The sequence below is a fragment of the Dicentrarchus labrax genome, unplaced genomic scaffold (genome assembly GCF_905237075.1).
Source record: "Dicentrarchus labrax unplaced genomic scaffold, dlabrax2021, whole genome shotgun sequence".
Taxonomy (NCBI): Eukaryota; Metazoa; Chordata; class Actinopteri; family Moronidae; genus Dicentrarchus; species Dicentrarchus labrax.
In genome coordinates this window covers 24,060,744-24,128,351 of record NW_026136723.1, presented here as the reverse complement: position 1 = coordinate 24,128,351, position 67,608 = coordinate 24,060,744, and the positions used below count along the sequence as shown (strand labels likewise).

General features: G+C 39.6%; 9 protein-coding genes across 15 annotated transcripts; 2 read left to right on the top strand and 7 right to left on the bottom strand.

Annotated features, from left to right (window-relative positions):
* The first annotated feature begins 2,717 nt into the window (after positions 1–2,717).
* On the top strand, positions 2,718–9,801 carry srsf4 (serine and arginine rich splicing factor 4). 3 transcript variants are annotated; one of them, XM_051391531.1, is made up of 7 exons: positions 2,718–2,900; positions 4,069–4,208; positions 6,224–6,301; positions 6,902–7,008; positions 7,374–7,588; positions 7,855–7,932; positions 8,889–9,801. In XM_051391531.1, the coding sequence occupies exons 1-7, from the start codon at positions 2,794–2,796 to the stop codon at positions 9,376–9,378; spliced, it is 1,215 nt and encodes a 404-aa protein (XP_051247491.1). In that variant the 5' UTR covers positions 2,718–2,793; the 3' UTR covers positions 9,379–9,801. The 3 variants fall into 3 exon arrangements, with proteins under 3 accessions (XP_051247491.1, XP_051247492.1, XP_051247493.1); XM_051391532.1 differs by lacking the exon at positions 6,224–6,301; XM_051391533.1 differs by lacking the exons at positions 2,718–2,900; positions 4,069–4,208; positions 6,224–6,301 and adding an exon at positions 5,222–5,361.
* A 915-nt stretch (positions 9,802–10,716) lies between these two features.
* On the bottom strand, positions 10,717–17,215 carry msto1 (misato mitochondrial distribution and morphology regulator 1). 2 transcript variants are annotated; one of them, XM_051391514.1, is made up of 14 exons: positions 17,047–17,215; positions 16,196–16,325; positions 15,892–15,961; positions 15,518–15,593; positions 15,202–15,259; positions 14,949–15,102; positions 14,605–14,719; positions 14,290–14,424; positions 14,044–14,196; positions 13,362–13,493; positions 13,090–13,274; positions 12,137–12,241; positions 11,910–12,022; positions 10,717–11,813 (listed from the first exon to the last, which is right to left on the bottom strand). In XM_051391514.1, exons 1-14 carry the CDS (start codon positions 17,128–17,130, stop codon positions 11,554–11,556), a joined length of 1,770 nt encoding a protein of 589 aa, XP_051247474.1. In that variant the 5' UTR covers positions 17,131–17,215; the 3' UTR covers positions 10,717–11,553. The 2 variants fall into 2 exon arrangements, with proteins under 2 accessions (XP_051247474.1, XP_051247475.1); XM_051391515.1 differs by having other exon boundaries at positions 14,949–15,099.
* Positions 17,216–20,494: 3,279 nt separating this feature from the next.
* apoea (apolipoprotein Ea) lies at positions 20,495–24,854 on the bottom strand. The gene is made up of 5 exons (XM_051391559.1): positions 24,805–24,854; positions 24,450–24,511; positions 23,538–23,688; positions 22,003–22,290; positions 20,495–20,974 (listed from the first exon to the last, which is right to left on the bottom strand). Exons 2-5 carry the CDS (start codon positions 24,490–24,492, stop codon positions 20,683–20,685), a joined length of 774 nt encoding a protein of 257 aa, XP_051247519.1. The 5' UTR covers positions 24,493–24,511; positions 24,805–24,854; the 3' UTR covers positions 20,495–20,682.
* Positions 24,855–27,462: 2,608 nt separating this feature from the next.
* LOC127358447 (apolipoprotein A-IV-like) lies at positions 27,463–29,185 on the bottom strand. The gene is made up of 4 exons (XM_051391560.1): positions 29,086–29,185; positions 28,938–28,991; positions 28,694–28,847; positions 27,463–28,215 (listed from the first exon to the last, which is right to left on the bottom strand). The coding sequence occupies exons 2-4, from the start codon at positions 28,975–28,977 to the stop codon at positions 27,636–27,638; spliced, it is 774 nt and encodes a 257-aa protein (XP_051247520.1). The 5' UTR covers positions 28,978–28,991; positions 29,086–29,185; the 3' UTR covers positions 27,463–27,635.
* A 2,989-nt stretch (positions 29,186–32,174) lies between these two features.
* On the top strand, positions 32,175–33,368 carry LOC127358448 (apolipoprotein A-IV-like). Its single transcript, XM_051391561.1, is given in 5 exon segments — positions 32,175–32,236; positions 32,329–32,382; positions 32,476–32,626; positions 32,716–33,128; positions 33,131–33,368. Coding segments are annotated over 4 exon segments (768 nt in total). The 5' UTR covers positions 32,175–32,236; positions 32,329–32,342; the 3' UTR covers positions 33,295–33,368.
* Positions 33,369–34,712: 1,344 nt separating this feature from the next.
* tomm40l (translocase of outer mitochondrial membrane 40 homolog, like) lies at positions 34,713–40,198 on the bottom strand. Of its 2 annotated transcripts, none has more exons than XM_051391537.1 (10): positions 40,077–40,198; positions 38,152–38,366; positions 37,637–37,704; positions 37,344–37,436; positions 37,156–37,257; positions 36,812–36,917; positions 36,531–36,653; positions 36,365–36,441; positions 36,157–36,259; positions 34,713–35,507 (listed from the first exon to the last, which is right to left on the bottom strand). In XM_051391537.1, exons 2-10 carry the CDS (start codon positions 38,363–38,365, stop codon positions 35,368–35,370), a joined length of 1,026 nt encoding a protein of 341 aa, XP_051247497.1. In that variant the 5' UTR covers position 38,366; positions 40,077–40,198; the 3' UTR covers positions 34,713–35,367. The 2 variants fall into 2 exon arrangements, with proteins under 2 accessions (XP_051247497.1, XP_051247496.1); XM_051391536.1 differs by lacking the exon at positions 40,077–40,198 and adding an exon at positions 39,873–40,057.
* Positions 40,199–41,617: 1,419 nt separating this feature from the next.
* Positions 41,618–52,738, bottom strand: LOC127358425 (probable ATP-dependent RNA helicase ddx6). The gene is made up of 13 exons (XM_051391519.1): positions 52,571–52,738; positions 50,023–51,138; positions 49,836–49,940; positions 49,291–49,420; positions 48,973–49,119; positions 48,622–48,716; positions 48,381–48,503; positions 47,834–47,962; positions 47,425–47,541; positions 46,874–46,937; positions 46,662–46,763; positions 46,159–46,378; positions 41,618–46,071 (listed from the first exon to the last, which is right to left on the bottom strand). The coding sequence occupies exons 2-12, from the start codon at positions 50,263–50,265 to the stop codon at positions 46,164–46,166; spliced, it is 1,470 nt and encodes a 489-aa protein (XP_051247479.1). The 5' UTR covers positions 50,266–51,138; positions 52,571–52,738; the 3' UTR covers positions 41,618–46,071; positions 46,159–46,163.
* Positions 52,739–53,351: 613 nt separating this feature from the next.
* On the bottom strand, positions 53,352–56,098 carry LOC127358452 (trypsin-2-like). Its single transcript, XM_051391565.1, has 6 exons — positions 55,957–56,098; positions 55,583–55,733; positions 55,221–55,477; positions 54,938–55,074; positions 54,176–54,277; positions 53,352–53,584 (listed from the first exon to the last, which is right to left on the bottom strand). Exons 1-6 carry the CDS (start codon positions 55,994–55,996, stop codon positions 53,537–53,539), a joined length of 735 nt encoding a protein of 244 aa, XP_051247525.1. The 5' UTR covers positions 55,997–56,098; the 3' UTR covers positions 53,352–53,536.
* Positions 56,099–56,483: 385 nt separating this feature from the next.
* On the bottom strand, positions 56,484–67,212 carry lipea (lipase, hormone-sensitive a). 3 transcript variants are annotated; one of them, XM_051391504.1, is made up of 11 exons: positions 67,120–67,212; positions 63,944–64,191; positions 62,920–63,204; positions 62,599–62,689; positions 62,342–62,487; positions 62,057–62,242; positions 61,274–61,426; positions 60,982–61,126; positions 59,713–59,940; positions 58,621–59,012; positions 56,484–57,469 (listed from the first exon to the last, which is right to left on the bottom strand). In XM_051391504.1, exons 1-11 carry the CDS (start codon positions 67,127–67,129, stop codon positions 57,203–57,205), a joined length of 2,151 nt encoding a protein of 716 aa, XP_051247464.1. In that variant the 5' UTR covers positions 67,130–67,212; the 3' UTR covers positions 56,484–57,202. The 3 variants fall into 3 exon arrangements, with proteins under 3 accessions (XP_051247464.1, XP_051247465.1, XP_051247462.1); XM_051391505.1 differs by lacking the exon at positions 67,120–67,212 and adding an exon at positions 66,878–67,087; XM_051391502.1 differs by lacking the exon at positions 67,120–67,212 and adding an exon at positions 64,324–64,390.
* Between the last annotated feature and the right edge of the window lie 396 nt (positions 67,213–67,608).

Sequence of the window (67,608 nt, the reverse complement as noted above, 5' to 3'; positions counted from 1 at the left end):
ACAACATTACAGTTAGGTGAGCTATTCCCAGGCTCCTGCTATGACATGTCTCAGTGTCTGCTGTGAAAAGGGTCTTGTGAGACCTGAAGTCCTACTTCATGTCCAGGTTGAAATCTCTGTGCTACCAGCCTCAGTTCGACTGGAAGCACAGCGTTCAACCTGAATATGAAGTAGGACTTAAGGTCTCATTGGGCCACACAGGTGCCTCAGTGTTCAACACTGTGGATTCGCAGTAACAAGGTCAGGGTTCAGTTCTGAGCCTTAACCTTCTTGCTGTGGAGAATACAGAGTGCTCACTGTGCTGGCGTTGGGTTTTCTCCGAGTGCTTCGGTTTCCTCCCACATTTTAATTCGTTATCTAACAAATTCAAAATATAAATTCAAAAAAAAACATCCATGTTGAACACTCTGTGCTACCAGTCTCAGTTCGACTGGTAGCACAGTGTTCAACCTGGATATGAAGTAGGACTTCAGGTCTTACAGGGCCACACAGGTGCCTCAGTGTTCAGCACTGTGGCCTCGCAGCAACAAGATGAAGGTTCAGTTCTGAGCCTTTTTGCTGTGGAGAGTACAGAGTGCTCACTGTGCTGGCATGGGTTTACTCCGAGTGCTTCGGTTTCCTCCCAGATTTAAAAGAATTAATAAAATCAAATAAAATTAGATAAATTATATTTCAGTTTTGAACTATTTATTTCTTATTATTTGCTGCATAGCTGTCATTATGTGCCTCAATCTAAAGTTCTGCTGGTTTAAATATAACTGTGATCACACTAAAAAAATTTAAAAACATTTTTTAAAATTATTTTCAGATCACAAGTAAAATGAACCACAAAGGACCACACTTATCCTTTCACAAGGTCTGCTGGTTCAAAGATAACTCCAGTTTCTTATAACTGGGATCAATTTCCATAAAATAGAAAAAAGATAAGATAAGATAATTCCTTTATTTATCCCCCTAAGGAGAAATTCATTTTGACACAGCAGCAATAGGGCAAAGCAGGACAAAAACAGAAAACAAAGAATATCACAGTAAAAACATTGTTTATATTATTAATATTAAAAGATATAAAAACTAGAAATTAAAGTATATACACTATTTTTTGTTCAAGTAGGACATGGAGTCCAAAATATGAGCAGAAAAACTAAACTTGACTAAAACTAAAAAACTAAAACTACTGAACTACTAAAGTGGAAATTAAATATAAATAGTGCAAAAGGTTTGTGGGTTGTAGGTGGGAGTTCTAAACCAGTTTTTATCTGCTGGGGTTGGAGGAACTGGGAGCTGTGGTGTTGTGGAGTCTGATGGCAGGTGGTACAAATGAGCCTCCAAACCGATTTGAGGCTCGGAAAGCCACTGAACACCCTAGAAAGCAACTGAACACCCTAGAAACCAACTGAACACCCTAGAAAGCAACTATACACCCTAGAAAGCAACTGAACACCCTAGAAAGCAACTGAACACCCTAGAAACCAACTGAACACCCTAGAAAGCAACTGAACACCCTAGAAACCAACTGAACACCCTAGAAAGCAACTGAACACCCTAGAAACCAACTGAACACCCTAGAAAGCAACTGAACACCCTAGAAAGCAACTATACACCCTAGAAACCAACTGAACACCTAGAAACCAACTGAACACCCTAGAAAGCAACTGTACACCCTAGAAACCAACTGTACACCCTAGAAACCAACTGAACACCCTAGAAAGCAACTGGACACCCTAGAAAGCAACTGAACACCCTAGAAAGCAACTGAACACCCTAGAAACCAACTGTACACCTTAGAAACCAACTGAACACCCTAGAACCCAACTGGACACCCTAGAAACCAACTGAGCACCCTAGAAACCAACTGTACACCCTAGAAACCAACTGGACACCCTAGAAACCAACTGGACACCCTAGAAACCAACTGGACATCCTAGAAACCAACTGGACACCCTAGAAACCAACTGGACACCCTAGAAACCAACTGAACACCCTTGTAAAGCTTTACTAATCGTTTTCTCTACAGTCAAATAATCCTACTATCAGTAGTAGGATCATCACAAAATTGGTCAGAAATGATATATACATAATAAAAATATTTTATTAAAAAAGAAATACTGATTTGTTGAGCTCAGAATATATTTTGTATTGCTCAAATTAAATTGTTATTTACAAAATATAATTTTGTCGAGGAATACCACTTACTCTCTAAATTCTGTCATACTGCAATCTTTAAAAATCACTATTACTGTCGGTCACATACTGTGGCATATATTTCAGAAACAGAAATCAGAAATCAGAAATACTTTATTAATACCAGGGGGAAATTACTTTCATTACATATACTCCAGATGTAATAAACATACAATATATTAAGAATATAAAGGTTTAAAAATAAAATGTGCAGTTCACATAGACCTCTATGAGGTTTGAGGTCAGATTACAGAGAGGGGGTGTAGAGTTTGATGACCACAGGCAGGAATGATTTCTGGGTGACAGGAATATATTAACCTTTGTCTATATATTGTCATATATCATATTATTATAAGGTACATTCCTTAGACTCTTATCAAATTTCTATTTTTACTTATTTTTTTTTACTCACATACATAAACACCCTGGAAATAACGTGGCTACCTGAGAGACAAAACTCAGGTCGCACCACCCCCCCCAGACCACCGAGGACACGCCCCCTCTCACCCGCGACCTATTGTATGAGAGGAGCGCGTGTATGTATCTTCGCAGCCTCGCGCCTCCTCCGTGTGCTCGAATCCCGCATTTCAGCAGCACACTGCGGCCAGCAACATGTCGAGGGTGTACATCGGAAGGCTGAGCTACAGAGCCAGAGAGAAGGACGTGGAGCGGTTCTTCAAAGGCTACGGGAAGATACTCGAAGTCGACCTGAAAAACGGGTAACGTTGGAGCCGTTGCTCGATGTCCGTTGTTGAAGCTACCGGACGCACAAGGCCGCACCGGTTCGTCCGGGCCTTGTTTGGCCTGCTAATGCTAAGCTACCTAGCCCGGGTCTTTAATGTTACCGTCGAGAGTGTGATCCAAAGCGGGGGAGGGGGGGTTTAGTTTGTGAAAGGGGCTCGTTATTCGAGATTAAATACTTAAAAATAAATAAATAAATAAACAGGTTGGTGTTTGTGAGCGTCGGTAATGTTCGAGCTAGGTAGCTAATGTTAGACGTGGCAATGTCACAGGCGGCTCCGTGGATTAAAGCCACACCGTTAGCCTCAGCTAAACAAGTGCAAGTTCAGGCACACCCGTGTGGGTTGAGTATACATACATATATATATATATATATAGATATATAATATTGTTTTATTAAAAGGAGCATGCCTTGTTGTACTCATGCATGCACGCTTGGTCCTCCGCCTGCAGCTCTCTCTTACGATGCGATGTGATCGAGTAATTACTCGGTGCTGCAGCTGGGATGTGATAATTAACGTGTAGTTCCTCTATTTCAGTGGTCGACAACTAATTTCCTGTTCTATCAATGAGTAAACTGACGATCCCTCACCAAGTGATATGTTTTTATGGTTATTTCTTATTATATTCGATGCTTAATAACAATAACTGTGCAGAACAACTGATTATTGTTGTTTATAATTGTTCACTGAGCCTAAATAGTGAACGCAATAACGGGAAGTTTTTGTAAAATTACAGATTTGGATGCATTTTGAGCAGATTATTACATCAGATTTAAGTTTTCCCGCTATTTTATATATTTTTATGCAATTTTCTTTCTATTTTTAATGATATTTACTACTTTTATATTCATTTACATTCAGCAAAAAAGCTTTTCTTGAATTCTTACACACCTTGCAACCTCCTGTGAATCTCTGGCAACCCCCAGGTTTGAGTTACACATGTGTAGCTGCTCTATTATTTGTTGTAATGTTATTTTCCCCACAAAAATTAAGCTGACTGGAAGATGTAATGTTGACCTGCATCCTCCAACCAGCTTACCACATTGTTGTCTCTCTCTGTCATGATGTACACGGTGCAGGGGTGCATTTGGTCATCAAAATCTTCTTCTATCCCCGTGTTAACATGTTATCTCCTTTCATAAAGGTATGGGTTTGTTGAATTTGATGACCCCCGTGATGCAGACGATGCTGTGTATGATTTGAACGGCAAGGAGTTGTGTGGGGAAAGGGTCATTGTGGAGCACACCAAGGGACCCCGTCGTGACGGAGGTTATGGTGGAAGAAGTAAGTGTTCTAATGGATTATTGTGTTTATTTTCACATGATTTAATGTTGTTGATGAGGGATTTCATTCATTACAGGGAACCATTGATCTAAATTTCAAAGGGGCAAAATTTTAAGCTTGTCCTTGGTGGCTAATGTGCATTCAATTTATATCCTCATATTCGTACTGGAAATTGTAGGGGTGACTAAATTATTAAATTAAAAAACTTTCTGAATTTTTGGGAAGAAAATGGAGACAAGACAATAAAAATAATGTCTTTTTATTGATAAAACAATAAGTCAAGTTTAATTTGTCAGCTCCATTTGTACCTTACTTCTGATCTTGGTGCATGAACAGAGTCTATCCTCAGTTTAGGATATTATAGTGAATCTTTTAAATAAAACAAAGTGTAAAAAAAAAGTTAGTAGCACACATCCCCCCATCTTTATTTCATCAGGTTTTGCTATTGTTCTGGTCTCAATGAGCCCTCCAGGGTTTCAATTGCTTGTTTAGCATACAGGCACGTCTCAGTTTCTGGATCGAGTACTCTAGAGCTGCAGTTTTGTTTTTGTGTTGACTTGCAAATAAGTTAGGAGATGTGTACGAGCACCAATCACTACAGCACTTAACAGTTTTCACCAACTGAACAACAGGCGAATGAATGGGAGGAGTTTACCCTATCAGCACACGCTGTGATTAAATTTGTGTGCACCAGAGCCACCAATGACTTGGAAACAATATCTTGGATTTTAATATGATGGATTGAAAATGCAGTTACATGTGAATATGTGATGGGGAAATGGCTTACTGGTGGAAAGGATATATACATGTCTTAATTTGAATACTGTAAAATAACCGTTTGATTGTCAAATATCTTGTAATCTATTGATGTCTTATTCCGTTTTTTATTTTATATAAAATGATTGTCAATTTAAAGGTAAAGATTTAACAAAGAACCTCAATGTTTTAATTGAAAGAGTCCTTTGCTGACTGCCTGCCCCTATTGCTGGCCATGGTGTCCCCCCTTTCCAAGAGTGTGGTTTGACCATTCTGGGCCCCTGGGCAGACCAAAAAAGGGAGCCATTGTGAATGAAGACCGCTTTTCCCATTAGGCCCAGGCCGGGTGGTGAGGATGCCATGGGGTTAGGAACAGATGTGGGTTCAGCTCTTATAGGTGCCTGAAAAAAAAAAAATGTTTTGTAACAGTGAAATGTTTTTAGATAGGATAGCTTAGAAACTTAATTTAGTTCACCGTAAGTACTTCCTCGAATCAGTTATGTTTTTGAATTTTTTTTCTTGATTATTTCAGAAAATAGGCCAATTGAAATTTTACTAGGGCTGCACGATGTTGGGGGGAAAAATGACATTTGCGATATGTTTTTTTTTCCTGCAATATATTGTGATAGTAATAAACACAGGAATTTTCAGTATAATAGGTTTATCTGGAAAGAATTAATCATCCTAGAATAGTTTTTCAGTCCAGTTCAAAACCGGAAAACAGTCTTATCAAAACTAGTGAAAATAGTGTCTGTATTCACAGTAATGGTGATTACTTACACTATATAAGCTAAACATTGTACTTGTAGTACCATCGGTCAAGACAGTCAGTTATAAGTGTTTTTCCATCAGATTAGCTCTGGTTCTTGAACTGGTTCTGTTCAAGAATCTTGGTGCTATCGGCAGCTCGCATTTCCACCAGTTTTGAACGCAACCATTAGAAGTCGGTGCACACTGCACAACGACCTGTAGGTTATTGTTACTGTGGTTCCCAATGAACTAAGCAAGACATATTTTTTTTGGGTTCCAACTGGGAACCAACTTTTCAGGTTCCGAACCAATTTATTTTTGGTTGAAATGCTCAGGACGGTTCCAAACTAGGTGTGTAAACCAGAACGGAGTCAGTTCCCTGTTGGTGGAAATGCCTATCTGTCAGGTGTGCAGTGTCAGGTCTCAGCATCTAGCATTTAGCCAAGACTGAAAACTCCTTGAGAATCTCCGACTGGAAACCCACCAAATTATTCCTCCTCCTGACACAGACACCAGAGACGAGGCGCATGCTTTACCACGAGGTGGCTGCAGTGACGCAGACTTTACGACGCAATCTGATGCCAAGGGTAAAGCTGCATCTCTGCTCCACTGACCAAAACACACCGGCGGCTCTGTACACGCAGGGCCTGCAGGTCACTCACTAGCATCAAACTCTTTTGTATCCAAGAACCCCTTTATTGGGGGTAAAACATATTACAGACGTCTCCTGTAGATTTAGTCCTGGAAAATGAGAACCGTGCAAGTTTTTCTTCTGCATCAATGAGAAAAAAGTGGTAGCATGACATGTTAAAGTTAATTTACCTTACTTAAAATTGCACATCCAGCGATCTGTTGCGTATGCGCACATCGTGATGTCGATGCTGAACCAATATATCGTGCAGCCCTAAATTTTACCACAATTTAATAAGCTACATTTGTGTTTTGTATAGGTTCAGGCTTGTAGAAAGAAATAAATAGGTTTTTTTTTTTTTTTAGGATTTAATGAATTTAGTTTTTTCTTTTTTATAATTCTTTTTTTCACCTTTGCTTTTCCCCTTCTTTGTTTCTTTTTCCCAAATAAATATTGACTTATTTTTTTAGTGTGTAGCTTGGAGTTTAGTATAAATGCACCATCCCTGTTTCTTTTTGGTAGTCATTTTTTTGTCCTTTCCTTGTTGCCTTAAAAGGTGGATATGGACGCTGGGGAAGAGACAGATATGGTCCACCGATAAGGACAGATTATCGGCTCATTGTTGAGAATCTTTCCAGCCGCTGCAGCTGGCAGGACTTGAAGGTATGTATTGTTTTTCTTTTCTTTCTTGCATTATTTATTTTCAAAGGTTTTTAAAGAAGTAATGTCCACAGCCAATAAATGGCGTTCTCATTTGTCAGCTGTCTATTTCTAGGAGCTCTAAATTTAGGAATACAGTACATTAGAACTGTCTGACTAGTTTCACAAGATTTAGAAGGAAATAGAAAAGTAAATAAGTGCATGTGAAAGATTCACCACTGAAAACGTGAAGACAAACGTTTATACAAAAACAAATCCGAGCACTGATTGCTGATTGTGCAACACTGAGCGAGCACCGTTGTCCTCTTTGAGTTTTTCATTTTCTTTCTTAGCTTAGTATTTTAATTCATCACGCTGTGTTTCCACAGGACTACATGAGGCAGGCAGGGGAGGTCACTTACGCTGACACCCACAAGGGCCGGAGGAATGAGGGGGTGATAGAGTTCAGGCTGTACTCTGACATGAAGAGGGCTCTGGAGAAGCTTGACGGCACTGAGGTGAACGGCAGAAAGATCCGTCTCATTGAGGACCGCCCTGGAGCCAAACGCAGACGCTCTTATTCTCGCAGTCGCAGCCGCTCCAGGTGAGACACGCCACTGTCATTATATTTGACCTGCTGATGCAAATGCACTAGGAAGTTTAGCTGTGCATCACAGTTTGGCATTTGAATGCACATGTGTTTAAACAGTGTTTCATATGCAGTGACTGGAAAGAAATATTGGAGAAAGGAGCATACAGTTGTAGATATAAAAGACGCTGGCCTAGCAACCGATGAAGCTTCATTACAATCACCTCTGCAGTTGGCCTGCGGGCAATGTTACTGTTGCTAATTATTGTGTGTTTTCTCAGGTCCCGCTCCAGGAGCCGTCGTTCTCGCAAGAGCCGCAGCCGTAGTGAGAGCAGCAGTCGCAGCCGCTCCCACTCCAGGTTTGAAATCCAATCCATCAGAGGGGGGATATGTTAGTGAAACAAGCTGTCTAACTAGTTCGTAGAAGCTGTTTTCGTGTATTAGTTTTGTAAAATGAAAGAGCTGGCTGTGCATTGGTTTCACACCGATTGCTGAGTCCTAACTGTATATTCACATGTTCCAAAACCCACTGCATGCTACATGGCAATGTACAACGATGACAGACGATCGTAAGTCTCTCAGCAGCCTCCTATTTAAAAAAAACACACTTTGGCACTTGATAACCAGTTAGCTGAAAGACGAGAACGTTTTTCTATAAATAGATGTTTACAAGGCACAGGTGGTTGCACTGGTACGCACGCAGCACATAGCCAGCGAGGGAATGAAGTAGCTTAATATTTACAGCTGCTGTTTTTCCACAGCCGCTGTCTCTGGGTATTTTATGGCTGTCAATTAGTTTAATCTTAGCAGGCAAAAGCTACGTTACTTTTTCACAGTGGATCTGAGCTGGTGGCTCACTGATGGTTCCTCTACTTTCCATAAAGGCACAGCTGATGTCAGAAGGTCTCCTAAATACAGTGTTTGCAGGAAATTAAATTAATTCAATAATCTGAATTCTAGGCTTCTTTAAAATGTATCAAATGTTATTTCGACAGGTCTTAACAATTGATTTGGCTTAATGGAGTTGACATTACCTCCGTATGGACATGAACATGGTCTTAATTTGCATTTATAATCTTTAAAACATCTTAAATATTAAATTTAATTTGTTGAAACCTGCAGATATCCTGCTTGTATTCACCTTGACCCTTTTTTAATGATGCAAAACCATTACTAGGAAAAAAATGTGATCTAATAGCTGTAAATACTTCAAATGTGCCGGTTTCACAACATTTTCTTTTTGAATTATTGGGTTGGGTAAAGCAAGGAATCAAATGACATAAAATAATGTTCTGTTGTCTGGTTTTGTCCACAGAGCGGCTTCCCGCTCTCGCAGCCGATCTCGTAGCAAGAAGAATAAGGCCAAGAGCAAGAAGGAGGAAGAAGAGCGCAGCAACGGTGCTCCGAAGAACAAGGACCGCAGCAGGAGTCGCAGCCCCAAGAGCAAAAAGAGTAAGAAAGAAGGGAAGAAGAGCAAGAAGGACGACTCCAGGTCCAGATCTCGCTCTCGCTCCAGGTCTCGCTCTAGATCAGGGATTAAGGATCGCTCTAGGAAATCTGGCTCAAAGGGCCGCGAGCCGGCTAAGAGTGACGACGAGGGAGGCGAGCCTGAGAGGGGCTCTCGCTCCCGTTCCCGCTCGCCTGCTGAATCCAAATCCAGAGCCAGGTCTAAATCAAAGTCCAAGTCCAAATCCCGTTCCCCCTCACCTGCCAAAGCCCGCTCCCACTCCCGATCCGCCTCCCGTTCAGAATCCCGCTCCAAATCCCGCTCCCAGTCTCGCTCTCGGTCCCGTTCCCGCTCTTAGTTCAGATTTTGGACTGTTTGTCATGAGCCCTTATCCCACTGTCTGCCCTTGTCCTCCATTTACATTCCCCGATCCCCACAACACTACCCCTGCCTCCTGTTTTTTGATAAATAGCTGTAGAATACCAGGCACTCTGCCCAATGTCTTTTATGCACACGCTACTCCATTTCATTTGACTTTTACTCTACATATTTTTTCATTAGAGCTGTCTTGTATGGAGGTGTTTGTAAAATAACAGGGTGCAATCTCAGTTTTATAAGTTTAAATGATGGTATGGTATGTGTCTTAGCCTTTTTTTAATCAAATGTAGAAGCATACTGTTTTGTCAAAATGCTGGGTGGGAAAATGTTCAAACATCTCCTCACCTTTTGTGAAATCCTCGTATCATTTTATTTCAAATTAAAAATGCCTGTTCTACATTCATACGTCATTGGATTTGTTTTGTTTTTTTATTGGTAACAGATTCAAAAGTCATTGAGGTGGTGATTGATTTATCTTGTTGGCATAGTGCTTCTTTAGTATGTCCCTCTACAAAGATTTGAGATCAAATCATTTCTCAGGGATGTTTTTCTTTATACACTTCCAGTTCTATTATAGCTGATAAACTGGAGTAGTGCAAGCCAGTTCTGATTACTTAATGTTCCACGGTATCATAAGAAAAATGTCTTAATACATTTGATAAACTAATAATGAAAAACTCTGGTTTTACATGGTCAGTGTCACCATTCATTTTTAATCTTACAAGGATAAGGCAAATTATTTTATTGTCAACAAACTCAATTAAAAGCCCCGAACCAAGAATGGAATATTGCCTGTGTTTCCTAATGGAGCACGTTCCTCTGTGCACACCACTAGCCACACTATTGCACTGGGGAACATGGCTCCATGAGTTTCAATCCCATCTGCGCCATCCTGCTGCCATAAGAACCTGCTAAAGGCTGCTGGCTGGTGGCTAATGCTCCATTGCAAATGCACGGCATTGTAGTTGCATTTAACCAATTATTGATATGTTGCTCTTGTGCTTTAATGAGGATCTTCATCATTCTCTACTGCAGTTGTCAGTTTACATCAGTTAATAATTGCATTGAAAACAGGAATACTGAACATAGAAAGTGGTTTATCAAACTTAAATTTCCATTTTTATTAAATTAATTAATGACTGACATTTTAAATAAATCTCACATACCACCTGCAGTACTCAAAGTTACCCCAGTTGAGAAACACTGTGCTAGAGAACCAAATGTGTATTAATCCACAGCTGGGAATAAACAAACACATCCGGTATGTTTTGGTCTTATCATGGGAACAACAATGAAGTGAAAGTACAAAGCACTAGTGTTTTCTTTAAATTGTTTAATATAAAATTGGCATTTTGCATGTTCTGGCTTTTGTTGGGCTCCGACATTGTTAACTGATTTCCAACACGACAATGAGAACTCTGGTTAAAGTGCACCGTGTCAACATCTGTGCTATTTATTAAAGGACCAGTGTAGGATTTAGTAGCATCTAGCAGTGACGTTGGAGATTGCGTAAGTATTTGACAATCCTGGGAATGAGAAGGGGCTGCAGAAGCATGACAGACTCCATGTAAGGTGGCAATCTGTAGACAATAACTGCTCATTCTAAGGTAACGGAAACACAATAATTCCTATATTCAGGTGATTATACACTAATGAAAACACCTTATGAATATTATATTCCACTTCTGCCAGTAGATCTTACTAAATATTACACACTGGACCTTTAACTGAATTAATGGTCAGAGGAACCTGTGCCCAAAACAGAGGTGTGACAAGTACATCTCTTCATGTAAATACAGTAATTTTATCATTTACAATTAGTATAAAACACATTTATTTACAGATAAACAGTAATCTGAGGAAATGTAACCACAGTCCATACAGTCTCAAGATGCTACATCCATCACCTTCCTGAATACTACACATGGATCTCTTTTAGAGGTCTATCTTCTATTTATTCCTTCATCAGGTCAGTTCTGTCAGTATATTTCAAACTTCTCTCCTCGCCATTCACCGTGTAATTCAGTCGTGGTCGTTCACAAACCAGAGGCGCAGCTCCTATTCTCTCCGTATGAGTGCATGCAGGCTGGTCAACGAAGCAGGCAGGTTAGCAGCCATCAGTCTCTCCAGGTCACGGAGCCTAACGCTGCCAGTGTCAGTCATAGTCATCCTCTTCTGAAGAGGAGCGCATCACCCCACCGCTGTCGTCACGGTAACATCGAGCCAGATGCCGCAGTTCCTCCAGGGCCTCCTCGTAGTCGGCCATTTCGGGCCCCTGGGAGAGGAAGCTGGGGGCCATGCGGCGGATGTCGAAAGTGCTGACGCCGCGATGCAGCTCAGACAACCACCGGCCGAGCACAGGCGCCGACTGGAGAGAAGTCATGACGGGTACAGAGGAGACTACAGGGGCCGGAGCTGCAGAGATATGGGAAGGATTATTTCATAAAACCATCAAATTCAGGTAGAAAAGTTATGAAACATGGATAAAGTAAAAGTTATAAATATACTTACAGCCAGGCGAGAGAGGCTGGCTCTGCAGGAAGCCCTGAGCCCCGAGGGACTGACTGAATATCTGAGGGAAAGGTGGCGTCAGCTTACTGGGAGTAGACACCAACTGCAGAGCCCTGAAAGTGGAAAGAGGACAGCAAACGTTGGCTTAAAATACATACATACATATATGTATACCCTGAAGATAAACAAGTAGTCCGTTCACAGCATGTGACGGCGTGGGGACTCACAGAGGAGCTGTGGGATAGAAAGATCTGATGTAGGACGCCAGGACGTCTTCCCCGCTGTGGAGGCTGTGCAGGGGAGTGGATGGTTTAGTCCCTGGAGCCAGAGAGCTGATGGAGAGACAATTATTTCAGAAACACATTAAAGATTAATGCCTGCAGGTTTTTATAAGCCAGTTTCTTCCTGGATAACTTAATACGATGCAGACAAAAGACTTACCAGAGTAAATGACTTCATGTGGTTTTTAAATTCACTGATAATAGGACAGAATAACCAGACCTCATGCTTTATGAAACGCGTGTCTTCTGTGTTTGTAATGTTGTGTTAAATATATATATATATATATATATATATATATATATTTGTTAAAGAAAGATTTCAGACTTGATCTGACGAAGTATCATCATCATTAAACTCTGATGGATTCAGTCAGAAATGTATGGCGATCTAAGCTAAAGACAAGATCAATACTTGGTTAAAATCCTCTGGAATCTGGGTTCATTTTGGTAATTTGTTGTTGTCCTTGTTTAGCACCTTTAAAACTGTTCTCGACTCATCATTTTGTCCCTTTAACTAAGTAGCAGTTAAAGTGTGAAGCAGATAAGAATACAAAATACAAGGTGCCTCTAAAAATGTGCAAACCTTTAGTAATAATCACTAAAATATAAGAAAATATATTATTTCAGTATTTATACACACACAAATACAACAGAACCTTTTTTTTTCTCCCCCCAAAAACAATGTGTGCTTGAAGTCACAAAAAATATTAATAATTTAAACTTAAAAACTGTAAAGACATACGGACATAAATGAGGTAGTGTGAAATCCCTGCATCTGCACTTTGCTCGGTGTGTGAACATAATATATAAATAAAGTTTTGTTACCATGAATAAAACTATTTATAGTAACTATATAATAGAAATAATGGTACATTACAAAATTATTCATATATTCAGACCTGATTAGTTTCTGGCCCTCAAAACCTTTGAGTGTCGCCAACTGGCTGTAGCATTTGCCGTCGCCAGCTTCAGAGCAAGCTGATAGGGGTTTCCATGGCAGCGCATCTGTGCAGGCACTCAGGGCGTCGGGGAGAGAGCTGTCGTGCATCATGGGAAAGGGGACGGCACCATAAGCAGCCACCACCTAGAATTTAAATGAACAGCAGTTACCATGAGCCTGTCTGTATAGAGACGTGAACAAAGCAGAGAGAAAACAGCAGCTGTGAGTCACCTTTCTCCCAGATACGGCCAGTGTGTCTGCGACCTGCCACATGGGGACGCTGTTGTTCCTCAGCCTGTAAGGCGAAGTGAGGGCATCGAGGGCCAACGCCAGGACGGAGCTAGAGTGGTACCACAGTGAGGGCTACAGGGAAGAGACAAACATATATCATTAAACAATAATAAGATGTGATTCCAACTTTATATTCATATATATATGCACTTATTACAGTGTGTCTGTAAGTCTTAAAATGTCCTTTATCATATATAAACTCAAAATATCAACGTGGTTTAGTGTTATGTGAGTTCAAATCAGTTTTGTGGCAGTTTTTAAGTTAAACATAGTACAAGTATCTGGTAAACAGTCTAAATGTGCCTCTATGTGATCTGCATAAGCAAACGAGACCATCAGGGAGAAGACTGGATGTTTTCTATATAGTTATTCTTAATGTCTGCCACCTGGTCGGATTCAGTCCCCTTAAAATAAATAAAAGGAGGCGGCAGAAACACTACCGCTTTTGTCCACAGGGGTCGCCAGAATCAACACAACATGAAAGTCCCTTGTTGCTGCTTTAAGTTAAATAAAACAAAGTCAATTCAAATGTCAAAACAATGAAACTCCCCATATATTACCATTAAACATCTCTTAAAAAGTCTAAAAACAATAAAACTGTGATACACGTTTTAAAGCTTACATCATAATTTAGATGGGGGAATGCTGTGGGAGAGGAGGGTCGTCTGCCTAGTCCACCACGCAGCGTCAACGGGCAGAAGAAAGAGCTGTTATTGGCCAAGTGGACTGTTCCTAGTGTGCAGTTTAATTGGTGAAAGAGGTTCTTCATTGGAGTCTGGTGGAACAGGAAGAATACCGTAAGTACAGAAGCCCATTTACAAAACATCTGCCTTTTAAAAAAACAGTAAGCGTCGAGTTTGTGACTCACTGAATCTGGGTGACTGACAGGTGCCAACCCCCAGGTTAGGATGCCTCTTCCACCATAAGCGTCCTGCAGCATCTCCGTGACCTTTGATCCCAGGCCTGCAAAGCCATCAGCCAGGTCGCACAACACCTGGAAACCCTGAGGACAACAGGATGCAGATACTGAAAGGTTAATTAAGGCAGAAAGATGATGTGTGAAGAGCGACTGAATCAAACTGGATGAGCAGTTCGTTTTAAAACTGGAAAAATGTGGATAATTAAACCTACATGTTTTTAGTTTCATAGAGTAGAATAGAGAGATAAAAGAACAACGACTTACCTGAAGGTAATCACACTCTTCTACAAAGAAGTGCAGTTTGTCCTCCAGCTCCTCGAGCACTGACCCCTGCAGGAGACCCTCTCCCTGGCCGAAAGCCTCCAGACGGTGAGCCTCCCTGGACACACACAAATACAAAGCTGTGTTAAGACTCGTTCTTAACCCACTGAGTATAACACAAGCAAAGAAAACACACTTTAAAAAAACTCCAGTGTGTAGGATTTAGTGGAATCTAGTCGTGAAGTCTCCGATTGCAGCTAACTGAACACCGCTCGCGTCTGTATTTGAAGATCTGGGAATGAGAACGGGCTGAGAAGTGTGTAGGAGAAACTACGGAGAAAGTCTACCCATCGTGGTTGTACTGGTGGATGACGGAGACGGTGCGAGGGTGCAGGTGGATCCTGAGGAAGTCGGACCACACCCTCACGCTGCCCTCCAGCCTGTAGCCCTTTTGGAGTCGAGCCAGCTGGCTGTTCACAGTATCCACACTCACTGCACCTGCTGGTTGGAGAGTTTTCAGAGTGATCGCTGCTGTGATGGACAGAAAATCTCATTTGTCATGCAGAGTTTTAAAAGAAGGTTTGTCCAGGGTTCTCTTACCTGAGGACTGAGGCTGGGAAGTGGTGTATAAATAAGCCTCAGCCAGGATCTCCCCTTTCTGGAGACAAAAACAAACAACTGTTTGAGAACGCTTGTATCAAGCTGCAATAATACGTCTTAACTGGATTACAGATTTAAAAAAGCAGCCTGTTTCCTAGCTGCGTCCTGACTACTACTACAAATATATAGAACAGTGAAAAGACTTTTCATTTATCATCATTCAGGCTGCTTAGACGGCACTATTCAAGACAATATTGTGATGGAAAATGTTATAGATCACTAAGCTGCTTGTTCTATTTCCACTATAAACACTCACATCTAACTTATCCAGATCTTCAAGAAAGGGGTTCTTCGCAGGAGGACTTTCTTTGTGCATCATGAGGTTTCCATCCCTGGCAGACGGAGCACATTTAATATGAAAAACACCAATAATTGTCCATATAAAAAGACTTTTAGTTTGAAAAACCAGTAAGAAATGCATTAGTAATAAAGGAAACTTTGTTGGATCTGATATATCCAGCGCTGCAGGTACGTGAGCACTGCAGGCATTGTTGTTCAGTGTTTCATTACCCCAAACACAAATGTGCAACAGAGGATGCCAAGCAAACAACTGAATGTACGGTTTCACAGCGATACACTTTACTGTGAAAATATAGAGGAAATAACGCACATACAGAGACTCTTATTTACCATGTGAGCGGGGAGGAGTCTCTGCCAGGGTCATACAGACTCCCGTCCTGCCGGAGAGTCCGAAGACTTCCTGTTAGAGACAGAGTATGACAGGCAGGTGATTCAACTTTCCAGGCTTTATATACATCCAAGTTACTGCATGAACAAGAATCAATTTAAGGAAACTTAATGACAAAAACCAAAGCTTTAATAACTGGAAAACATTTAAATCAACAGAAATAAGCTGCTAAAAAAACAAAATAAAGCTGTTCCAGTATCCAGGATGTCTTCAGCTTTAATAACAGCACGTGATCGGAGAGGTTACCTTTGAGATCCATGGCAATGAGGCGAGGTGTGTGGGTGACATGTCCGCCCAGAGTCTGTCCTTCACGAAACACAACATCACTCTGGATGTCACCTGGTGGCGTCTCTGGATCGTATGACAAAGCTGCATCCTGCAAACAAAGACAGGAGGAAGACACAGAGTTACCACATATACCACCAAACGTTCAGCTCCTTTAAAAAGAAACGAGAGACACTGCCATCAGGGTTGGTTAATTCATGTAGTGAAGATGTAATGATAAGCAGCCTCATGCAGGAGTTACTTTCAGTTTCAGACTGTAGTTTTATGTTATTTGTTTTTTTAGAATAGCTGCTTAGACAGATTGCTGTAGTGCACTGCGTTGAAACAAGGCTGTAAATCCACTGGTGAATCCTTATTTCACGCACATTTACTCTTTAAATGTGGTTCTATAACATATTAAAAGGATATTAAGATATTAAAGGATATTAAGATATTAAAGGATAGAAAATAAAGGTTGGCAACCTCTAATCTAATCCAACTCCCTCATTTAAAACAGTAGTTTACATATTTCTAACCCTATTCTACGTCATGTATCTGTATCTTCTAATAGAGAAACTCACAAATGTACAATTTAAAAACAATGTTTATAAAAAAACAACAAACAGACGTCATAATGAGCATCTTTAGCACCATAAAAAATAAAATGCACATTCACGCTGCAGCAGACACACACACACACACACACACACACACACACACACACACACACACACACACACACACACACACACACAGCCTCTCCCCTGAAGTTTGACAAAAACACATGCGCTGACGCTGACGCTAAGCTAAGCTAACTTAACGTTGGCCCCGACCTGTAAATTCCACCAGTGAGTCCCCACGAAGTTTGAATAATGTCCCAACTGAAGAGTGATGACTTCTCGACAAGGGTTGCTCATGGCGGCGGGAGTCAGCACTCAGGATAACGTATTAAACTCTCCGCTTCGTACCTGGTGGACATGTTGTCCGGAAATTACGTCCTAACCGCGGTGGGGGACGTTGTGCGTCACAGGAAGCCGGGCCTCTGTGATTGGCTGGAGGAGTTGCGTGAAGAATTGTGATTGGCTGGTTTAAACGACGTGGGCGGGAACAAGTGTGGCGTCACCGTGCTCGAGCTTCACGTGCTACGTTCAGATGTTTTTTTATAAAGTAAAAATTAAAAAAATATGTTTTTTAATTTTTTTTAAAAGATATTTTTCACAATTTTTTAAAATATTTTTAATATTTCAAGACGTATGCATTAAAACGTCCTTCAATAAGTGACGTATTGTATCGATATTTCCTGTTATTAGAATCAGAATCAGAAATACTTTATTGATCCCAGGTGGTCAATTAGTTTGTTACAGTTGTTCAGCATTAAAGAATATAAATAATAATTACAATATCTAACGCAATATATATAGAATAGAAATAGAAAATGTGTGTATATATATTTATATACATATAAAATAAAATGAAAAAGAAATATAATAAGATAAGAGCCTGAAGTATGTTTATTATAATAGAATATATAAGAATATAGATAGAAAACATCAATATTATATCCAATGTAAAACAATAACAGTGCAGAATGTACAATGAACTTAAATAGTGAACAATAACTGTCTCATTATAAAATTAATGTTTTGGATGAATTTTGAAGATAAGAAAATGTTCTCACTATTTTGAAGAGATATTTAAATATTGCTTCAGAGATGAGTTTTCCTCATATTTTATGGGACTTTTTATACAATTATCTGTCTGTATTATGTATTTTTTTTAGCTATCTTAACTACTTAAGTGGCCTTTTTTTTTAGACAAATTCAGTGTTTTATTCTATCTGATGCTTGCCCATTTTCTATTAGCTCTTTGGTTGTTTTAACTGCATTTAGTAGAAAGTGAAGACACTGTAACAACAGCTTGTGTTCAGGTCTTCAAAGTTTAGATCTAAACTTTAGAAATTAAAGCTTTCTTCACAGAAATGAACAAAATGCTGATAAATAGGCCACATTGTGTATATGTTTATGTTTTCTTAGTTTTAGTCACATCTACATATATAATGAAAACTCACATATTGATGGCCAGGCTTATTTAATAATAATAATAGTAACTTTATTCATAAAGCACCTTTTAAAAACTGTAACAAGCCGGGCACTAAGGGACAAACAAAGACAGGACAGAAATAAAGAACAAGAAGAAAAACACGGTAGAGGGAAGACAATGATAAGATAAGGACGCTGAACGCTGTAGCCATTAAAGAAAAATAAGGTAAATAAATATAAATAAATACAAAAATAGGAGAGAATGAAAACCATAAAAGTAACATGATACAATACAAAGAATAAAAACAATAAAAACATTAATAATAGGTTTACAAATAATGAAAATAATCATTTTTTGCAGCAACTATAATTTTGAAAAGGCACATGAGAGATAATTCAATGTACTAATAATAATATAGTCAAAGTTTTTATCCACACTCCAACCCAGAAGGTGGCGCTCCGGACAGTGACAGCTGAGGTCCACCAGGGGTCTGATTCAGGTTTATAAACACTGTAAGAGGAGTCCAACCAACCAGCACCTGCATGCAGTCTCTTACCTGCAGGTTTCTGACACATCCAGCCGGTTCATCATCATCAGTGTGCGAAGATTATGTTTACTACGTTTACATGCAGTTATTACTGTTTGTCAGTGGTGGAAAGTAACTAAGTACATGAACTCGAGTACTGTGTTTAAGTACAGTTTTGAGGTACTTTCTGCTACTTTATATGAGTGGTTCCCAACCTAGGGCTCGGGACCCCCACTAGGGGTCGCCAAAGCTTCATCAGAATCAGAATCAGGTTTACTGCCAAGTAAGTTTTCACATATGAGGAATTTGCCTCGGTGCAAAGAAATCACAATCAAGCTCAAAAAATATAAATAAAGACAAAAACATGGGAAGAAAACTGTAAAATATACACAGTAGATTCACTTCTGTGAGGAAATGTAAATATAAAGTAAAGAAAATGGTCTAATAGAACAATGGACAAACATCAGGGACAAGAACACTGAATTTGTCCAAAAAAAAAAGCCTGTTAAGTATGAATGATTGTTGAAATACATAAAACACACAGATAATTGTATAAAAAGTTCCCCAAACAGGAAATAATCTGCTCAAAATTCATCCAAATCACTTGTTTTACATACATTTCTTGCAGTTACTGAGTTCGCTGATTAGGTTCATTGTACAGTTTTTAATATAATATGAAATATCCATAAAATATGTCACAAATTGCAGAAGCTGCAATATTTTGATAAAGGTAAAATGTGATAAACGGCATTATATAATAAAGTACTGTAGTTCTCCAGATTTAAGTCTGTTTGGCACATATTTTACCATATTGTGCAAACTTAAATTTAATGAATAAATAAATGACGATGTATCATTATAGGTTAAGATTAGACTTTACTTACTTTACTTTAGTGATAATAAAGAATATATGTCATTATTATTATTATTATTATATTATCTTTGAAATTAAATGTTTTTTGTTGAATAATGACTCAACCCTGCTGCAGTCAGTGTGTTGATTTCAGCTGATTCACCCCGAAGTCAACAAAAGGTCAAAACCTTCACTCAGACTGGAGGCCAGAGTGACTAAAATATGATTTTTTTTGCCCCATTTTTGACTCAGATCTCAGATTTCTTTCATCACATGGTATCTGACCTTTAAAGTTCAGATTCGGGCCACTTTCAAATGTTTTTTTTCCTCAGTTTAATAACAGAATTAATGTGACTTTTCAGATACACATTCATCATGTTGGTGTGATTCACCTGTAACCATTTAATTTGAGGTTACATCTGTAGACCGAAATTGTTTTGTCACAATACGATTATATGGAGGACTGATATTAAAGTGATATTGTGTTAAGTGTTACAGTAAGATACATACAATATAAAATCACTGGAATCTGATACAGCCAAACAAAATCTGAGCAATAAATCCGAATAGAGCACTGAGGCTTGCAATGTGAACGTAACTGGATGTAGAAAAGTTGCTAAAATAAATGGATGACTTTCAAACAAAGGTGTTAAATGTACATTTTGTAAACACATCTGAGTGCTAGTAAGTTTTCAACACCTGAACATGTTGTTTCTTAACCAAAATATATGTTATTGTTACTATAGTGTATTTGAAATAATTTAAATGATAATAAGAAGTTTGTAGAGAAATAAATCTGTCCCTATTCAGCCCCAAATGTGTGTAAATGATCAGAGTTGAGCACATTATTGATGACCAATGATTTTCTTCAGTTGGTTTTTATTGAAGGGTTTTCAGTGACAGAGACACATTAAGACTGTAGCAGACATAGAGACTTCCCTTCTTTAAATCTGAGCATTTATGAATCCTTTAAGGTTGGTTTTGATACAGATGGATTGATACTGGTGGATAAACAGATAGTCCAGACTGTTGGATTACAGGGTTTACATGTTACCAAAACATCAAAGGCTTGAACCAGTCTTTCAGCTCCTCCATCTTGTCCTCCAGGGTGGATCGCAGGTCTTCAGCGGTCTTCTCGAAGCGCTCCTTGATGTCCTCAGCTGTGGTCTGAATCTTTTCCTTCATGTTCTCCACCTGTGACTTCAGCAGATCATTCAGGGTTGTGATCTTTGCCTGGGCGTTGTCACGCACCTGAGAGAAGTAAGGGTCCAGACGCATCCTCATGTCCTCCATGTTGTCTGAGGTGCGGGACTGAATCTCCTCGAGGTATTCGGACACTTGTCTGAAAGAAGGACGAGTTTTAAATGAGAACGAGACTCATAATTATCTGATTCATCATCAGTGTTTAGTCTGTTAGTCTATTGTAAAGAAAGTATTATTATATAGTGTGTAAATGCAGTAACAGGAAGTATATTCAGCAGAATTTACTTCTTCACTTTCTTACATAAAAATATAATTAATAAAAAATATGCAAAGAGTTTTGCATTTTTATATTTATATTATATCGTATTTATAATATTCTACAGATATTTCTATAAAATACAACATGCAGTTCCTATAAAAACACTGACTACTGAATGTTTCAGTCTTGATAAAGGTCAGCGGACTGTAAAACCAACCGGGACAACGATGGAAGTCAGTCCAGGACTTTATTCTGTCCCTGACAAAGTCTGATACAGCACCTTGTTTTATTGTTTTACAGCATTAAATCAAAGTAGATTTAATGATGTGTTTTGACACTGATCAACAGAAAGAAAAAAACTTAATCTAAAACTATAAAATACAAAATAACATAAAACAATAAACCATTAATGCGAAGCACTGCTGTGCGCAACCTATATTCTACTTTTTATTAGAAATAGGTACTAAAGAAGTGATATGTCAGCCTGCATAGTGTAGTCATATGAACATTTGAAAACAAAAAAACATTTAGTTTAAATCTGCCTCTTAAATGTGTGAACTGATTATCAAAATAGTTTCCAATTTCTGTCAATCAAATAGTCGATTAATTGATTAATAGTTACAGTTCTATATTCAATTCAGTTTCATATCAATACTTCTACAAACATCGCTCTCTGGGAACAAGCAGTATATTAAAAACCAACAATAAGACAACGTACATTTGTATTAAAACATAAATTAGTATAAAGTATTTAAGGAAGCACCTGCAAACCTGAAACTGTTGGTGATTGTTCTGATGAAATCCACTCAGGATTCGATGTTCTTGTAAGTTTTAGTGGGTAAAAGTTAGATAAAAGCCTCTTACTGCCCTCCAGTGAACGCCTCTCTGCCTCAGTGGGTTTCTCTCACCTTTTGATCTGCTCAGTGTCCTTGTTGAGGCGTTTCTTCAGCTTGCGGTTGTAGGCGGAGACCCTGACCCTGACGTCATCTGCGTTCTGCTCCATCATGGTTTGCATCTCCTGGACGTACTTCTCCATCTGCTCCCGGCCCTCGTTCATGTGCTCACGGAGTTTGTCTGCCAGTATCTGCAGGTCCTTGGCCAGACGCTCCCCGGCCTCCTGAGTGTAGGGGGCCAGCTTGGTCTGCAGGTCGTCCTTGTACATGGCCAGCTCAGACATGCTGTCTTGGATCAGGGTGCTGTTGTAGGGGTGAGACAGACGAGTTAAGGGTTATTTTTTGTGTGTTTTTGGGAAGCATTCGGGATCCAAAGGGGGTCGAGACTGAGATCAGAGCAAAGAAAGGCCTCATTCAAGATGAAAACAGGGAAATAAAAAGCTTATTTGTCTTTGTAAAATCTAAAAATAATGCTTAGCAGCAGGGATGTAGCTCTATGTACAGGAGTTCTGTTTGTGCTGAGACCTTTCATCCCTGCAAAAATCAAAGAATTTTGACTGAAAAGTTGAGTATAGGTTCAATATAGTGGCTGAGGCTAAACCAAGTCCCATAAGACGTCTGATCAGTGAGATCAGGGGGTACGCTGCAGGCCTCAGTCAGCAGCCCTTTACAATGTCTCACCTCACTGACACATGCTGATTAACCTCCTCACACTGAGCCGAGGGAAGAAAGTGTGTTGTGTAAGCAAGCGGAGGTCTAACAGCAGTGTGTTGAGGCTTTTTCCTCAGTCCAACACACTTGAATCACGACAAGACAGATAAAAAACTACAGTGTTCATCGTAGCTGGAAGAAGTATTCAGATTGTTCAAATGAACAAAAGTATTATTAGCGAAAGGTACTAAAAGTATCAAAAGTTGACCGTTTATTAGGTACACAAATGCCACAGTCCTTCAGTAAATCAGATGATTTATTTGTGTGTCAAAATAACAAATATCTACTTTGCAACCAACAGATTTTTGTTTTGAAATGAGAAAAATTAAATCGGGAAACCAAAATTTTCCATTTTTTTCATGTTTCTCGAAATTCAAAACAAAAATCCGTCCAAATGAATAGAAATGTAATGATCGTCTCTGTTTGAGTTGAGATGATGTACAGGTATTTTATTAAACACACATCATTCAATCATTTAATTAATTGCACTTTCCTGTCTGTTTATTTATTATTCCTTATATGTAGCATCTAGTCAGCAGCTCTTTCAGGTTTAAACACACCAGGTAGACATGGGTGAGTGCAGAGATCCTTTTCTGTATTAATAACTGAATTTAAAATGTTTCCCAGAGCAGCTGCTGCAGTTTAAAACACAAACATGTGACAGATGATCTGTAGCCAAAGGCAACTGCGCAAGTGTGTTAAAGCAAATTTAGAGCACATAAGATATAAAATATTCACATAACAAGGTCATAAACATGTTCTGTAAGTCACTAATTATTACTGATTTATTACTTTGATAACTATTGCTGAATTGATCACTGTGACGTAAATGAACTCACTCCAGTTCTCGGCTGATCTGGGAGCTCTTGATGTCGTTCACCACTGCATCGGCCCTCGTGTTCAGATCTGTGAAATAATCATTGAACTTGTCGACGGTGACCTCCCAGGGTTTCCTCCACTCATCCTGAGACACGCTTTTTGCATGGCAGCCTGGTTTGGACAGACACAAACATCTCAAATGTTCACTTCTGAATCTTTTAGATGGGAAATGAAACAAGAACGGAAGAAGTTCTGCGTTGGATTACAGATTAAATGCCTTTTAAGTGTCATTTTATTGAAGGATTTCTCTTCAGCTCTGATGGACAAGACGCTTTATAAAATCTGAGTCCCGTGTTTGTAAATGGGCTCGGAGGAGACAGATTTTAGTACTTCAGAAACCACAAAAGAAACCTTAGGACTGATCTATACACTGCTGACGTTTAGACACAACTAGTGACACAGCTTCTTTTGCTTTCTTTATATTATTAGCATTAGCATTAGTGTTAGAATTTATTTTAGTTTTAGTAGTAGTAGTAGTGTGAGAGCTTTGGTGGCCCAGAAGTAGGTGGTATTTTCAAAATAAAAGCCCCAAACGGTAACAGGAGTTTAAAGGCAGGTTTTTCTGAAGTGCTGAAAACTTTCAAAATAGAAATATCAGTGAGTTTCTTTCTTTATTTCCTTCTTTCATTTTTCTTTCTTTCTTTCCTCCCCCTTTCCTTCTATCCTTCTTTTGCTTAATTTTACAGCTTTTCATGCATTTACTTGGTCATTTTCTTCAGGAAATGCTTTTTCTAGTTTAAACCTATGTGTATAATTTTTTCTTAAAAGCTGTTTCTTCTCCCATACCTCTGTTATGCTAAATCCTAATATTTTTAAATAATTTAAAATTCCAATAAAACATTTTTGTCCCTAAGAAGAGATTTTGAACTCACCTGAGAGGACAGCCAGCACAAAGATTACTGCAAAGATCCTCATGGTGATGAAACAAGGACACCTGCAATATCATATAATAAATATGTTAAAATAATATCAGTCAATTTAGTAGTTTATTAACTTTAATTCACCTCTTGAACTTTAATTTCAAGACTTTTTTTAAGTCAGATATAACATCTTATTCATCTGAGTCTTCAGTGAGGTTTTCATAAACTGTTGTAAACTCAAACTCTATACTTTAAACTTTTACTTTAAATGGAAAATAAATGTTGCAGATTGTGTGACACAGTTTAAAACAAATAAAAAAAACAACAACCATCTGTTAAAGATTTACATAAATCTTCTGTGACTTACCTCAGTGATCCTGATCTGTGACGTCTGTGAGACTGACTGAGCTCGTCACTCAGTATTTATACAGTTTAAGTGACATTGATTTGACCCAATAAATGTCAGGAAGATTGCTGACTTGTGTCCGAAGTTCCCAACATGAACTGCGTTGTTGTCACCTTTTATTGCTGTGCGTGTGTTATTTTGGCTCCACGTCACACACTGAAAGTACACATGCAAGCAACAAAAATATCTGAGCAGAGTTTGCATGCGATTAATGCCTCTGAATTATGAGTAGAAGAGTTTGATATCATTAGTTTTTAGAACAGTTGCTTAAATAAAATGTAATCTTGTTTTCTTTTCACTCAACTGCAGATTATTGTGACTGCACCATCAGATAATCAGAAAAAACGTTTCAAATATTTTCCTCTGTTCTCGTCTGTCACAACCACAAAGGCCAAAGGTCATTCTGGTATCATATCATTGTCCAGCAGATCTGGTTCAGAGTCTGCTTTTACAACCGCTACCTCCATTCATACAACATTTATAAGATGGGAAACTTTCCAATAAACTGCCCTTCATACAGATTGGGGGGTAATCAATAATCAAAAAAACATTATTTTTATTGTCTTTATGTCTGTAAATCAACTTTTAACCTCACTGCTGATAAAAATATAAACAGACATGAAGCATTAAATACATAAACAACAATTAAAGTTAAATGTTAAAGGTGGTTCCTAACCTGTCAGGAGGCAAAATAAAGATTGAAAGAGATGATTTTATGATATAAAAGCAGAAAAAAAAACATCTTCCTCCAAATAAATCCTGAAAATTTTCCTCCGCTGGATGATTAAAATCTTTAAAGTCTTTTAAAAGTATTTAAATAAAGCAAGAAAATCCAACCAGAGACGATATTACTTTATTTTGATGGTCAAAAGGCAAAATGTTTGATTGAAGAAACAAGCTTGTGTTTTTTCAGTTTTTGTATCAGCTTTTATTCAGGATATTTTAAATGTTTTTATTTGCAGACGAAGATATGCAGCTCTGGTTATTTCAAGACTTTTTGGTAAGAAGAGGTCAAAACTCCAGAAGCAGCACATCATCCTCATCCACCTGCATGACCCTGATGAAGGTCAATAAAGTTGTTCTATATACAATGAAGTGTTTTCATCTCTTCTGACTTTTACCTTTCTCCATGTACTGGAAGAAGTGAAGTTGTGCCAGAAGGGAAAATAGTGAAACATTGTTTTTTTCATCCAGGTTGAAGCAGTGGTGGAAACTACCCCTCAACAACTGGTACAATTTGGGCAACTGCTATTTGTTTATTGATACACTTTTTATTTTGCACATCCATGATGCTCTTCTGTCTTTCTGTGTTTGATGGTTTGCCATTAACAGAACTTACTAACATTAATTTGAAGTCGCTGCCATTCAAAAGCAGGAAGTGGTTGTTAAGAGTAAAGTTAAAGTTAAAGACTCAGGCTGTCATGATGGATTTATGATGAAACATTTAACCTTTTTCTAGCATGTAAGTCAGCCTATATTGCATTTTCCCCACTTGAAAGGCTCCTCAACACGTTTTCTTGCACATTTGGCCACCAGAGGGCGCTATTGTGGTGTTTTTGTCAAACATAGGGGAACAGCCACAGGGGCCAAAAGCACCAATAACAAGAAGATGGTCATTATGTAGCTTAAAGGTCCAGTGTGTAACATTCAGGAGGATCTACTGACAGAAATGTAATATAATATTCATGGGGTGCAGGCATCAAGGCAAAGGGCGCCAACAGACTGAACAAACTCATTAAGAAGGCCGAGTCTGTTGTTGGCTTGAAGCTTGTCACCCTGCAGGAGGTGGTGGAGGAGAGGATGCTGGCAGAACTGCTGGCAATCATGGACAATCCCTCCCACCGCCTCCACACAACACTGGACACGCTAAAGAGCAGCTTCAGCAACAGACTCATTCAACCACGCTGCTCTAAGGAACGATACAGGAGATTGTTCCTTCCAAGTGCAACAAGACTTTTTAATAATAATTGACTCTTAACTCAGCTGCTATGATCTTATAATTTCCCTTCGGGGATGAATAAAGTATTTTCTATTCTATTCTATTCCATCTATTCTATAGGTGTGTTTTTGTTACGTTAGAATGAGTTGTTTTTATCTACAGACGCTGCAGGTCGCCTTCCACAGAGGCCGCCATGAACTCCATGGAAGTGTTTTTTACAGTATCTACACTGTAGGGCTTTCCACTTCACAGCCCCTTCTCATTCCCAGGTCTTATACAGACATGAGCGGTGTTCAGTTAGTTACAGACTAAAGCTTAATCTACACACTGGTCCTTTAACAAAAGCACAACAGAGTTCAACAATCTGATTCAGTTGTTCCAGTTATGCAACAAAATCTATCTATCTTGTTTGTAAGAGAGAAATTGTGTTATTTCCTCTCTTAATTCTCTCGCTTTAATATACCTTTATGAGATTATCTTTGATGTGTAAATGTAAAAATGTTGGACAGCAACAGTTAAATTACTGACCTGTTGTGGTTTTTCCACTTCAAATACAAAGAAAGTGACAAAGAGTTCGGTCTAGACCTGCTCTATTTGAAAAGTGTCCTGAGATAACTTCTGTTATGAATTGGCACTATACAAATAAAATTGAATTGAATTGAATTGAATTGAACGCAAAACACATTTAACCAATTTATTGTTCTTTTACAAGTTATAGTTGTAACACAAAAGAGGAAATACTGATATTATTGAGAAGGTTGCCTTTGAGAGCATCTTTCATCAACATAGAAAATGAGGTATTGCACTTTGTATCTGTCCCAAAATTCAAAACTGAGTATAGATATTAGTCCGTTTACTGGGTCAGCTTAGTGAAGGACCTCCACAGGGAAGTCAGCTGCCTCTTCAGGTTCTTGGTGTCGGCGTCCAGCTTGGCCCTCAGCTCCTCTCCCAATGGAGCCAGGTTCTGCTGGATCTCCTGGGTTTTCTGGGTCAGCTGGGTCTCAAAGCTCTGGGCCAGGGGGATCATGCTCCTCTGAAACTCGTCCAGGCTCTGCTCCATCTTCTCCTTCATCTCCTCGGTGTAAGGAACCATCTGGGCCTGCAGCCTGATCATGCTCTCATCCATTTGCCCCTTCAGCTCCTGGGTCTTCTGCAGCAGGACGGCCTTCAGGGTCTCGGAGTCCATGCTGTTGGCGTAGGGGGTCGCGTCCCTCTTCAGCTCCTCCACCTGCCTCTGGAGGTCAGCTACCAGCTCTGTGGCGTAGGGCTGCAGATGGGTTCCCATGGCGGTCAGATCTTTCTCCACGCGGGTCTTCAGCTGCTCGGCCTCCTGGGCAAACTTAGACATGAGGTCTTGGGTGAGAGGAGCCACCTTAGTACGCAGAGCGTCTGTGAGCTTGTTGACGGCGTCGGTGCTCTCGGAGATGAGGGTGCTGCAGAGACAGAAACAGACACACAGGGTAAGTCATGAGGAACTCTTGTTCGTTCTTTATGTATTCATCATCCTCTCTGAGCTGAAACGTGCAACAGAAAATAACAAAAACAAAAACAAAAAGTCAGTAATTTAATGCAAATGTTAAATTTTTTAAAGGCCCTGAAAACATTCTCAATCAGCATACAACCATACACTTTTGAACAGCTTTGGTTATTTCACATTTGAGATTTCTGTTATTCTCTGTTCTTTTCATTGGTTTAAAGTGGGCATGGCATACTTAAGCCATAATTAAATCTGGTGACAGCTAGTGGGTTGATCACTGTCAATCAAACCTGATCAAACAAAGTCCTGATAGAGCAAATTAACTGAGTTTTTGAGCCTTAAACTGTAGCTTTTTTTGTCATAGGATGTTTTCAGGGGCTTTAATTTCCTTTACGGCTTTAGTTTGTGCGTCTTTATCAATTTGAAACTCTTACTTCACTTCCTTGCCCAGCTGGGACTGTCTGATCTGCTTCAGGGAGTCCTCTGCAGTCATGGTTGCCTTGGCAACGTAGTCCCAGAAAACATCTTTCACCATGTCGACCTGCTGCTTGGGCTGGTTTTGCCGCACGATGTTGGCATTGCAGCCGGCTGAAAGGACAGAGGTAAAGGCCATTTAGTGTCACAAGTTGAACACTGAATACTGAAAACTTCAATGATTTTCACCAAAAACTTTCTCACCTGTGAAAACAGCGAGGGCGAGCACCACAAGGACCTTCATGATTGACACTGCAGCTGGAAAGAAACATGCAAAATTATCTCTTTGTGGTTGATTTTCCCACATGTGTCTCATAACCTGAAGAGGGACATTGTCTTACTGGTGTCTTACCTGTGTGGACGAAGCTTGCTGTTCAGTCAGTGAGCTACTGAGTACAGAGTGTGAGTATATATAGGCAGCCGGGTCGTATGGAGGACACACAGGAGCAAAGTCCAGACGCAGAGTGCCGTGCTGTCACTGCTGCTTCCACATCACAACAGTGCTAACGGTGGTGTGTCAGGGACGACATCATCACCGTCTGATGAAACCTCATGTACATTATTAACATCATGTCACTATACATCAGGCAGCTTTAGGAGCAAGATTGTAGCTCAGGTTTTATTTTAATAGTAATAAGATTATGTGACTCTTTCTAGGTCTTTTATCAGAACAAGATAATAAAGTTGGAAAACTGTAGGCCTATATGTGTGTGTATAACTGTGTGTAAAAAAACCCCAATATACTATGCTATATATAGAACTATATACAGTATATATGAATACAAAACATATATTTTGTGTCCTAGCTCTGGTATTTCATTCAGCTTTATATTCGGTTAAAAAGGAATTTATTGATGTTGACGTTGTTGTTGGAAACGTGAGCAAACAAATTAAATTAAAACTCAACATTTCGATTAAAAAACATCTTAAAAATAATAATTATAGTAATAATAAAGACTTGAAAAAGATTCTTCAGCCTTGCTAGTGACTCTGTGAGGCTGTATGTGAGCTAAATGTTACTGTTAGTGTGCTGATATGGTCACAATGTTTATAATCTTCATCAGTTACAGTTTAGCTGGTTAGTGTGATAATATTTACTAATTAGCACCAGGTATAAAGTAAAGGTGAGGCCGATGAGAATGTCATTAGTTTTGCAGGTTTTTGGTTATAAACTGACCTTTCAACTTGTGCAACCATCAACATTTTAATTTGTGTAATTACTTCAGAGGACCACTAAAGTCATTACGTTTCATCCTGAGGGGAAAATGAATCTTTGTACCAAAATTCGTCCAATTGTTGTTGAGACATTTCACTTAAAACCACCAAAGTCACAAAGGTCACCCTGTCCTAATGCAGTTCATAGTTGTTGACCAACAACCCACGCGCCAACATGGCTAAAAACAAAAGAATACAAGGCAGTATAGCACAACATTATTACCATCCCCCACTTTAGTTAACAAGTACCCACCAGTCATAAAATAATACTGAATCAAACTGGTAAAAAAAAAACATATTTCTTCCCCACGAAATCAGACTGTCCTCTACTGGATAATTTGACCTCTTTAAAGTCTTTAAAAAGGATTTAAATAAACAAAAAGAGACGATATTACTTTATTTTGGCGGGTTACAAGCCAAAAAAAGATGCTTCTATTTGTATCAAGATTTAAGATTAAGATATAAGAGGTCAAAACCCGACTCTTTAGCTACGCAGCTAACATATTTAAAAACAAAAAAAGAACATTTAGTTTAATATAGCACATAGTACAAACAATATGCGATTATAATGCTATTCCCCACTTTGGTGTATCTCACCAGTCATAAAATAATACTGAAGTAAACAGGTAGATAATATAACTTATAACATATTTAACTCACACTGGTGAAAAACACTGAGTTTGGGTCCCTCGTATGTATCATGTGTAAACACATTGATGAGTTGTGACAGAGAAACACTCCTGATGAAGATCCTGAGTACAGTACAGATACTGCATTGTTTCTGTTGATTACTCTGTAGTACTCAAGAGGCACAAACACACACATTGATTCACTTAAATGTTCTCAACTTCTGTCGGATGTGAGATGTGAGCCGGACTTTGACCCCCCTGACCTGCAGATTATCGCTTCTGAGGAATGTTACGTTTCCTTATACAGCGATTGTCTCCAGACTGACTGATAAGGCGGAGAAACTACTGATAAACATCCAGCTGTTTGACTCTGACTCACACAGGGACCTTCAAACTAATTATTAGAAGACAGGGAGAAAGCTATGTTCCCAAACATCAGTCCCAACCTTTTTTCCTTAAGAGACCCCTTTTTCTATCATTTAGTAAACTGACTAAGTGACATATTTGATGGATATATGACCCCAAATAGTGAACTCAATAACTGCAGGAAGTTAGAACAATATACATACAGACTTAATGAACTTGTCCCTGATGTTTGGCCATTATTCTATTAGACAATTTACTTTACATTAATTTACAGAAGAAAATGATGAAGCTTTGGCAACCCCTAGTGGGGGACCCGACCCTCAGGTTGGGAACCATTGGTTTAAGTGAAGAGGGAACGATGGCCTTGTTGCCAAAAAATACATAACAGAAGACTTGTTTAGACAGATTTGCTGAGCTAACATGTTGACTCATTACATAAGATTTCTGTATTTTTTTTCTCTAACTGCTGATAATTATACTACGCACTGATTAATATTCTTTAATGACAAAAGGTTAAATGACTAATGAAAGATATGGAATTATCTACAACATTAATATTATTATCATTATTATTGTGTATTATGATTTGTTTAAACTGTTTAAATTTCTCTGTTTCTCGACATCATTGTAAATGAGGGAAACCTCAATGATTCTCATAAATTAAAGGTTTGATTGATTGATTGACTATGTGAAAGTTGTCACTGACAGCGATAAACCCACAGAGAATTATCCTCTGCCTCCACAGCTCCTCTCAGCTCTACTGAGCTTTTATGCACTTTTAAACTGATTGTTTTGTTTTTTAGAGCCTTGCACCTGCTGGTATCATCATCTCATAGGAGGGCCCCTTCAACGTTCAAGTACTACAAGAAAGCACAAATTTTCTTACTGATTACTAACATCATACTTAAAGCTGCAGTAGATAAGTGGCCAGGAACATGAGTCCAGTGGGATGCTAATGGTGTTTCGTATCTGCTGAATGTGCTTGCTTACATGTTTGCCAAAATGCCCCAAAATTACTGCACTTTAAATGCCCAGTAGTCACTGCCTTGTGTTTACCTGCTGCTCGTGATTTTAACCCATTCAGATGCTAGAGAATATGTGTCACGGGATGAGAAGGTGATGGCACTTCACTTAAATTATGACGTGGAGTGACTACGGTGACAAGAATGTGTCCAGCGGGGCAACCAGAGAGGGACTTTACCCTTCAAGATGGCTATAAAATCTCTGAACGCCTGTCTGTACAGCACAAGTCATCAGACACAGAGTGAAGAAGAGACAAGCTGCCTCTGCAAGGTAACTCATTTTATATCATTATAACTAAATTAATTTGTGTTAATTAAATGTTTTTTTTTATAAATTGTAATTTTATTTTCTTTATCCAACAGAGTCAAATCCAATCATGAAGGTACTTGTGGTTCTCGCTCTTGCTGTTTTCTCTGGTGAGTGAATTAAAACTTTATCCATCGAAACCACAACTGGTGAATAAATGTTCCTCTCAAACTCCTGTGCTAAATGTTCTGTTTTATCCGCAGGTTGCAATGCCAACATCCTGTGGAAGGAGCCACCCAAGAGCAATCTGGATATGGTGAAAGATGCTTTCTGGGACTACGTTGCTAAAGCGACTCTGACTGCTGAGGACTCCCTGCAGCAGATCAGACAGTCCGAGCTGGGACAGGAAGTGAAGTAAGAGTCAACATGATAGAGAAGTCTAACTAAATTAGAACTATACATTGTGTTTCAGTTTAATAACTCTTTGTTTCTGTGTCTTTCAGTGCCAGGATCTCTCAGAGCGCCGACACAGTGAATCAGTACGTTGTTTCTCTGCGTACTCAGGTGGCTCCTCTCACCCAGGAGTTCATGACTCGCTTTTCCCAGGAGGCCGAGCAGCTGAAGGCCCGTCTGGATAAAGATCTGACCGCTGTGAGCACTAACATGCAGCCCTACGCCGAGGAGATGGTGGCACATCTCCAGAGGCAGGTGGAGGAGCTGCGGAAGGAGGCAGCCCCCTACGCTGAGGCCATGGACCCCGAGGCCCTGAAGGCCGTCCTGCTGCAGAAGACCCAGGAGCTGAAGGGGCAGCTGGATAAGAGCGTGAGCGAGCTGCAGGCCCAGATGGTTCCCTACACCGAGGAGATGAAGGAGAAGATGGAGCAGAGCCTGGACGAGTTTCAGAGGAGCATGACCCCCTGGCCCAGAGCTTTGAGACCCAGCTGACCCAGAAAACCCAGGAGATCCAGCAGAACCTGGCTCCATTGGGAGAGGAGCTGAGGGCCAAGCTGGACGCCAGCGCTCAGGACCTGCAGGCTCAGCTGTCTGTTCTGTGGGAGTCTTTCAATAAGAAGACCCAGTAAACAGACTCCACACAGCAAATATTTATTCTAACTCTATGTTGTATATTTTATCAAATAAAAATTGAACCACCAAAGTTCAGTCTCAACTTGACTTTTTCACACAAGAGTGACTCTATTTTTATACCATATATGATTACACAAAGGGAGAATTATATAAAGCTTTAAAATACAACACAAACACCGAGACACAACTCACAGAGTCACTTTGTGCAGGATCGTCAGTGTTATTGTGTTTACGCGTTGCTGAGTCGTGTTTCATTCCTGTGTTGGGTTTGCCAGTTTAAAATGAACTCTACTATTAAACATTGAAATACTGCTGAAGTGCCTCTGGTCAACAAACTAAAGCAACCCATCTCCAGATCTTAAATCTGTTCTGTGGTTGGTGAGGTAAATGTTTATTAGTTTTACAAGGATGTGTGATTTTTATTTGCTTCTCTGTGCTCACTCTTAACTTGCACTTTTAACAACCTAATACTAGTTACATCCAGCATTTAAGAATTAGAATGAGCACACTTACATTAAAACAAATCTTTCCTCTATATAAAATAAAAACAAAACTTGAAAACAAATATATAAAAATACATTTTTCTTAATGAGTTATTACCCGTTTCAATAATGTATTTCACATCACAACAGAGGACTAATCAATATATTTATTTACTGTATTAAAATGGATGCAGGGACTCACAATTTAGTAACCTGTTCACTTACTTCTAGGTGCAAGAGTTTAACACATTTGTTAACAACCAAATATCAAACAATCTTTCTTGTTTCTAAAGGATTCATGTTAATGTAATATTAGGATCTAATGGTGAATGAATATTCTATAGTTAGATTCACTTTATTTCAAAACATATTATTCTTACTATTACTAAACTTAACTATTCAAAAGGCCATACGCACTGATATAAATATAAAGTTATCAGATAGAAGCTGCTCTTATTCAGTATTCAAATCATGAGGACATTTAAATTAAATTACCATCTCAGTTACACCAAAAAGACCCTAAACTCTTTCAAAACAGACATTAAACAAACTACAATACAAAAGGAATAACTGGTTTATGACCCCTGATAAAGCTTTAACTATGAATCTTATTTATACTGGATTATTATCTTAAAGTATTTATTATTTTTTTATTGCCTTAGTGATAGCTAAACAGCAACAAGAAAGAGGGGAGAGAGAGGGGATGACAAGCAACAAAGGGCCATAGGTTGGAGTCGAGCAAGGACTCAGCCTTGGCACACGGGGCGCCCGCTCCACCAGCTATCAGGAAGCCCCGGGTGGCCAACCATGGAGGATTGTGGGGGAAAAGATGAATGGAGATGGAGATGTTACTGGAAAATGTTCTCATGTGTCTTTATATGAACTCCAGCAGAGACGAGAGCGACTGAAGGAAACGACCAGACACATGCAGGTTTTGTAAGAAATGGTATTTATCAGTTCCCAAGAGGTATATACAGGTCATATATATACGGTTCCATATGCATGTAACATAAAATAAAAGGCAACAAAACAAGTGATGGATTGTGAACGTGACATGCAGTACAGTACACTCCTTCTTCATAGCTGGTAAACTCGTCTGTAACCAATAAATCACTGTTAAACAAGCAAATGGCAACGATTTCATTCACTGCACACCAAGACAGATTTTACAGTAAAAAAAAACCAAACAGGAATAAAATTCAAAACCGGAGCAACAGGCACTGAACTCAGTGACAAAAACAAAGAGCTCTGTAATGTCTCTTAATGTGTTACGTCTTTCTACCGTCTATTGGTTTGTGTCGAGAGTCCACAGTCAACAAATCGCTGAACAACCACATTATTTTGTTACGCTTCTGATCAATCAGGCGATTCGTCTTATAGGATTAAATGCATTAGATTTACCTTTCTATTCACCACATTTGATGAAACATGATCTGGGAAACCAATAACAGGACAATGGCCTAATCGGGTGACAGATTGAGTTGATGGGACACACAGTCGTGTACATGGCATAGTCTGTTCGTCCAAAGTGAGTCTGTCCATTCTGTGAAAACCGGCTGCAGGTCGATAACCCGCCACTCCGTCAACCTAACCGATGGTGACGCCAAAACCGCACTGGAACTTGTTCTTGCGGTGGTTGAGGAAGGTGCAGAGGACCAGAGAGAGCGGCAGCGGGAGCAGCTTCTTTTCTAACGTTGCGCCAACTACCCAGTTACTGTCTACTGAACCTGGAAGAGGAGCAGGAGACAGAATATTAGAAGGGTCTGTTATAAAAGAGGACACAGATCTGAAGATATATATCCCTGTGCACTCCTGTTTTATCATTTGTTAAAGGAGCAGTGTTTAGGGTTTGGTGGCATCTAGTGGTAAAGTAAACAGCTTATTCTAAAATGTAATAAAAACATAAAAGATTCCTGTATTCAGGTGATTATACACTTATAAAAACATACCTATGAATATTATATTCCTGCCGATAGTCTGCACCTTTACAAAAATCTAATTTAAAAGGTCATATTTTTTTGAAAAACTGTCAGTTTCAAAATCAATCAAATATAAATCATTTGAATGACATTTCACAGGCAATGTCAAAGCTCAATAATGATTCTTAAATCAAAAGTTCAACATGTCAGTCTTGACTGGACGTATAAACACAACAAAGACACAAACTGTACAGTCACCTGCTATTAAATCTTAACAGTGGCTTGTAAAAAGTAGATCTGACTAAAGATTGATTTTCCTCTGTAATCTATAACAAACAACTCTAACTAAATACTAAAAAGATCCAGACTTTGTACAGCTTATTGTGCAGGATTAACACTGTGGTAATGGCTGTTTATATAAGTATTTCCCCTGGAATGGAGCTCATACACATCGTACCTTTAAACAGTAAATTGGCTTTAGGCACATCTAGCTGGTAGCCGAATGAAACACTGGTGTCTTGCATGCGGGTGCTCGCCTCAAACTCCACGCCGAGCTGCAACTGTTGAAGAGCAGCAGACGGTTAAATACATGAGAAATCCATGTAAGACACACCTGCCTTACAACTGTTATCATTCTACTTCACCAGAGTCGGCAACAAAGTTACCTGCTCGTTGGCTTTGTGATAGTATGAAGCATGAGCGCCTGCCGAACCGAGAGTCAACGTGGCGATGTAGTTACTGCCTGTGCGGAGGGACCACGGGTCAATACAGGTTTAATACCAACAGACAAAAGAAGAGTGGATTCATCCATAACAACAACCTGTGTCTCACCTGTGTATCTCCCAACTAAAGACATCACTGTGCCTTCCTCTCCTGGCCTGCGGTGGTAAACCAGCTCCCCTCCCAGAGCCAGAGCCGGCGTTACGGACTGGAGGTAGTGTGTTACAACGATACCTGACAGGTGGACGACAAGAGGCGTTCAGGTTCAGAACAAATCTGTGTTTTCGGGTTAAATTAGATATCTACTTTCAGTAAAATTACAAAAAACATCTATGCAAAGAAAGTAATTTCAGTCTTGAGTCTGCAGATTGGATTCCTGGCTGAAGACCTACCAGAGCCCACGAGGACGTCTGGGTTTCCAAGTGTAACTGTTGCAGTAAAATCTTCTCCCCTGATCTCAGCGTCGCCTTGCCAGTTCACAAACTTGTTCTGTTGTGTCTGAGAACATGTGGACAAAGTTAACATCACAGCCCTGACTGATATTATCAACAGCTGATAATCAGTTTTAACATTTATAGAAAACATACAAATATTTATGAACTGTTTAATTTGGCTACTTTAAGAATTATGTGAGACATTTTACATTGTAAATCTAAATTAATTTAATTTAATTTAAGCATTATGACCATAAAAAGGTCCAACACACACACAGAGAAAAAATATGTTGGAGCTTTACCTGGAAGGCTAGTTTGGATCGTACTGTGCTGCTGATCTGGTGGATGATCTGGGCGTTAAGGCTGCCACTGTTGTCCATGTCTCCCACCATGACGGGGAAAAACTGAACAAACAGCAGTTCATTTATGTTACAGTTCACATACAAGAGAAAATATAAAACGTCTTACAGATGGGACTAATGCAGCATACCTCTGCTGGACCCATCTGCTTCAATCCAACGTATGTGGCACCAAACCTGTAGGTGGAATCTCCCATGGTGCTCAGCAGCACAGTGTGATTCACCTTAAAAAGGACAAAACATTTTTTTTAAATGTATCTTTGACACATTTGCAGTTTGCTTTATTTGATCTGATCCATAGAGACAAACATCAGACTAAAATCTTACAGAAAAATGTGAGCTCTTGAGACGTAGTCCAGCTTTATTTTGTCAAATAATTAATCAACTGTTCAGATTTTTGTTGATAAAAACGAATTTAACTGACCTGGAAGTGGTTGCTAAGGCCCTTGTTGACAACTAGCCTGACGCCTTCCATCTGCATAGGGAAAACCTCTGAGAAGAAAACCAGACACAGATGAGACACATAGGAGATCAACACCAGGTAGTACAGACACTTTACAACACTCAAACCAGTACAGTCAGTATAACACAAGGCTCTTAAGGTACTTGACAGGAAGCCAAACACTCATCACCATTGTTAGAAATCAGAATTTACTGAGCTGGGATAATCTTATCAAATTTACAAAGGCTTGTCTTGTCTATAAGACTCGGTTTAAAGATTAAAATCTATTTAAAATCACAGTTTAAAGACCACACTTTGTCGTATTATGTATTACTGTCCTTGTACACTGACCTGTAATTTTAAACTGTGTTCATAAATAAATAAAAATAACTACAATTGTGCCGTTCTGACAAACAAGGTGCCTCTTTACATCTCTACCCAGTTCTACATTTTAGTGAACAGTTTATAGGACGTAAGACTGATTTATCTCCATTTACCTTTGCACTTGCGATGACACTCATCAAAAGCACCCGGGTTAGGCAAAGAACCTTCTGCTTCCTGCTGCTGTCCCGACGCCGCCTCCGGGGAGGGTATAACTGAGGAAACTGGAGGCATCCCGAAGCCTGGCGGCACCGTCAACCCCGGGACGGCAGCACCACCAGAGGCTGGTGGTGGAGGGTTGGGGGAGCTGGCAGCCAAAACACTGCCCATTCTGGCAGAGAGAAATTAAGAGATGGAGAGAGAGAGAGAAAGAGTGACAGACTGGGTTAAAACCACGAGAGAATATATGATAAAATACTCTGGTACACTGACATTAAAGAAATGTATTTCAGCCACACTATACCTAATCAATAAGTGTGACTGATGCAGGCAGATTAAATAATCCATAAGTGTAACGTGACTTCACATGTAAAGCTGAGGGGCTCGCCAGAGAGGGATTTAAAGAAAAATAGAAAAGAAGAAGCAGCGGCCAAGATAAACTCTTTTTATTCCCCAGTTTATGTCCAACCACAAATATTCTGGATTCTACATTTCACATAATTTCATTAGACCATCCACGCCTGGTTTATACCCGTGGGTTTCTAACTGCAGACCTTCAGTTAAAAATTAGTGGTTATAAATAGTTTACAATGCAGCAGTCTGAGCACAGAGGATGATCACGTTAGGGTTAAACATACAGTGCACTGACAATACAGCATTATATCCATTACTCTTTGGTTTACCTTGTATAACCGATTATGGAGATATGACCTGTTTTTTCAGACACTTTTATATTATTTAATATCAAGTCAGATAAATTAAAGCTTTTAGAAATATCTGATGTCGACGTGAGCGCTTTGCAAGTCAGAAACGGGCAATTCCAGTAATTCCCGCACACAATAAAGCTTTTAATAGCTCTTTATTTTTAATCACTCAATCTGTCTATATTTGGCACAGGCGGCTACATGGGACAGGCATTTAAATTCCTTTAGCATAAAACTCTTCCTCTGCAAAGATGGGAAATAAAGTATATAAATCTAAATACTTTCAAATTGCTTATTTAAAGCAGAACAAATATCACTTTGTATAAAATGTAGGCTGCAGACGAAACAGATCCTCATTTGATACGTTGGTGCTCGTGGTTTCTGTAAAAACTGTGGATGAGTTAAACATCATAATAATACATAATTACACAAGAGAGATCACAAACCTATTTAGATATATACACTATTAAACCTTACAGTTACTGATGTATGTGTAGTTTTTTTTTTTTGTTCTGTGCAACATCCAATTACATCTGTGTACATGCAACTCTTATTATATCTACTTACTCTACTCTATTTCTTACTTTATGTGTATTTTTCTTAGGTGTTGTGTTGCATCTGGAGCTGCAGCAGCAAGTGATCAATAAAGTCTAAACACCCTGATCACATCTTTATTCCAGCAGAACTCAGAAAAAGCATCTCGCACACACAAACAAAGGTGAAGTGAAACAGGGCCACAGGGTGAGTAATGCATCCCATAATGAGAGCACAATGAGGCGGAGTGGCCCTTTAACCTTTCACATGAAGTTAAAACAGCAGCGCGACAAAAACAGACAGAAAATAATAAACAACAACAGCAGCACGTGACGGAAACAGGTGAGACAACAGCGAACAGCCGCTTCTTCTATCTACAGCACGAGTTTAATTATTTAATTATTTAAATATTTAATATAATGAATGAAAACCTGTCTCACCTACAAGCCACTGGGAAACTCAGCTAGGCTAGCTTCTGCGAGCGGCAGCAAACAGCCGTTGAACTAACGGTCGCCGCCGGTAACGGACGCCAACGGACACTCTGTCGCACGGCAACAGCCGAATAAAACCGGCTCACGCGTTGGGGAGTGTCCGGTAAAGTCTCCGGTTATATAAAACTCAGCGGTAACGAGAAAGATACTCACGTTGTGGTTTCCAGAGGACGATGCAGCCGGAAGTTGAAGCCAAGTAGCACCGAAGAAGAAGAAGAAGAAGAAGAAGCGTGACGCCGGGACCCGCCTTTTTTTTTTTTTTTTTTTTTTTTTGTCAAGACGCGTTGTGATTGGATGCCGCACCACGACGCTCGAAAATGATTGGCGGAAACACCTGTCACTCATTAATCGTGCGCGAAGAGTCGGAGGCGTGGCTTTGTCCCCGATGATGTCACGCTCGAACTCAAACGCTATTTGCTAAGCGACGTGCACGCAGCTGTAAGGGGGCGGGGCGTTGTGTTCTGAGGCTGCCGATTGGCGGAGGGCCTCGACGTCAGCCGCAAACAGCAGAGCGGGTCACGTGGAAATTCTTTCAAGGTCAAACGGTGGCCCGGAGGGCTCGTTGCAACCGGTCGCTTTATGAAAACACGTTGTAGTTGAAGCCTCTCGTCTCTTCCTCCAGCGACAGCTCACAAAGCAGTTAAATTCAAATTAATATATTATCGATTATTGGCATTTACATTGACAAAGCAAGTGTGAAATAAAAACTATAAATGTAAACAAGGAATTTTTTTTTTTCTGTTAAAAATACACAGTATATATACAAAGGTAAAAAAATAACCTAAAATACTGAACTAATAATATTTATTTACAGAGCACTTTTTAAAACTAACGTTTCAAAGTGCTTTACAAATAAATTATAAGATCATCAAGAAATAAAAATAGAATAATAAAATAAAGTGTTTTAAAGTATGTTTTTACTTCCTAAATGTTTTTTTTTTTTTTTTATCTTAATTTTCTGCTTGAAAATTAAGATAAAAAAAAAACATACTTCCAAACCTTAATTTTTTTAAAATGTTTTAGTGGATTTTGAAGGAAAAAAATGTGTTTGTTCTGTAAGTACAGTACGTCTATGTAAAGAGAACAGTGTAAATAGCCAGTGCAGGTGTATACAGGTGATCTTCGTGTTGGACACCCTTCTCCTCACAGATCTCTCTGCTGTGTTTGCACATTGCTCGTATTTCGCCCAGAGGATAAGGAAGTCTGCTGTTTTCACCATACGGCAACCAACGAGGGGCCAGTGTGCACACCTGTGGTACGAGGTGAACGTAGTGAAGTTAAACCACACTGCCTCTGAACGTCATTATGTGTGCGTGTCACCTGTTGACGGGAGTGTAGATCAATAAACAGAAGAGTTAAACCCGGTTTTCTGTGGTTGAATCATAACCTCTCTCCCCTTCGACTGTCAACAATAAGCTTCACAAGATTCATTGCAGGGCTGTTCATATAACTCCCCTCCCACCCTCTGGGCATTTTTAATGCCCTCTGCTGCCTCAAAGTTTCCATTAAGTACAGCAAACAGACTTTAGATGACAGCTTCATTATAAACCTTTAAGGCCCAGCAGCCACCGCCTGCAGGTTTTCTGTATATACATTTGAATAAAACACATTATTTAGGTTATGTATCACATTATATATTTGAATTGTGACAATGCAGTTAAACAGAGGAGTAAAAAAAAAAAGAGACCAGAGTGTAAATTTAAGTTCAATTTATTGAATTTTATAACCCCTGCATGTATTTCCACGTTACAACAGTAGAGGACGTTGAGACGTCTGGTGCCTCTTCAATGCATTTCGTAAGAAAAGACAAAAAAAAGGGAAACAAAACAATGAAAGAATGACATTTTTGCAGTACCACCCAATCATTACTGAGTTTTATTCTAATGACACGATAAAAGGAAATCATGGGACAGTGAGGGAGGAAAATAAACTGACATCCTAAAACATGGATAGTCCAGGGTTTTTTTTTTTTTTTTTTAGGCTATTAAAGTCCAAAATGATTCAACTCACTTGAACGCGGGGCTGATAAACTGTTTCTGGGAGAAGCACGGCCACCGAGGTACCAATTAGTACAAAGAAGACTGAACAACTCAAATAATAAAAACTGTGACTACAGGAGGGGGTTTACGGAAAAAGAAACATAACCTTTTACGTATGACAGATCAACTGAAACAACATTTTTTAAATCAAGCCAATTTTGAATCACTGTATCACGACTCCTTCCAATCCATGTTGTAATAAAAATAAAAAAATACTGTTGCAACTTTATCCCCAGCTACATTGAAACTAAAATAAATTGAGAGCCAATTAGTCTTAACACCACTGTTGTCTATCCGTGTTGCAAAAGGGGGGAAATACTGTTGTAACTGTACCCTCAGCTTACTACAACAATTCTGCTGAGCTCATCATTAAAGTCTGGCTGAAATCACCTGAAAGCGTGGGTGAGTCTACATTAGTGCAGCAAATTAAGAGATCCAATTCAATTTAGCTATGCACAGTAGAAATATTAAGGGTAGTTCAGCCATTAATACTAGTTTAGGTGTTGACATTTTTTTTTCCTTCATCAATTTAGAATTTGGAGAATCCCAAAACCGTCCATTTTGTACCCAAATCCTCACCCTTTCCAATTATTTATCTCTTTTTATGTATTTAACAGTTACCCTTTTCGAACAGGTTTTTAAACAAATATCCCTCCCTCCCTCCCTCCCCTCCCCCCTATCAGCACTCCTGACTCCACAGGTCAGAGAGAGCACACACACACACACACACAAAAAGACGTCATGACAACACCAGATGACAAAATTAACCGAATAACTCAACATTCAGAACTGCATTCATCAGAATCTCCTTTGTGGCCGCAGACGCAACGAGTTTAATGCAGCTTAAAAGAAAAACGTCGGCTTATACAGCTCAAGTTTTGCAGCTTCAGACAAGTTCTATGGTGGATGATTAAACTGTTCTTATCCAAAGTTAAGCTTTAAGTCTCAAAGAGCCTCTTTGCAGCCATTGTTTAGCGATGTTGCCTTATTCTCGGGATAACTGATACAACATGTGAGTGGAGCTACAAAAATAAAGTTGGAATAAGAAGGTAGTTTTTCTTTTAAGCTGTTGAGCATTTTGGGAGCCGATTCCAGGCAAAAGTCTGCTGTCTGATATTTAGTGAATGAACACAGCCAGGAAATGTGTGTGTGTGTGATCACAGAGGAGATGATGGAATGATTGTCAGGGATGTGATCAGCAACATAAAACATAAAAAAAAACAAAAAACTGAAAAGTGGAAATTTGTCATTAGAAACTGGAACTCCTGGAGGAAACGGGAGATGAAGGAGCATAAAAAAAAAAAAAAATCACATCCCTGACGACTGTAAACATCCATACTGATTATTTAAGACATCGTACACTGCCAACAAAAAACACAAGACCCACATGAACACACGCACAAAAAAAAAAAAAAAAAAAATAGACGAGTCTATTACGCTTACATGCAGACTCAAACTGACAACAGGTCAGTTCCTTTGTTTCTTATTCCAAATTACCCATCATGCACACCAGTAACCCAGGTTTTCTCCGGTTACTGGTGTGAGGTCTGATTTCTGTTAATCCAGACATCCACTGACGGGCGTTTAGTTGAAGCTGCATGTAAACGTAATAATTCTTAACAAAAACGCAGCCGGTCAGCTTCAAACATACATCTCATGTCCTTTCTCTCTCTCTCACTCAAACACACACTCACACACTCCTCACTCAAACACCCACCTTATCTCTCTCTCTCATACACTCACACGACATTCTCCTTTTTTGGTTTTGCTTCAATGTAAATCCTGAAAATCTATTTCAAGGAAAAAAATAAAAAAGGAAAATAAAATAAAAATCGACCTCTTCCACCGACCATGAAGCAAAGTATTTTCTTTTTTTTTTGTATAATTGTAAACGACTAGTGTAAACAATGAATCATTTACAATTTTTGTTTCCTCAAAAATGATTCATAACACCTCGTATTAAAGATTGCCCTAGTGGAAAATGGATTGAGTTGCTGAAAACAAATCATAGCACTCTGATCATCCGTCACACAAACATGGAACAGGGTTCAAGAAGATCACAGTGCTTCAACGCGTTCCAGGAACTCTCTCCTGTATAACTTAACGCTCTCTCTGGCACTTAAAAACACGAAGCAAACCAGGTATTTCGCGTACTTTTTGGGGGGGAAACAAACTTTAAATCAAAGCTTTTGTCTTTGCTTTAAGTACCAGAGAGAAGGAAAGATTCAAGATGCCCAGAGAGCATCCGATAAAACACTTGGCTTCTGCAAACCCACCCAAAATAAACCAGAAGTTACCCAGTGCTAAAGCCTTACAGTCCCCCCCCTTCACACTGCTTTAAGCAACATCAAAAATAAATCTTAAAAAGCAAAAATACTTTCTTTTTTATGTCTTTTTTTTTAAGCATTACTGACGCTCTTGTAAGGGGAGGACAAAAACAAAGAACTCACAGCTGCCTGTTCAAAGATGCTACAATTTCGCTTTCAAAACACAGAGCCCACCCCTCACCAAAGATAATCCTCACATTTCTTTTTTTTGTTTAGATTCATAAAACATAGCTGTGTCGGGGGAAAAACAAACAAAAATAAAATGGTACCGCTGCTGCTGCACAAAGAAACTCTGACATTTAGTTTTTCCTAATTTTTAGTCGTAGTTCAATTGAGGGTCAGTGTGATCCTGTACAGGGTGAGCGGGTTGCGTCACGCTGCTGTCCCGTCAATCCATTTAATAAGAAGTTTCTAATGCAACAGCAGCAATACAAGTGACAGCTGTCAAGAGCTGGGCATTCAACCACTGGGCTATAGAGAGTGTACATTCACCAACTTCAATTCTTGTCCTGACGGGGGAAGATTTCAAAAGTTTAACCTCAGGATTTGCTCCTGTAATTAATTCCATCTAATATTTCCACAATGTAACTGAATCTGATGCAGTTGGGGGAAAGAAAAAAAAAATATTCAAACTATTGTTTTGCACCAACTTCTATAAAAAACATTTTTACTCTTTGGACCTGAAGTGCATATCAGCTTAGGAATGGCAAAATCAAAACTGTTCTGAACCGGTCTCTGATGCATTAGTCCTGTGCGTAGCTGCGTGCAGGAGAGGAAACCAGCGTTTCATCCACCAGGTACAGTGGTCGATGGGTTTATAGTATTCACCAGCCCAATATAATTTTATCTTAATGTAAAAAGAACAGCCATAATGTAAGAGCATGAGGCTGCTTTTCGTTTCCCATGCCGTTTGTGTGTTTGCAGGCTAACATCCATGAATCCGTATGGGGGCTTGTGTCTTTAGCCGTCTTCTCGTATTAACTCCGCTCATGTATTATTCATAGTGAAAAGGGAAAAACAGTCACGCAGTATTTAAATAAAGCTGCCCTTTTTTTTATTGCAACGTTCACATTTAAAATAAACGTTCACATTCAGGATGGTTTTTAAAGAGTTTGAGCCGTGTTCCAACACATCTCTCAGCAGAAGAGTGAGTGTGTGTGTGTGTATGTGTGTGTGTGCATGTGTGTTGTCGTTTTCCCTTGCATAATGGATGTTTAAATAAACTCGGGTTGCTATTAAATTCATATCGTTTGTGCTCGTACTCTGCTGCATGACAGAAGACAGCAGGCTATGAATGGATGAGTGCACATGGGAGTAAGTAAGGCACTTAAGTGACAACAACAGTGTAAGTGACGATGGCTGGTGTAAGTGCACCATTGTAACATTAAAAACAGACCAAACCTTGCTGCTGGCAATGAAAACAGTCTCCTAGGACGACAGGTTCAAAACAGTTTTGATACTCCCTTGCAGTGCTGTCTAACCAAGATAAATTTTAGGAAAAAATACGCTAAGCTCATAAGCAGGATGCATGGCCCGTTCTGAGTTTGGTGCAAAACAATATAGTTCAACTTTCTCAGTTAATTAAAATAAAAAGAATGAGGCAGCTCTCTTTGAGGAAAAAAGCAAAGGAAAGGCGAAAACAAAATAAAAATAAAATAAAAACAGCCTTTACATCCATTCGACAGGCTCTGAAAACGAGTGAGAAATGTGAAAGTGAAGAGTTGCCTGAAGCCTGTGCGCAAGCGCTGATGTCTGTGCAAAAGCCCGGTGTGTCCTGCCGTCCTGGAGGGAAGATAAAAGCTCAGATTAGGACGACGGGTTTTACTTTTTTCTTGCAATCAAAGTCTAAAAATTATAAAAGCATCTCACCTGTTTTAGGTGCTGTCCTGGTGGTGTCCTGGCTTCTCCTCAACCTCCTCCACGTCACAGTCGGCGCCAGACGAGTGGTACTCGGCCACGTACAGGCTCTTGTCGATGCTGCCTGGAATGGGCTTGATGTCGGTCACCAGCTGGTCTTCGATGGCCTTCAGGTTGAATCTGTCCTCTGATGTGATCAGGTTGATGGCCAAGCCCAGGTGACCAAACCTCCCTGAGAGCGAGAGAATCAAAGTTAATTAATGTACTGCGTCCAGGAAAGAGAGAAACCACAGAGAAAAGCAAACAGGGCAGACAGAGCTCTGTAATCTCACAGGAAGAACTAGTACAACATAAACATTGCTTTATTCATCAATCTGAATGACTTGTATTAAAAAGAAGCTCCCAAATCTTTTGTTTACGTTCAGGTTTATGTTCCGTTTCCACAAATGAGAGACAGTGAAGGTTAAAAAAAAACAACAAAGCAGTGCACATTCATTAAGGAGAAAACAGCGTACCTGATCTTCCAATACGATGGAGGTAAGTCTCAGCATTCTTAGGGAAGTCGAAGTTGATGACGACATTGACGGCCTGGATGTCAATACCTCTGGTGAAGAGATCTATTGGAAGAGAGCAGAAAATTAGATTTTAATCTCCGATAACCTCTGTGGCTTTTCTGGATAACATCAGACTGCTCTGTTTTGAAATGTGAGAGTAAACAGAAACTCACCAGTGCAGACCAGGTTTCTGCAAAGCCCATTTCTGAAATCGTGGAACACACGGTTTCTATATTCCTGAAAACAAAACAAACACATGAAAAGGTTACAGATGAGAATATTACGAAAAAACATTAAAAACACTCAAAGCAGCCTTAAAGATTTACTGGTCATTTTGCTGTTAGTATACATTTTTAATGTTATGATTATTTATTATTGTGGTTATTTTCAGTTTATATTGGCATCATTTACTAAAAGGAATTTACATATTTATATAATTTGTGACGGCTATAAATACATATGTTTATATGTTTTTAGCATCTTCAAGAAAGGAAAACAAGGGGAGTGAGAGGGTGGTATGTCCTCAGCTGGAATCGAACCGGGGATAATAATTAATTCTAATTTGCTCTAATTATATTTGAAATAATCAAGCAGCAAAACAGTTACTATATATATATATATATATATTTTTTTTTTTTTTTATTTATTATTTTTTTATTTTTATTTTTTTTTTGACATTGAAAGGCATATGGCAACATTTCTCTCAGCTGTGCTTCATCCTCACCTGCATCATCTTGGCATGGATGTAGAAGCAGGAGTAGCCCAGCTGAGTGATCTTCTTGGCCAAGAGCTCCACCCTCTGAGTGGAGTTACAGAAGATAATCGACTGGTTGATCTGAAGCTGTGACGGAGAGAGAAGAGAAGAGAGGGAACGTGAGTCTGTGGTCTGATTCTGATCAAAATCCTAAACTGGCCGAAATGCTGTTAAAAGAGGAATTGGAGCAGGATGTTAGAGATGTTCTAGGTTTAATAAATTCCACCCAGAGATGCAGCTAGTTTTTTTTACAACCACTATAAACACAATGCTGTACTTTATTTGTGTTTATGACCTAGAATCATACACAAAGGGTTATGCATTGTGAAAAGTGCCTTTGTGGCTGCACAGACGTGTGAATATGGAGTTGGTCAGTTACCCTGGAGAACAGCGTGTTGAGGCAGTGGACTTTCTGCCTCTCGGTGACGTAGGCGTAGTACTGAGTAATGCCCTTCAGAGTCAGTTCCTCCATCAGGTTTATCTCATAGGGTTTCTGAAGGTGCTTGGCCTGTAGCAAGGACACAGTAAATAGGTTAAAGTGTGCACTTTAAAACAGCAAAGTACACAGCAGAGTTTTCATGTACAAGCATATAGGTCGTCCCTTAACTAAGTAATGACGTGTATTTTGGTGCACTGTAAGAGTTTAATACCAGCTTAGAGAAATCAGAAGTATTACCAAATGCAGTCTGTGTTATTACATTCCAGAGGACATTGCAGAAGACTTTTACAGACCATCTAAACAATCAAATCCTACGACTGTTAGCTGAACCGCTTCAGACGAAGGCAGCCCTTGAAAAGTGTGCAACAGACTAACACAAACACAGATCTGGGCGCAGTGTGAGAACAGCTTGGTCTGCAGTGCGAGCCATTTGGTGCCAAGTGGCCCTGAGCCATCGGGGTGGTGCAGCAATTAGCCGACTACTCACCATGAACTTCTGCACGCTGATGGGGAAGGTTGCAGAGTAGAGCAGGATCTGCCTGTTCTTCGCCAGGAAGCTGATGATATCCTCGATGAGCACCACAAAATCCTGAGACAGCAGCTTATCCGCCTGAGAGGAAACAGAGATTTAACCCGAAGCAGGGAACCAGTATGAAAGGCATTTTGATGAACATGAAATTACACAGTTCTAGCAGATAGTATTTTTTATTGGTTTTATTCATGTTTACCTCATCCATCACCATCATCTGGACTCTATCCACCTTTGCCACTCCCTTCTTTATCAAGTCCAGGATCCTACCAGGGGTGGCAATGACCACATGCACTGATGTAGAAAACAGGAGAGAATTACACTCGGGCAAAAAGTTGAAAAAACATTTAAATATATTATCCTTTTATTTGTATTATTTACCCCATTAAAATGCACAAAACCTGACCCCCATAAGCCGACACATGCAGATTGGACTAATTTCTGATAGAGTGTTTGTTTATCATCACATGGTGTGTGTGTGTAGTGGGCAGTAGCTGTTTTCTGGACACTGGCCATACGTAGGTCAGTGAGACACACTGTGGATTCTTACCGGTCTCATCCAGGCGCATGATGTCATCTCGCAGGTTGGTGCCCCCGGTGGTGGCCATGACTTTAACTCCGCCCAGGTGTTTGCTGATCTGGATGGAGATCTGGCTCACCTGTAGTGCCAGCTCACGGGTGGGCACCATGACAAGTGCTAGGGGGCGTAAAGAAGGTACAGGTTACAAATATGGCAGATGGGAAAGAATTTGGAGACAAGAGAGGATGCACGTGAGAAGAAAAATGAGCTAGCGGTGAAAGGAACAAGGGACAAAAGTGAGGAGGGAGAGGCTCGTTAGAAAGGTAACTATATAAAACTACGTCTCACCCTGTATGTGGTCCTTTTTCAGGTCTATTCTCTCCAGCAGTGGGATGAGATAGGCTCCACTTTTCCCTGTTCCGTTCTTAGCCCGAGCCAGAATGTCCCGTCCAGACAGGGCGATGGGAATGCTCTCCTCCTGCAAGGAAACCAAAACATTACCTCACCTGTTAATCGTTCACGGTAGTAAGATACTTAAATAATAATGCTGCAACTATTCTCTCCTCTACATTATGATTTCTGCACTCCAGCACTGACATTACGTTGTATAATCTGACCTTTTTATTCAATAGGCTGTAGAAAGTCTGTGTTTCAGCATTAAATACACAAGCATTTCATTAAAATTAAATAAGTTAAAATACACTTGTGCCGAGTCAAACAAGTTCGAAAAACATGTCTATCTGCCACAATAACTACGGGACATCACGGTTGTCTAGTGGTTAAACTACGGTGTCCCTGGTTTGATTCAACAACGGTTGTGATCTTCCAGCGACCTTTATCTGATGTCCACATCTCTACTGTAACCGATCCAACAGAAGCAAAATGAACCGTACCTGGATAGGGGAAGGTTTCTCCCAACCCATCTCAAAGATGCCCATCAGGAGTTCTCTTTTGAGACAGTAATCTTCAAATTCATTCCCCTTAGTGGACGTCACATCCTACAGTAGACACAGAATGGGTTAGGATGACAGTAGAAAGCTGGTTTTAAGCCAAAGATCTGAGAATCATCAAGAGACTCACTGAGGTTTTGACCCTGTTGTCTTTGGGAGGGAGCTTTAGGCTCTTTTTCCAGTCATCTCCAAACTTGATGCCTCCTCCGTCCTGAGAGGCACCACCTCCTATCTGGGGTGCTCCCAAAGCCTTTCCTTGAGTTGTGGGTGCTGGCTGGACTGAAGCTGGTTTGGTCTGTCCTCTGAGCTGCCCATTCTGCTTGTTCAGTCCCATGACGACTGGGCCAACGTTTTCTGTTCTGGCGGTTGCCATTTTTCCTGTTTTGCTTGCTTTTGTTTTTGTTGTTTTTTTTTTCTTCAAAGTATTAGATTTTTGCCTCTTAGGTTTTTCTTTTTAAAAAGTCTCTTCAAAAGTAAAAAAGTTTAATAAAGCATTAACAAACAATATTCTCTATTCTTCTTAAGTCCAAAGCTTTCACAACAGAAGTCAATTTGTGGTATTTACATATACACATGTACGTGCAGTTCGGTCCCCTTCAACAACAGAGTGACTGACGTACAAGAACAACAAAAAAAAGAAACACGTTTATACACAAGAGCTCTTCAAAATGAAGAGAAATTTGCATTCATATGCATGAATATACTTGCCCACAATATAGAAAAATTATATGTGAACAAGTATCAAAGCGGTTCAAGTCCTGAAATAGAACAACTAAGGCAATCTGAACTTGGGGAACAGCTTCTTCAATATAATCTTAGTTCAACACTTAAACTTCTGTTTCTAAATTGAACAATATTTCCTGTTTTCACTTTGAGTCCATAAGAGTTGCTCAATATCCCTGTCCTTGAAAAAAAGGATGTCCAACTTTGTACAAGTCTTTCCCCAAAATCATATAGTCTATAATGCTCTCCGTTTATTTCCACTGTGTGGATATGTGTCGCTCCACGCTTGAGAAAAACTGGATCCTGAAATCAAATCATACAAGGGGTTATCTAGTCCAAAGCCAAAAAGCTTTCCACCCCTTTTGAGTCCTCAGTGTACGTTTCCTGTTTCCTCTCTCCTCCAGGTGTTCGACCCTCTCTCCCCAGACACCACAGGTCTTCAGGTCGGTGCGTGAAGTGTGCGAGTGTGGCCGTGATCAACCCGCTGCCTCCTCAAAGTCAGCCAACAACTCAAACTTGTCACCTAAAAATAAAAGAAATCCAACCAAAATGTTTTAAAGTAAACCCCGAGCAGTCGACTGATCGCTCAGGCAATCAATAAAAAAAAAAAACTCTGCTCTAATTTTAATATTTATACGGTTTTATATCATAAAATAAGATTAGAGATGTGCTGTTGCTTTTCCATCTGGTCAATAAAATATCAGAAAATTGTATAATTAATTTCCTAAAGCCCGATTTATTTGTCCCAATGGTCCAAAAAACAACTCGTCAATCTAATAATCATCCGCTCGATACAAATAGTTGTTTTTTTTTCACCTCGTTTTAGATTTTAATTGTTTTTTTTCTTCCTCCTTAAAAACAAACAACAAAAGACACAATAACTTTGCAGATGTTAAACACACTCCCACATCTGTACCGTCTCATCACTGCGGCTCCTTCTTCTCATTGGGGATACTAAAGGAAAAGGATTTTACACATTTCATGTAGATGAGCGGTTGTTTGTGGTCCTCAGCAGCTGTACATCCCCCACGTAATAATAGTTGTAATTTAAAATCTCAAATTGTAGATTAATTTAGGTGTTTGTTTGTTTTTTTGCATCGTTTTAAAATGTATAATCAAATTAAATGATTTAATCTATTGATCATCCAGCAAAGAGATTCCCCCTCTCAGATTGTTTAAGATTTATTTTAGAGGCCTTTAAAAGATAAACTATTTATAAAGAAGGAAAAAGGGAAATTACAGAAACAAATACATCTTTTTATCTCCGGTAACTTCAGTTTCTAAAAAGATAAAAGCAGTAAAAAGGCTTTCACAGCTCACTCACGCTAATTCCTTAAAGGGTTTTTAGTTTGAGGTTGCACAGGTGAATTTGCCAGGTGGCAGATTAGTGAAGTTAAAACTACCTGGAGTTAAAATAAGACCTACAGAGAAAGAAAAAAAAAAAAGACTCCAGGTCGAACAAATCTGTACAAAAACAGATTAAATACGTCGTTAAATTAAATTACAGCTCCCCCAGAAACAATCAACACTTTGTTAAATGTTTGTTAAATGTTAAAAAGAGTCGCTTTGTGCAGGAGTTTGGTCACATTAGCTTCAGACTGCGACTCAAGAGAAACAACACGAGCAGCGTCAGACTGGAGGCTAAAGCCAGGGTTAGCTCGATGCTAACAGCAGCATTTATAAAAACACTTTTAATCCGCTTTTAAAATCACAAAATAAAAAACTCGCACACGGCGTTAACGTTGCTGTTCTTTGTGTTTTTTATTTATATCTGTATCACGGCGCAATTAGCTCGCTCGTTAGCCTCGGGGAGCTAATTTAGCACAAATAACTCCACTCGCTAACGTTAGCCGCTAACCAGCTAGCCGCTAACCGCTAACCAGCTCACAAAAAACAACTACGGGTGTTTTCTTTTTTAACGGAAACTACGCGGTTCCACGTCATCGCAGACCTACCTTAGGTTGTTTGTTGTTTCACAAGGGATGCTCGGTGTGCGGCCGATCAGCTACTTTCTTCACAATTCGCTTTAATATCTGAATTTTACTTGAAATAAATCGCCTCTATTGTGTTTCTTCTTCCTTTAAATCAACATGGTCGCCCTCTTCTTCGTCTGCTCTTCCTCGGCGGCTCTCCCCCCCTCCTGTTTATTACATGTGAGACTCTACGACGCTGCTGCCCCCCTGCGGTCACTCCTGCTCACTGCTGCTGGGGGAGGGGGGGGTTATAGATTATTTTAAACTGTTTATATTGTTTATTTTATTTTATTTTTTTAAATGTGTAGTGAGAGTTTGTAAAAAAATATATTTTATGTTCCTTATGTGAATCACAAAAGTCTATTTAATAAGCTTTAGATCCTTATAAGTAGTAATCGTGTATAATTTATGCTGTATATTATATCTTTATACTTTCTGGATGTATTTTTTTTTTTTGGTTCATTTCAAGCAGTTTGTTCTATTAATTTCAGTCCATCAGGAAAATCAATAAGATGTCTCTTGAAACTTGCTGTCACTGTATAATCCATTATCGTGAACATTTCACTTTGTCAGAGTTACATTATTCTTGTGCCGTGATGTGAATAAACTGCAGATTGAAAAGAAAAGTCTCCCTGCTATACACACACACAGTTATATTTCACAATGTACACCTAGAAGCCGACCAGTACAACCGCAGTCTGATCTGCAGCTCCACTGGGACTGACGACATTAATGTGTGTGAATCAAATCCCAGACACGAGTGTTAGCGTCTTACTCATGATGATATTTTATTGTCATTGTTAAAACATGGCCCACAAACAGTCAAATAAGTCATGAAGTGGTTGGTAAAGCTGCATAATATGCACCTCATATAATACGGAGAAGTGTTTTGACATTAAACGAACAGCATCAGGAGACAGATTTGATCTTTCCTCTGCCTAAAGGACTTCAGTGAGAGGCCATAGTGGAGTGGATCCAGTCAGTAAACTGGCAGACCTGTGGAGAATAAAATTAATATAACTTTAAAAATGGAGGCAGAGGAAGGCAAGATTTAGCTGGTTCACTTTTTAAATTATTGTGACACAATGAGCACCTGAAGTCAGAGTTTAGGATGTTTATAATAAATCAGTTATAATTAAAATATTGTGTAAGATACCAGAGATTTTAAGATATATTCTGTGCATATTAAGTACAAAACACAAGTTTTTTGTGTCCTTGGATACAGCGTCTGTAGTCTAAATGACCTTCAGACAGGTCTGATTATAACAGAGAGCTGAGCTTTGCAAGGGTAGTTATTTATTTATAACAGCTCTTACTGCAGTGAAAGGAGGTTAAAGTTACATTTTAATAATGGCAGGTGATCTTCTGAACAGCAACAACAAATACATTTCACAAAATATGACAAAGACTCACAAAATCTGAATAGATTAAAGTAAATAATGGAACTTTCTGGACTGTTGTAAAGTCCCTAATTGACAAAAAGCTATATGTAGAATATCTTAGGCATATTTAAAGTTAAAGAAAGCCTTTTTTACACATAAAACTCTCTAAAGTATCACAGAGCAGAGGTCTACAGGGTGTACCAACCTTGGCGTAAACACCGGGACGGTTTTCTTCAGCACAGCCCCATCCCCAGGACACCACACCCTGGAGCTCCCCATTACACACCAGAGGGCCACCAGAATCTCCCTGATGGAGACGATGGAAAAATAACACTGTCTTAAATAATAACACTCGCAAAATAATAACAAAATGGTAATAAAAGTGACAATAGCAATAAGAAAAAAAAGGAATAAAGGAGTTAAAAGAATAATGAAGAACCTGAATAATAAAAAAAAGATTGAGGAAGTATCAGTTGTGAAAGACATTTAAAACAAAAGCAGATAAACAAATAAGTGGCCAATAAATGGGCAAAATCAGAAACATTACACCAAATCTGTAATATTGCATATAATATTGCTGAATTAACAAGCTGACACTTTTAAAGAAGGTAAATAATTGATGTGTCATTTGTAAACATAAATCAGGTTTTCCAGTTCGGGGATTAAAATGTGGAACTGGATCCTGACTGAGATCATTTTAAACTCTAAGTGAAAGTTCAGTTATGTAGTCACGAATGATCTGGTGTGTCCTGTTTTATGGTGCTTTAACGTATTACTTTGTGTCCTGTATTGTTTTGTTTTTCCTGTTGAGTTCTGTGTTATTTGTTGAGTTTTTGTAGAGTTTTATGTATTTTAAAGACCCATCTAGGGAAATAAATAAATGACATGCTAGGAAAATAATTTTTCAAAATAAAACTCAAATGGACCTAAACTGTATTATATTTTGTGTATTTCTGCCTTCATGTACCTGGCAGGAGTCCTTTCCTCCCTCCAGGAAGCCGGCACAGAACATGGAGGAGGTGATCCTGTTTGGGTAGGAGCGTTCACAGTCCTGCTGGGGCAGGATGGGCAGATCCAGGCAGTGCAGGCATTTCGTACAGCCGACTGGGTCACACAAACACAACCAGAGAGACATTTTTTTACATTTACACCTGCCTCACATTATTCAAATCACAAAGCTATCCTCTGCTGATCACTAGTAGGAACTGCAGCAACTCTGAACACAACCTTTCTTCTAATCCCAGACTTACAGGGGCTCTGAGTGGCTCCCCATCCAGAGACCAGACACTGGGTGCCTGCAGGGGCACAGCCGCTGGGGAGGGCGATGGGCCGGACGTACTCATTAATCTTTGCTGGCTCTGCAAGTTTAATCAACATGATGTCATTGTTGATGGTGTAACGGTCGTACTCTGGGTGGCGGATGATGACAGCGGGGGCGATGAACTGCTCGGGGCCGTCCTTGTACCCGATGTGGTGCTCGCCTAGACGCAGCTCGATATCCTCACCCCTGAGAGGCCACGGTGGAAACAAAGAGAGAGAAATGAAAGAAAAGCAGATAGTTAGAAGCAAAAAGTGCAAAACGTCCTCTTTCAGTAAAGCAGGCGTAACTTACTTATAGCAGTGTGCAGCACTGACGACCCAGCGGTCATTGATCAGGGTTCCTCCACAGTAGTGCCAGCCGTTGTTGAGTGACACCTGCCAGGGGACAGAGTGATCCCTGCACTCGTAGCCACCAACGATCTTATCATCAAAGCCGAGGGCAGCTGTGCGGGTGGCAGAAAGACAGGAGAGGACACAGAAAAAGTGTAGAGATGAGGAGTATTTAGCCTGTTATTTGAACCACACATAACAATGCTCACAGGACGAAAGGTCATGACCCTGAGCTCTACCAAACATCCCTGGAAAATGTGAGCCTGAGTATAAAAAAAGCAACACTTTCTTCCAGCTGGAAAAGGTGCAAAAGGTTTTATTTTCACTCAAACTTACCACTAGTTCCCACCAACACAAGAAAAGTGAGTAACAACATCGTGGCTTCGGTTTGGGGCGTCTGCAGACAGGAAGGTATCTCATTTAACTCCTCAAATTTAAAGCGTGTTTGCTCCCCCGTGTCCACATCACTGACAGCTGATAATGAGGAGCGACCAATGAAAGATGCTGAAAAAGAGGCAACTGGTGTCAGACAACGATTCAAAATATCATATACCGTATGGGAACTCTGGCAACTGCGCCAAGAGCAAACATTTGGTGCAGAGTTATCACGAGGAATGGGAAATGTCAAGCTGTGTTAAATAACTCCAATTCAGATGTTATTCTGTGGGGTTTAGTCTTATAATGTTTGGGTGTGAAATGTGTTGCGATTTGGTTGCAATACAAGTTTGTGTACAGTAATAATAGCAATTATGTACCCGTGAAACCCAATTCAACATGGATGTTTCTAAATAATACATGGAAAAATAACCAGTTAAGTCCTAGTTAATATTAGCTGTCCAAAAGCATCAAATAAGCACAAGCAATCCTTTCAGTTCTGATTTAATTCAGACTTTAAATATAACAGCACAGTGTTAAATATTAATATTAAGACATGAGAATTAATTTACAGTACAACTTAGTCTTACATCCACATCCACATCCACATATACTGCTGGTTAATACAATGCAAAGGCCTCCTTATCAATATATTGTAAACATGTGACAAAACTGGCAAAACCAGGTTACACATTAATTCAAATATAATAATAATAATAATAAAAATAATAATATAGCATCTGAAGTCTTTCCTGTAAAGTTAAAGTAAACCTTTAATCCTGGTCAGTTTAGTAACGTAGGCAAAGCTTTTCTTCAAACACTTTACACAAATACAGCAGCACTTTAAATTCAAGGCACATCACTTCCCATTACTGACATATATATTAATATAGATCAGTTAAGAAATTACTGCAATGGCTGGTTGGGTTCAGGGAAGTTTCTGTTATATTCTGAATTTGCATTTGATCTTTAACAAAATGTTGGTAGAAAAATTCTTAATCCTGTTTATATTTGGAATCATTTAGCATTAGCTGGTTATAGAAAGTTTTTAGTGGTTTGCTTGATCGTTGTCGCCTATAAAGGTTTTAAGTGCAGGGTCCCTAAGCTTCCTCCAGCTTTGACTTGTTTCCTTTTCTTAAATTTATTGCATCTCTCCTCTTTTTTTTTTTATCCAAGAACAACAAAGTCCCAATAATGACACAATCAATCAGCCTGATGGATTGGTACTCTGATAAGTCTCTTCCAGCTTTGGCCGTTTGCGAAGAGCAGGAGTCGGGTTTTCTTGCTGGAAAATCGTCCTCATTTGCTCCACGCAGATTTCTGAAGCGACGTCCGTCTCCTTGGCGAGCTGTGATAGGCTGAGGAAGCCATGGGGCAGGTCCTCCACCACCTTCAGAGTCACAGGCTGGCCCATGTCTCGCAGCTTCTTGGCAAACATCACCGAGTCATCCAGCAAGGCATCCAGAGCAGAGGCCTGCAAGGACACGTGGAGCGATTAGGAAACAAGAACTGAACAAAACAAAACAGTTCGCTTGAAAAAATGCAAACTAATGCATTAGTAACTATAGCCTGACTGAGACTGATATCAATATTTGAGAGTTTAAAACAAATATTGGAGTTTTTTTTACACACAAATAGTCTTGATATGGATAATTATATATTTACAGATAAAGATATATCGGCCGTGTAGGGTGTGTGCATGAAACTGGACCACACTGGGCTGTTAAGAGCAAACAGTTTTTTCTAAAACATGCGTTAGCCCAATAAATGCAAATCAATATGTTCAGTTCACCAGCCAGTTGTAAACTTTGTGTGTTTGTCGTTTGGTGCTGAGCAGGGAGCGTACAGTGAGTTAAATGAGAGCTTTGTCACTGAAAACAGTTGCCTGCTGTTACTGAAAACAGGGTTGACGAGAGCAGAGAGAAAACAAAAGAATCATCCAAAATAGTAAAAAAATAAAATAAAGGATCCATAGAGGAGAGGTGGGTGATCATTATATCATCATAGCAATGCAACTTTAAAGTATCCTTTTGAAAATGGAAAGCAGTAATGGTTATAATTTGTAGGAAAGCATCAACGAACACCTGGCTAAAACTAGTTATTCATTATTATTGATTATCTCGATCAACCTTTGAACCCCGACACAAATATGTTGTTGTCAGTTCCAATCTGCGTCTGTGACGTCTCAGATTTGTACAACAATTCAAAAGTCTTACTGGTTGCACAGCGGACATTTTGACATGTCACAGCAGGAAACTCACAGGTGTGTTAATGACGGCTTCATTCCTCTTAGGGGAGGTCCTGCTATTGTGCATGCTGGCTCACTGTCACTGTTGATGGGACACTTATTGTCACCGTGCTGTCGTTACTGCTATTAAGTCCCCCTGTTTTTCCTGTGTGACAAGTCAAAATGTCTGCTGTGCAACCGGTCCATTGCCACTCTACTTTCATCAGGATTCAGGTCTGTAACCTCTGTGGTAGCTATGGAAGGTCAAAACTGTACTGAAGTTAAACACCATGTGGAAAATAAATGAAGCTAAGTGGTTAAACTGTCTGGATGAGGTTTTTCTAGAAAACATAAACTCTTCCACCCTCAACTACCTCAGTTCCTCTTCCCTCTCTTACCACTATGTGCACAGGAGGCATGCCTTTCAGCAGGCTGTTCGGAGCCAGCAGGGGTGACACAAACGGGTTCCTGATAATGGGGCAGGAGGTCGGGGTAACAAAGGCCAGGCACTCGGAGCGCAGGGGCTCAAAGCCCTCTGGGTAATCCGTGTGACCTCCGCAGTTTGGTGAGGAGTTGTGAGTGGATGTCCTGCGAGTTTCGTTGTTCGGGGACCTCCTCTGTGCTGATGACAGCGAGCGTGTGCCACCTGAAGTCCGCAGGGGGTCCAGAAAGGACTGGATCCAGTTGGAGGCTCCCTGGGTGAGATCACCGAGCAGCACAGCGGTGTCTCTACCGAGAGAGCTCAGACTGCTGCTTTCCACCGCAGGCTGCACCGACTGACAGTCTGCCCCTGGGAGGGAGATGATGGGATGTAAGTTAGGGATAAATATATCAAGAGGAACAGAAAAAAAGACACTTGACAATGGGGAAATATCGGTGGCTTAAAAACTACATGAAAAAGATAATACAAGCTTGAAAAGCATGAGCAGGTGAAAACAACTCAATTGTCTTTTAAGGGAGCGAGGCAATAAATCCTGATTATAACTTCCTCCTCCTGTATAAATGAAAACAAGATGCTTTCATTATTCAAACTGTTGTATTTACGGAGAGTTTTCTATTGTACCTCAAATAAAATGAACCACATTTTTTTTATTTAACACAGGCTTTCACACATGTTAAATATTTATAACTTCCACTGACAGCGTAAGAAGTTCCTTTCATAACCACACACGGCAACTGAATGTGTGAGGGTCACATTAACAGGCAATGCTAGCTATCACAGTACTTTTAAACCAAATATCCAGGTTGCTTTTCTGCAAATGTAAAGCCATAATCCTGTTACATAGAGAGTATCTACCTGGCATATGACCTCCTGCACCTGAGATAAAAGCAAGCTGCATTGGAAATATGTTTAATGAGAAAACTGTTGACTTATTCCCCCACATGATTCTGTTTTCTGTTCCAGTGGCGCCCTGGAAACAGCTCTGTCGTTAAATGAGGCGTGAAACAAGAGCACACACCTCCTGCTGTGCCATTATACACCCACATACCTGCATAAGCATTGATGCACTTTGTGAGAACACCTAGGGGCAACAGCGGGTCGATGAGCGTGAGCAGGCGGGAGGGCGAGGCATCAGTGGTGAGCAAGGTGGCGGGGTAAGCAACCATGATGCCGGCAGGGACTCGGATGCCGTTGGATATGGCCTTCATGGACACAGTGATGCAGAGGTTTCCTCCAGCGCTGTCACCCGCCAGACAGACCCTCTCTGCTGTGGAGCCTGAGACAAAGACAGAAACCTTAGTATCTAAGTAATTAGGATCATTTGAATTTACACTACTATTACATGCTGAAAGGATAAACTGTTTTTAGGTTTCATCAGTCTACTTTAAAGGTCCATTTAGGGGACTGGCAGAAATGGAATATAATATTCATAGGTATGTTTTTATTAGTGTTTCTACAGCACCTGCACCTTTAAATTCCTTTGAATTGTGGAAAGTTGGTTGGACAAAACAAGCAACTTGAAGATGTCACATTGACAATTTATGACAATAATACATATACAATAATCAACAGATAAATATACAATAAACCTAAAAAAATCATTAGTTGCAGCCAGTCTATACTGTAGCCTATTTCTGTGCTTTTCTCCAGCTTCACTGCATATGACACTTTCCCTGTTCCATGCTCTGATAATATACAGATAACAATTCACATGTGAGTTGCAGTGCATCATGTGACCCGCCTCCTGGAAAAAGGGACAACCAGTAACACCACTTACAATAATGGTTCACTGTGTACATGTGCTATCTACATCTGCAATGGGAACATATGGGAGCATCTGTTAAGGTGTGCAGATTCTCTATTGCTTTCTGTAGTAATATATCTGTAGATATTTTTGTGTGAAGACACTGGCACACACATTTGCATTTTGCACATGGGCGTATTTGTTTCTTTGAATTCACACATTCTGTTACATTTATAAACATTAATTTACATATAGTCAAAACAAATTTCCCCTCATATCCGGGCTATTCTACTACCAATACTATTCTCCACCTGCCTTTTACTTCTCTGTATGTTAACAGTTTTTTTTCTATCTTAAGTTTCTTATCTTTTAAAACAAGTTAAAAACGAACTAATTTTCTTTTAACAGATTAAAGGCAGGCAACAAAAAAAAAAAAAAAAACCTGAAATCTTGCAAAATGAGAACAGAAATATAAACAGATTCATCAATCAATCTTTTAAAATAAAAGACTCTCCCTATTGGTTTACTAGTTTACTAGTCCTGTGTTGTTGTGTTGTGACGTCGTACACATACCCAGCAGATGACAGTTGTTCAGAGCCCAGCAGTAGGCGTAGAAACATTCCTCCAGAGCTCTGGGAAAGGGTGCTTCAGGTGACAGAGAGTAGTCCACGGAGAGGATAGGTACGTTCAGCTCCTTTGACCAACTCCGAAGATAATTCTGATTCATAAGGAGGAGCAGAATCATCAACAGTTGCTTATTTTCACTGTATTTAATAAATATTTTGTGTATTAACCATATGATAACTATTACAAACATCTGCTAAAGTTAACGTCAGCAGTCTTACACCAACCGTCTGTACTGTACCTCATGAGATCTGGATGTCTGGGCCACGAAGCCCCCGCCGTGGAAGTGGATGAGCAGCCAGGGGGAGCGAGGTTGCTTCTGTACCCAGGGGAGATGGGATGCGGAGATAGTGGGAGGATCGGATCGAGAATAAGATAGCAGCTCTTCGGTGTCCTATAAAGTAAGATATAAGGTAATTAATAATTAAGGACACAAAGCAAGACGTGAATAACAACTTTTTAAACACATTTTTTATATCATAATATACAGCTATTTGTATTTTTAATCTCTTATTTCTATTTCATTCCTTTACAATTTGCAATACTCCCTTTCATTATTATGTCCAATCCCACCATCCAGTTTCAAGAGGAAATGTCATGGGTACTTTTAGTAAATGGATACATTAGTAATATATCGATTGGCGTCTGCTCTGCATTCATTTGTACACACTTGTGCACTTGTGTTGTGCTCTATTGCTAATGCAACTGAGCAGCTGAGTGATGAGGCTTTCACATTTCAGCCAAACACAATTGACCTGATTAATTCCCCCACTGGGCCATTTGTGAGACCGGTGGGATTTCTATAACAAGTTTTGAATGGGAGATCCATTTGTCAGAATCAGATCAGATACCAGCAGAATTCCTAACATGGAGGCCAAAAGGACAAAGAAAGATCACATACAAGTTTCTGACACTCGACACAATGGATCAAAGATTAAATGTCTTTTAACTTTCTACATAGGAGCCAGTATTGTCTTCTGTGGTTTCCTGTGTTCCTCCCTGTATTAGACCTGTGGAGCCTCACCTGTCCTTCACGAATCTCATAGGAGATCAGACGCAAGTGGACCGGACCGGGCCCACAGTGGGCTATTGGAGGTGACACGGTGGCTGTTAGACTGGGGTCTGAGGCCAGTGGGAGGCGCAGAGTGACAGGAGGTAAAGTCAGGGTGAGGTTCACCTGCACTGGGCAAGCGGCTATTCTGCTGAAGCCCTGCACAGAGAAAGACATGCAGGTGATTGAGCAGTTAAAACATAAAAGAGGACTTCAGCTCATTTGAGAGTCAGCTGGAGAATATTTGACCCTGCCTACTGATAAAAGGCCGGACTCCGTGAGGTTCCAGAAAGACTTCCAGAACTGCATGTCCAGGTTCTGGGTAATGCGTTCAAACTCAGCGCCCCGCAACTCTGGATCAATGACGTACTTCCCTGATGTGAGGAGGGAGAGGGCAGCAATACCTGGAAGAGGATAGATGATTTTAAACATATTAACACATCTGAAAAGGCCACAACGAGACCTTCTATCAATACCACAACATCATGGAAAAAAACAGACAGAAAGAGACTAACCCAAGCTAGACTGCTGTTTACCAAACGTCTCTCCATATGAAACCATGCTTATCACAACAGTCTGAAGGAACGGACGTAGAGCTGGTGAGAACTGTGAAAGTGAACAATTGAAGGTTAATAAAAGAGCTTTGTTTTCCAAGGTGAATGACACAGACTTTTTCATAAAGAAGCCAAACCTGGCTATAAAAAAAAAGACATTTTAAGAATACCAAACTGCTTATTTGGGATCTGATATTTGTATTCCAAGTTATCTGAATCAATTTCACATTACAAATTAGACAAAAATAAAAGCAGCTGCTGTGAAGTTTTTGTGTTGCTGACCTGAAAGCCCAGACAGCGGCCATAGAAACAGGCTTTGTGCATGGAGCTGTACTCCTGCACAAACCTGCGGCTCAGGTCCCCGTCCTGCAGGGAGTACAGCTGGCCGCAGTCGTTGTCATTGATCAGCCGCTGGGCGAGGTGGAGCAGGGCACGCAGCTGGCACAGAGCGCTGCAGTACGCCTCCATTTCAGAGGCATTGTGGTCCGCCCTGAAGAAGGCACTGTTGTAGTTAGAGGCAATGTAACGGCCTTTGTGAATGATGTGCAAAAGGCAAGACAGGAAGACCTGGAAGAAAGAAGGAAAAACAATGCAACAAGGTATCAGGTATAGTCTGTGCAATCAAAGCCTGATATAGTGTAGATTATTTCACTAGTACAGAACTACTAAGAGGTCTTTTAATTATATTTTTGTCACTAAGGAAAATACAGAATAACACCAGTCTTATCCTTTGATATATTTAAAAATCACTGTAAACAAACAAAGCCAGTGAGACAGTTACATTTACGCTTTCTTAAAGGGTAACTTTGGTGTAATTAAACCTGGATCTTATTTCTCCGGTCCAGTATTGATGGGGGGCACTGCAGCCTGCAACTGCTGAATGGGCTACAACGTAATCCTTGCAGTCAATTGTGCACTGTCAAAATACGTCCAATAAAAGTGCTTGTTCTTGCAAAAACAAACACTTTTAATGGACGTATTTTGGCGGTTTGGATTATGTTGTAGACCGTTTCACGGCAAAAAAACATGGCTATCTTTTAATCTTCTATTACAATAAACTGGATAGTTTTGGTCAAATTTGGTGTGTCATCTATGGTTTGGGAAAATGTTAACATAAATGTTTTACTATTTTATAAACAAAATTATCAAGAGATTAATCAAGAAAATGATTTAACAATGTACAATATTACATGTAACACCTTTAAAACACTGCTGTTAACAAACCACAAGCCAAAATCGAACAGAAGTTTTTGTCTGTATCGGCAGTGAGTGGAACAACACATCCAGTCAGTGGGATCAGTCGTACCTTGACCAGTGTGCGGTAGCCATTGCCAGGCGTTTGTTCGTCAAAGTCATAATGGTGGAAGACGGCGGTGAAGCTGCCGACCACAGGCTCCAGGGCTCGGCCGTGCTCCTGAATCTGTTTCATACACGTGACCAGGCGCTGGGCAACAGCGCCGTACGGAAAATCAGAAGGCCCACACATAACGGAAAGGACGTCTTCGCATACTGTCTCCAAGGCTGCGAACACAAGCTTGTAATCCATATCTGAGGCTGGGAGAGGAAGACAGACAAGAGCAGGGTGAGGGATTTCTTTAACCTTACTTGTACACATATATATATGTATATCTTCATCTGTGGTCATGTGATGTGTACTGAACATCTTGAAGAAAAAGGGACCATCACCCAAAGAGTAAACACAGATCTCGATGACCTCATCTCCTGCAAGACAGCTCATTGGTTTGGTGATTATACTCTTATCTGTACGGTCAAGGGTTGAAGTTCCAGTACAGCCCTGAGGAGAACACTTTGAAACTAGGCCACTAAGACTGGCTGACTGATGGCATCAAGCACTGGAGAGGATTTATTATAGATATATATAAAGAGAGAGAGAGAGAGAGAGAGACTCTAGGCTGTACAAGTGATTCCTCTGTTATGTCAATAAAAACACAAAAACACTGACAACATCAACTGACTGGATGTCTTACTCAAACACACATATCCATTGTGAGATTGATTGCAGATATATTGAAAACTTGTACATCAAGAGTCTGCTCTCTTCCTAGATAACTGAAGACTTTGCATTTATACAACATCATGTACATCAACAAGTAACAACAGCTATGGACTCTAATGTGAAGCCTTGTTTATGTAAAAAAATAATAATAATAATAATAAAATCAGGCAATTTGTTGCAATCTGATTTTTTTAACTGTCAAATATCTATAACAGTGCCTAAAACAGAGTAAGGTTTGGACTCTAACATCCAACTCTTTGATATGTTTGAGTGTCTTATGTATGTAGCAAGACTGCTTTATGGCAATATTGGGTTTACTGTACAGGATTTATTTTACAATCACTGTAAATGTAACAATGTACATTAGTGTTTAATTTGTCGGATTCATTAAAAACAGACATTTCATATTCGACCCGTAAATCTGAATTTCCTCAGTTGACTCTCCAGAAAGTGTGCTACTCCAGAATATATAAATATTGTCATATAAATTAACATATACCACGAGAGAGGAGTTAAATAGGACAGCGTTCTGCCTCAGTAGCTCTCAATGCAGACGACCAGCGTGCAGTCATACGTGTGCCCAAACTACATAAAGCCATCACTGCTTATGTTCATGTAGACACGTTGTGCAATGTGGCTTTAAATGTTAAAATTAAAAAAAGTGTGTCAACAGCAGCTGTCTGCGTACATAGCCTGGAGCAGGAGAGTGAAATCAGGACTTTCTGCTGGATGTGGCAATGTTCATAAACACTAGAGGCTTTATCACAGTTTTGACACATGCTTGATTGTGTTTTTTTTTTTTTCTATTTCTGCTCAGTCGTCAGTGTCTCAAAGGGGCGGCCTTTTTTAGGTTTATGACAACAGCAACATGCCGGGCCGAGTAACTAGATGTTCTTTTGAGCCATCTGCGTTAAACCATGAGATGCACCATGTAATGATTCTGTAGCTGTACTGTGAATGCAGAGATAAAGTGATCAGTCAGTCAGTCTTATAATCTCTGACTGTGTTTTGTACTTTTGCTTGGATTGTTTGTTTTTGTTTGGATTGTCTCATTTAAGCCCAGTTTCTCTGTATTTCACTTAGTTTAATTCATTTTAAAAATGTATTTTCCTGTTCCTTGTGTTCTTTAAATGATCGTTTTAATGCATTTCTTTGCATTGCGTGGCACGCTGCCGGTAAATAACAACAACGAAAATGCCAAAGATGTTTGTGGCGATTTAGAAATGGTCTTCGACTGTAAAATGTCTGACAATATTAAAGGTAAATTCAAGTTTATGTTATCAGCTGACTGTAAATATCAGATTTTGTCTGGTGTTGTCTACATTTTTCTTATTGTCAACAAATCCAACGAAAAGACTAAACCCAACCATCTGTTATTATGCAATACCTTCTAACTTCTCAGGATACTAGGATTAGGTTACGGACTGATTTTTAACAGGTAACTAGTAATTATATAGGATTACACTTCCCAATTCTGCTTTATCATTATAATGCTAAAATAAATTAAAGACTCACATATATGTGCATTGGTATGTGCACACATACTCCGGTGTTACGTTGCCCCTTATAGTACACATAAACAAGCTCAACAAAACAGACATAAACTACAATGTACTATTATATGTGTGTGTGTGTGTCTATATATATATAAACAAATAAAAACAAATACAATTGTTGACAGTGCAGAGTGCAAAGGACGCTGGAATAAATATTTACTTGCAGGTTTTTATGTACACAAGGTAGTAGGAAATACAGTACGCACAGCAACGACTGTATTTCTGTTTTTAATGATTTGCGTTACTGTTTTACGAAGCACAGTGGATCTTTACTGATACACTTTTGTTTTCAGTTTCTGTTTTGGGTAACTCAGTACTTTAATCCCTTTGTTTCACCCAAACTGAATCTCACCCATTGACCCCAAATAATAAATAAATAAATAAATAAATAAATAAAGGGCAGGGCTGTCCTCTAGTGACCCCTTTAAAACCAAAAACAGCTGATAAATGACGTAAACCTGTACCGAGGGTCACCTCACTGTCACTATCCAACACTGAGATCAGTTTACAGAGATCAGCTTCTCGTACAGTAAGAGGAGGAAACCCGCCTCTCATCGGGGCTTTGGAGCATTTTAAGGCGTTTCTCGTCCCCCTCCAAACCCCCCGACCCTTTTACAATGTACGCATACCTTCACATGAAACTTCCCTGCCAACATGTTAGTCATACCTGCTCCTGGTTAATGAAGCTACCCGAGCAACAACTTCAAACCCCGCCGAAGTTAGGTATCGATCGCACTGTTGCTTCCTGTTTTTAGAAGAGCCACGTCAAAAAAAAAAAACCCCCAAAAAAAACAACAACACGCTAAAACACAAGGACGCCGTTTAATATTCGTCCCTGAAGCTATAAATAACACACAAACCCGCTGTGTGTGTGCGTGTGTGTGCGTTTAACAATGTGCGTTGACTCACCGACCCGCATCCTCTTCCTTGACGTTTCGCCGGTTGGTCCCACAGAATGCTGGGTAACGTCATCGACGTGAACGGAGCGCGAGACCCAGCCGCTGCCGCCGCCGCCGCCGCGCGCGCGCCCCCCACTGCCCGTTAGCACGAGTCAACAGGTATTTAAGTATTTATTGTTTTTTATTTATTTATTTATAATATTTAGTGTTATTGTGATTTATCTTGTTTTTGTTGATGAAATGTTAGAATTTTCTTTTTTTTTTTACGTTAAATAACGTCATTTACTGCCACCTTTTTCCTTCAGGGACCCTTTTTCTATCATTTAATTAACTGACGACCCCTCACTATCAACATATAATCGATATTTAATATTATATTCAATATAATAACAATAACAGTACAGAATAACTGATAAACTGTACAATTAACATACATTCCTGATGTTTTATGGACGTTTTTATACAATTCTCTGTGTGTATTATGTATTTTCTTTCTGTT

Bases quoted from the DNA above. Each gene is read 5' to 3' on its own strand.
- srsf4 (XM_051391531.1), top strand. From the start codon at position 2,794: ATGTCGAGGGTGTACATCGGAAGGCTGAGCTACAGAGCCAGAGAGAAG. The intron at 2,901-4,068 runs GTAACGTTGGAG...CCTTTCATAAAG, and splicing joins GAAGTCGACCTGAAAAACGG to GTATGGGTTTGTTGAATTTG. The intron at 4,209-6,223 runs GTAAGTGTTCTA...CTCCTGACACAG, and splicing joins CGGAGGTTATGGTGGAAGAA to ACACCAGAGACGAGGCGCAT.
- msto1 (XM_051391514.1), bottom strand. From the start codon at position 17,130: ATGAGCAACCCTTGTCGAGAAGTCATCACTCTTCAGTTGGGACATTAT. The intron at 15,260-15,517 runs GTGAGTGTTTAT...TTTTGTCTCCAG, and splicing joins AAGATCTGGATAAGTTAGAT to AAAGGGGAGATCCTGGCTGA. The intron at 14,720-14,948 runs GTAGACTTTCTC...GTGTGTGTCCAG, and splicing joins CACCAGTACAACCACGATGG to GGAGGCTCACCGTCTGGAGG.
- apoea (XM_051391559.1), bottom strand. From the start codon at position 24,492: ATGAGGATCTTTGCAGTAATCTTTGTGCTGGCTGTCCTCTCAG. The intron at 23,689-24,449 runs GTGAGTTCAAAA...TGTCCAAACCAG, and splicing joins TGTGCTGGCTGTCCTCTCAG to GCTGCCATGCAAAAAGCGTG. The intron at 20,975-22,002 runs GTGAGAGAAACC...TCCTTCTTTCAG, and splicing joins GACACTGAGCAGATCAAAAG to ACAAGTGTCCGAATACCTCG.
- LOC127358447 (XM_051391560.1), bottom strand. From the start codon at position 28,977: ATGAAGGTCCTTGTGGTGCTCGCCCTCGCTGTTTTCACAG. The intron at 28,848-28,937 runs GTGAGAAAGTTT...CTGTCCTTTCAG, and splicing joins CGCCCTCGCTGTTTTCACAG to CCGGCTGCAATGCCAACATC. The intron at 28,216-28,693 runs GTAAGAGTTTCA...CTGTCTCTGCAG, and splicing joins CAGCTGGGCAAGGAAGTGAA to CACCCTCATCTCCGAGAGCA.
- tomm40l (XM_051391537.1), bottom strand. From the start codon at position 38,365: ATGGGCAGTGTTTTGGCTGCCAGCTCCCCCAACCCTCCACCACCAGCC. The intron at 37,437-37,636 runs GTCAGTTAAATT...GTCCTTTTTAAG, and splicing joins GCCTTAGCAACCACTTCCAG to GTGAATCACACTGTGCTGCT. The intron at 35,508-36,156 runs GTACGATGTGTA...CTCCTCTTCCAG, and splicing joins AGCCAATTTACTGTTTAAAG to GTTCAGTAGACAGTAACTGG.
- LOC127358425 (XM_051391519.1), bottom strand. From the start codon at position 50,265: ATGGCAACCGCCAGAACAGAAAACGTTGGCCCAGTCGTCATGGGACTG. The intron at 47,963-48,380 runs GTGAGTAGTCGG...TCCTTGCTACAG, and splicing joins TCAGCGTGCAGAAGTTCATG to GCCAAGCACCTTCAGAAACC. The intron at 46,764-46,873 runs GTGAGTTTCTGT...CTCTTCCAATAG, and splicing joins CAGAAACCTGGTCTGCACTG to ATCTCTTCACCAGAGGTATT.
- LOC127358452 (XM_051391565.1), bottom strand. From the start codon at position 55,996: ATGTTGTTACTCACTTTTCTTGTGTTGGTGGGAACTAGTG. The intron at 55,478-55,582 runs GTAAGTTACGCC...GTGGCCTCTCAG, and splicing joins AGTGCTGCACACTGCTATAA to GGGTGAGGATATCGAGCTGC. The intron at 54,278-54,937 runs GTACATGAAGGC...CGTCTCCATCAG, and splicing joins GAGGAAAGGACTCCTGCCAG to GGAGATTCTGGTGGCCCTCT.
- lipea (XM_051391502.1), bottom strand. From the start codon at position 64,375: ATGAGCTGTCTTGCAGGAGATGAGGTCATCGAGATCTGTGTTTACTCT. The intron at 61,427-62,056 runs GTGAGGCTCCAC...CTTACTTTATAG, and splicing joins ATGAGATTCGTGAAGGACAG to GACACCGAAGAGCTGCTATC. The intron at 57,470-58,620 runs GTAAGAGAGGGA...GTGTCCTTGCAG, and splicing joins TGCCTCCTGTGCACATAGTG to GCCTCTGCTCTGGATGCCTT.